The 72089-nt window shown below is 40.1% G+C and overlaps 3 protein-coding genes across 32 annotated transcripts in view; 1 reads left to right on the top strand and 2 right to left on the bottom strand.

Annotated features, from left to right (window-relative positions):
* Window positions 1-11495, bottom strand: part of LOC102090122 (fructose-1,6-bisphosphatase isozyme 2) — a 21461-nt gene extending 9966 nt beyond the window's left edge. The window contains exons 1-4 of the mRNA XM_005508042.3: window positions 11224-11495; window positions 8349-8511; window positions 6670-6762; window positions 986-1126 (exon numbers count right to left, since the gene is read on the bottom strand). Of these exons, the coding sequence (XP_005508099.1) occupies window positions 986-1126; window positions 6670-6762; window positions 8349-8511; window positions 11224-11396 (570 nt within the window). The 5' untranslated portion in view covers window positions 11397-11495. The remainder of the gene's footprint in view (window positions 1-985; window positions 1127-6669; window positions 6763-8348; window positions 8512-11223) is intronic.
* Window positions 11496-16899: 5404 nt separating this feature from the next.
* On the bottom strand, window positions 16900-26943 carry LOC102091816 (fructose-1,6-bisphosphatase 1). The gene is made up of 7 exons (XM_021295339.2): window positions 26690-26943; window positions 24035-24197; window positions 22196-22288; window positions 21011-21154; window positions 19642-19779; window positions 18324-18443; window positions 16900-17312 (listed from the first exon to the last, which is right to left on the bottom strand). Exons 1-7 carry the CDS (start codon window positions 26857-26859, stop codon window positions 17121-17123), a joined length of 1020 nt encoding a protein of 339 aa, XP_021151014.2. The 5' UTR covers window positions 26860-26943; the 3' UTR covers window positions 16900-17120.
* A 30213-nt stretch (window positions 26944-57156) lies between these two features.
* Window positions 57157-72089, top strand: part of AOPEP (aminopeptidase O (putative)) — a 191473-nt gene continuing 176540 nt past the window's right edge. For 12 of the 30 annotated variants that reach the window (XR_010468925.1, XR_010468924.1, XR_010468927.1 and 9 more), the window contains exons 1-2: window positions 57165-57633; window positions 69734-70694. Coding sequence is in view for 16 of the 30 variants with exons in the window: in XM_065045811.1 (XP_064901883.1) it covers window positions 69892-70694 (803 nt within the window). In the remaining 14 variants the exon portion in view is untranslated. Of the gene's footprint in view, window positions 57634-69733; window positions 70695-72089 lie in introns of all 30 variants that reach the window. The other 18 variants (XR_010468932.1, XR_010468929.1, XR_010468930.1 and 15 more) reach the window with 7 other exon arrangements.

Raw genomic sequence — 72089 nt, 5'->3', positions numbered from 1 at the left:
TAATAGTTAGCATACCAAATGGACACCAGCCAGCCCTGAAAGCAGATGGATCATGGATCTTTCTCCACAAATCATAAGTTTACAAATTAAGAATTGACACTGCTTTCTGGTTTTTAAACTATTTTTGCCTGTCTTGTTTGAATATCTTAAAGTGAATGTGATCAGCTACCGCCAAGTGTTGCTGTCTGCAGTTTGAGTGCAACTTCCACCTTCTCTTCCTCTGTCTCTAACCAGAGCAGTTCTGCTCCCAGTTCTCCCCTCTTGGAATGAGCCTATTTACAAAGTTTAAAAGGAGTTTTGATAATAATGCATCCTTTTATCAAAAATAACTCCTCCATTATTGCCCACGTCTAGTGTTGGTTTCTCAAATGAGCCATGTCCTTCTTGCATTCTTTCTGCAATACTTCTTGGGCTCCTGGGCTGGGCACCAGGGGCTGAGACACGTTTGATTGTATGGGCATGGCTGCGCTTTTCAAATTGTTGGGCATCCAGCTTAGAGGACTCAGCCATAAACCCAAACTGAACTCAGAGAATCAGACATCACTTTGCATGAACTGTATCAACAAATGGTCCTTGCTCCAGGCTAAACACTGAAAAAGCTGGGGCTCTCATACAGACAGAGAAACAAGAACAAGAAAAAAGCAGACTTCCTTTAAGTGGAGGCAAAGACACTGTTCAGAGTGAATTTTCTTAAGTGTTTGTGCAAACCAGCAGTCTGGTTTGAATGATCAGGTCTCCAAATGCTATTTAACTTAAGCTCTCTTCCAATGAGTAGAAAAAACATACAGAAGTATTACAACCAACACACTCGTGTGTTATTCAATACTTGTAAGGTGGAGGTGTCATGCTCCAGGATGTGTGTGGAAAAAAAAATAAGTCATGTAGATTGCCTAGATAACAGAGACAAGGAGTAACAAAAATGAGTAAATCTAAGCACGGAAAGCTCTAAAACACGGTGGCAATGTGATTAACACTATGACTGTACCGGATCAAGCATGAAGCAGTCCACTCCTTGCCCTGTGGAGAGGGCGACCAGTGTAGCGCTGCCGTACAAGGCATAGCCTGCAGCTACAATATTGCGTCCGGGCTGAAAAGCATCTTTTTCAGAGGGTTCGTTGTCTGTTTCCTGAGGAAAAATTACCATTGGACTGAAGATTAAATTCGTATAAGAAACAGTAAAAACAACACTTCAATAATGTGGGGCAGATTTCCTTTTTGTGTCTATGTAGGCCTTTGAAACAACCAAAACAGAGGTTGTTCCCACTAGTTCAGGACAAGTTTGGTACAAGTACGTGTGCATGCTGGGACATGGCATTGAGAATTTGTTATTTTATACATCGTGCATTCAATACGATACCTGCAACAAACCTGATACTTTAGCGTTGCAGCCCAGTCTATTAATTCAAGATCATCAGAAATCTGAGACAGAACAGAGGTACTAATTTTCTGTATATGTAAACATAACCTATCACACTGACACTCTTCAGAGGAAATGACTATGGGTTGAATTCAGTTAGTAACGTTACAGACAAATTGCTTCCAGTAATACAGAGTTAAAGAGTAGATGGTGCAACATGGTGGAAGCAAGGTTGTGCATTGGTCTCTGCTGGTGAAAAGATAGGTAACTGAAGTGATATGAGTGTTCACATTATGCGTAAAATAACAAATGCATTTGCGGTGCAATGTGTGTGTGTGTGTGTGTGTGTAGATATGCACATAGAACTCTGCATAGAACATTCAAGTGGCATTTTACTTCAGGCTTTTGATTGATTTCTGGCGCTCGCATTTTGATTTGACACTTTGGTTATCACTGTATAACAGTAACCCAAGCAGAGCTGGTACAAATATTTCCAGCCAGCTCTGGGGGTGTACCTGAGCCATGGCTCACTTTAGTTTGACTGGTGCAATATGAAAGGAGAACAGCCAAGAGTGCTTGGGAAGTCTGGCTCCAGCCTTCACCTTCTGGGACTACGAAATGGGTAGGGAATGCTTTATACTGATGTTTTTTTAAAAGCTTGTTGGTTCTAGTGGGTCTTCTGTGGATGTTTTGATGGTGGTTCATGAGGAGTTAAAGTGAGAATGTCCTCAGATCCCTTCTTCAGTCTCTGGTTTAGCATTTTATTGTTGCAAACACAGACAATTTCTCAATGGTTGGGTGGTCTTAATTAGATTGAGTAACACCTGTATAGAAATAGCAGGTTTAACCCAAAATATATGGTTACAAAATAAAAATCAATGGAGATTGTTTTCTGTAGGAAATAAAATATATTATGAATATTGAGTCAATTCTTTAAAGAAACTAGAATGTCTTCCATAGACATTTTCCAAAGGAAAGCACCTCTCCTCCAACAAACAGAGAAACTTTCTGCTGTTCCTCATGGCATGGAGCTCTCAGGGTGCCCATCAGGGTCCTAGCAAGTTGGAAGGCTAAGGACAAACTGGGGATCCTGTTCATAGTTGTATGCCAACATCTAGAGGAAAACAGAGATGTGGGGCACCAAAACTAGATCTTTCATGCTGTGTGAAGCTGTAATTCCACATCAAAATGTTTTCATTTTCAGCAGAAAGATTTTGTTATTTTTTTACTTTCACTTACAGTTTTCAGCTGTATTTTGTCAAAAAATTTTATTATTATTTTGCCAAGTTCTTCCATGGAAAAAAATCCAGTTGCCAACCAACTCTCCATTGGAGCTGAAATTTCACATGTACAAATACATAAAGTACACAGCCCCTTGGAATTACTCTGTCAAGTTGCTCATTCAGAGAGGTTATAATGCATTTAATGAAGAGAGACTAGTGAAAACCCCTGTTTGTATGTTCCAGAGCTTTGAATACTGACTATTAGTGGCTAATCCTTCACTAAACAATCTTTTACAAAACCAACTATTATACCCTACAAGGCATCTTCTCTTTCAAAACTCCATACATCCCACCATCAAACAGGGTGCTGCAGATGCAGCCAGGATCCTTGATCTGCTTCCTGCAGAGGAAGTTTTTCTTGTGACTGTGCATCAAAAGCAATGGTTGTCTACAGTAGACTAATTATTTGCCACATTAAACACAGAATTAAATTTACATTTACACCACTAGTTGCAAGCCTATTATGATTCCCCTAGGTTTTTTGTGTGCTTTCCTCATTAAATAAAAAACAATTTTGCATAAATACAGTAAAGAGGTTTGTTTTGTAGAGCATGTCGTATGTACAGTAAACACAGCTGCTGCTTACATATGATATTGACTTAAAATACATTTTTCTGAGATGAGATTTTCAGCTCTACCTCTTAAATGCATTTTCTATGTTGATATGGCTAAGAAAACAGATATTTGTTGATGATTCTGAAAAAGCAGAGGAACTCTTCCCTCAGGAGATGGACAGTCGGACAGAATTCACTTGTTTTTCTATCCTTATTCACAACCGTGTTTCCAAGAGCCAGCTTCCAAAGGGAAGAAAAAAAAAGCTCAGTCACAAACAAACATGTAGCAAAGCTTCTCAGAATGTAAAAGAGCTGGAGATCAGCTGATATTACGTTGTTAGGACTGCAGGAGTTTTGTCCTGCCAAGTACCATGCACTGTGAACCAAACCAGCGAATTGAGCTGGCCAGTAGAATCTGATAGCTGCTGCGTATTCTCACTTCTTTCTGGTGCGCAGATGGATTTCCTTTCTATTGTATTATATTTTGACTATGAGATGGTGGTGATGAAATCTCTTTAGATGTCTTTATGCAAAGCGCTGGAATAGGCAGAGGGACTGCAGAGAAGCCCTGACAAGAGTTGCCAGACTTTCTTTGGCTCATTGTTGGTGTGAAGCAGATGAAACAAGGTCCCCAGAGTCTGGTTATAGGGATACCCCAAGGTGATATCTGAGTTTGAAAATTTTTGCATGCATGATTTGCCCACATCAGAGGAGGGAGTTCTTGTTGGCACTGGGAGAAGCTCTGGAAGTACTTGGTTTCCAGGTCTCTGTTCATATCACATGGTTCATGAGTATCTTTTGACTTTGCCCTGAATGTTTATATCTTGTCCATGAGAGACCACATGGAGGGCACGACATTGGCCTTATGACAATGAAGGGAGGGGAGAAATAAAATATATCTTAGGCACTGGGCAATGTTAAAAATGAAAATCGAACTAAAACAAAGAAGCAGAGTTTTGAAGCATATATATGGGGTAAGAATTGAGAGTTGTAGATTCAGCTCAGTGGCACAAAAAGTTGGGAATAATCCAAGCAAAAAAAATACTTATTATCACCACATCCTGACACTCCAGCAGCTGAGAGCCCCTCAGCAGCAGTGATTGTCAAGGTCCTATCCCTTGCCCTGGCTTCTGCTGATTCAGCAAGGCTCCTCCCTCAGGCCCATATTTCTGATGTTTCTGGTCTTTTTAATAGTACTACCCATGCTTCAGAAAGTAAAAAACAGGTCAAGTTTGGCCTTTGTAGAAGAGTGTTGGTTGTATTTTTTTCCTAAAATAAGGCAGATATTCTGGTTCTGGAAGGTGTGCCTTTGGAAATGAAGTTACGGTGCTGACATGGTGAGAAAATCAGTCATGCAATCATCTGAGAACTGGAAGGTACCAAATATCAGACAGGTGCTAAGAATCATCTTTTAGAATTACAATTGTTCTAGCTTTTCCAAAATTATGTTCATGAACCTTAAATGCCTTAATAAACCATATTTTATTTTTTAAGTGATTCTCATCCACTGGGATAAACATCTAATTCCTTTCACACTACCCTCCAGTAACAATCAACAAAGCACTTTTTATTATTTCAAAAAGTTTGAATTAATATTGTTTGAGGTTAATAGTGTTGCTATTGTCTTATCTGAGAAGAAGGTGCATTAATTAATATGTACTTTGGAAATAGCATTTTAATGGCAAAAATTATGCAAATGAAAGTCTGTAAATTCAACAGTGTTTCTAACTTTCCAGGGGAAATTGATAAGTTGTTCTGGTAATTGACAAACTGTGCTTCATGCTAGCAGCAGGGTTTTCATTTGCATATGAAGCACTTGTACAAATCAATGTGGTTTTCTTTTTATGAAGAGCTGAAGGGTATCCACCCACTTGAAAACCAGTAACTTAGAAGCAGTATTTACAATGAATATGATAAGATATATTAGAACAACAACAACTATGGAAGGATCAGAAAATTAATTGAAAACGTGAGTATTTGGGAACAACATGAGTTTTTCAATAAATGTTTCTATTCTGAAGGAGAATCCTAGGGAAGACTGAGCAGTCTGTTGTCTTTACACACATTGGCAGGTGAGTAAAGGTGGTAATCTAATCTGCATTCCAACCTGCTAAACTATATTAATCACACTGAGCACTTGCATTTATAGTTACGTAGAGTAACCTAACACAGCACTTCTAAACAGAAGGCTAGTGTTTAACATTTGTAAGATGATACCACATTTAAGAATAGTGGACAACACAGCTGCTTCCTACTGTAAATGTGGAGAGGTGCCGTAGGCTTTGGGGCTATCTTTAGAGAGATAAGTGAAATGGTTGGGAGACCCTCTGCTTACCATAAGGGCACATGACACAGATTGCATCCAGACAGCTAAGCTCTTTTCCCTACAAAAAAGTAAGGTCATAGATGGTACTGGAGGTAATCCCTGGGCTGCTGTTTCCACAAGCCATACCCAGACACTATCTCAGTGTTGACTGCATCCCGTGATGGGGGTTTGCACCAGCCATTAACAGCATGGACAGCCACGTGCCAGCATTTGGCTTATGCCATGACCCTGTTGAGATTGTGCTATAACTATCTGATTTACCAGTAGATGCATATTCTCAACCGTGATGATTAGTGTATCACCTATCAGAAATGTAAAAAACAAGGACCAACCAATTATGAGTTAAAAGGTGAGAGCAGACTTTTAACATGTATCTTCCTGTGTTTGAAGTGTAGTATCTGAATCTGCAAAGACTTCTTTGCAGTCACAAGTACTGTAAAAGTTACTTCACTATAGTGATGGCTGAGGGTCTCCCATAGTCATATGACTGTGAGCTCAGGCTTTAGGAAAAACACCAACTGCTGGGAGATTAGCAATCAAATCACAAGACTTGGCATGACTCTAACTATTAAAGTTTGTTAACTGTCTGTGCAGTTACTGTTCTGTGCAGCCCCATGGGAGCAGACATGCTGGCTGTAGGTGATTGCTTCCTTCAGCCTCAGGTAGCTTCCATCATTAGCATGCTTATACGCTCCCTTCGTAACAGGCATAGGAGCTCGCACAGGGAGGCCACCACACTGCTAACCAGGACACGGTCCAGACAGTGACCATCAGCCCTCCCCAGTCAGTATCTGGGAAGACAAATACTGTGATTTGTAGGCACTGTGACACACCTCCGCTCTACTGCAGCGAGTAAAGCATTGCTGAAGGAGCTAACCAGATGCCTGATGGCGAGAGGGTTTTATTTAAATGCCTAGGTGTCTGGAGGAGGGAAGTGGTGCCACCTAACAGTTTCATGGGGCTCAGTATCTGCTTCCGAAGAGTACGGGCAGCAACTCAGCAAATGTGAATCTCATGTGCTACCTCTTCTACTCTTTCTAAGGCTCTGTTGACTCCAAAGACACTTAAAGGACCTAGGAAGGAAACTAAGGTGATACACTAAAACCATTTTGCTTTCACCAAGTGAATTGTGCAATGTGTGTTTCTTACCTTTTTGTAGATGGCAAATATTGTTCCTATTGGTGCCAAGCAGTCTATATTGGATGAGCCATCAAGGGGGTCAAAGCACACCACATATTTACCCTAAAACAGAAGTGGCAAGGGGAGCATTAGACAATCATAGAACCATAGAATCATAGAATCATTTCAGTTGGAAGAGACCCTCAAGATCGTTGAGTCCAATCATAACTTAACCTAACTCTAGCACTAAACCACATCCCTAAGAACCTTAACTAAAGGCCTTTTAAACACCTCCAGGGATGGTGACTCCACTACTTCCCTGGACAGCCTGTTCCACTGCCTGACAACCCTTCCTGTGAAGAAATTTTTCCTAATATCCAATCTAAACTTTCCCTGGTGCAACTTGAGGCCGTTTCCTCTTGTCCTATTGCTTGCTACTTGGGAGAAGATACCAACATCCTCCATGCTACAACCTCCTTTCAGGTAGTTGTAGAGAGTGATAAGATCTCCCCTCAGCCTCCTTTTCTCCAGCCTAAACAGCCCCAGTTCTCTTAACCACTCCTCATCAGACTTGTGCCCCAGGCCCCTCATAAGCTTCGTCACCCTCCTCTGCACTCTCTCTAGTACCTCAGTGTCCTTCTTACGATGAGGTGCCCAAAACTGAACACAGGATTCAAGGTGGGGCCTCACCAGTGCTGAGTACAATGGCATGATCACTTTTCTAGTCCTGCTGGCCATACTATTCCTGACACAAGCCAGGACGCTCTTGGCCTTCTTGGCCACCTGGGCAAACTGTGGGCTCATATTCAGCTGGCTGTCAATCAACACCCCAAATTGTACTCTTGCATGACTGCTTTCTTTTACTTGGCAAAACCCATGTTTTAATGACTGTTTTTAGCCCTCCAAGCACACTTGACGTGGCTTGCTGGAGAAGGCTGTGCTGCTGACCCAGCTGGCCCTGCAGCACAACACCTGCTCCCTGCAGGGCCTGCCAGAGAAATTGGGGGCACATTTCTGCTATGACAGCACAAAATCTGGTGATAGAAAGGAGCAGTTCTCTGCTGCCCGGCAATGCAAGAAATCACCTGAAGGCGAAAGGAGTGACCCATTCTAGAAATGCACATCTTCTTCCCCTAAATATGTTTTGTTATGTTTTGTTCCAAGTGAAAGGATTTGCCCGTGATGTGAGGTTCAGGGTTAAGAAGGCAGAAGGAAAATATCTAGGGGAAAGGGCAGGTTACATCAGCGTGAGCAGTATCTCGCTGCAATAGGATCCCCTCCTGGGGGAAGCCTGATGAAGCAGTCAGGTGTTTCCTCTGGACATGTAACATAAAACTCAGTTCTGCCAGACTCTCCTCTCATTTTGTCTTGCCTAAATATGAATGTAAACCAAACCCATTACATCGGCAGTCAGGGAATGTAATATTACACTTACACCTGGGCTCTGGTGCGTGTTAGCAAACTCCAAAATATTCTCCCCCCTTTGCTAAACTTCAGTAATAATTTTACCCTCCACAGCTCCTTCAGCTGTTGAAACCACGCCATCCACCACAGTTATTAATCAAAACAATGCAGTAATGGTGCAAATTTTCTGAATTCCCCCGGGAAGGATTAGTTTTGGAGCCAGGCCCAGGTCTCATACATGAAACGAGAGTGCCACCTGCTGCTGCCTGAGCTGATAACCCCCTGAAGGCAGGAGCTGCACGGACCCGCTTGTCTTTTGGAGTGATGATGGCCTCCTTGTTCTCCTCTGAGACGAGGACACAGGTGCTGTAGGAAGACTGGAGCATATTAATCACCAGGGAGTTTGATAATACATCCAGCTTCTTCACTTCGTCACCAGTCACGTTCACAGTGCCAGCTATACCAAACCTACAGAAGAGTAAAAAATATCAAGGAACCTGAAAAAGGCAAATGTTACAAGTCTCTAGGCAAAAAAAAAGAAAAATACAAGTCAGGGTGGCTCCTTTCTCTCATCTTCCCACACCTCTAACCTTTGGATTAAACTGCTAAGGTGCATTAGGAGGCGGTTGCTGTCACTAGAAAATAAAAGTGTGCATGAGAAAGGGAAAGGACGATGGCATCTATTTTGGGTTTTACCTGGGTCCTTTTGCTGCTGCTTGGATGTTCTCCAGGCCAGGAGCAGAGCACACAACCCGGCCGGTGGGTGCCAGGCTTCCCCAGCAGCCCCACGAAGCAGCTGGCAGCAGCTTTGAGGAAGGAGAAGGGACAATTAGCATTTCTATTATTTTCTGCCGCTTGCTGCACAGAGCTCCATGATGGTCCTTTAACCCACATCCACTCAGTCCCCCGACACCCAAAAATCAGCAGTTTTTTGAAGACACCCTGAGATAATTCTGTGTGCCAAACTGTATCTCAGGATCAAGATCTGATTTATCCGGTGATCCTCATCTGAGTTAGGATGGTTCTTCCATTCCTTACCCTGATTTTAGCAATATAGTAATGATGTAGTATATCGTGGTATATATATTTCTGAGATTTTGAGTTGAGGAAGCACTGTTTAGACCTAATGGTTTGGGCATCTTAGAATTGCAAGGAATCATACAGGGCATAGACAAAGCATTTTTACTCATCACAGCTGGAAAAAAGAAGGTGGAAAGTGGCAACTAATTAGTCGTTAGGTTGTTGGTCAGCAGCAGGCCTTAGTTGGGGATAGTATAGGTCTTTTGTCTTACTCAAAGCTCAAAGGTACCTGAGCTTTTCAGAAGTACTGAGTAGTTTTGGCACTCTGTTTTGGAGTGCCAAGTTTGAGATACTGGAGAAGACTGATTTTCAGTGCTAAGCACCAATTCTCCAGCTAGTACTCTTTCAGGCACATTCCCAGCTCAAGTCTATGGCTTGTAAAAGGTCTTCCTTTCCTTTTGAATGGCAAATTTGTTCAAAATTAGTGTTGAGCTCTTTAGTATTAAAGAAGTCACTTCACAGTCTCCTATTTGGAGGGGCTAGGAAAAACAACATTCTCTTACTTCACAAATGCAGATGGATGCAAGCCAGCCACCATGGCTGAAAGTTTGCCATGGGAATTTTTGAAATTCCGTTGTTAGTTGTAGTAATTTGGATGGTGCACGTTACTCATTTTTCTGTTTGGATACTTCAGATATTTTCAGTCTGTGACCTGAAACTTTTGTTTATAGAGATATATGCTCCTTAACTTACTGGACATTTTCCTTCTGTAGGGAAGATTCCTCCAGCACAGTAGCCATGTGTCGTCTAGGCTAGATGATTGTTCCACCTCTAGCCTACCAAATAGAGGTTCTCTCTGCTTGTTAAACACTTCACAGGCTGCACGTTGAAAGGCAAAAATGAGATAAAAGCAACTGTTCCTCTTAGTCAAGGAGGCAAAACAACCCAGCTTCACCTAATAAGTACAGAGATGAAGCACAGTTTAACAGTTAGGCCACAGGAGCCTGATGCTGCTGTTGAGTTTATGTCCATGTTCTCTCTACATATTGTGGTCTATGCCTGTAAAGTAAGGGTGATAGTACTGAAGCACTGAATTCATGATTTGCAAAGATCATTGACCACTTTGACCAAACCGCCAACAAAAGCACAAAACACCCCCAGGGTGTTGTACACTTTGGTGTTTCCACAGAAATAATTTTAAAAATTACAAATGTTGTCTTTTTTACACAAATATATTCCCTGTCTTTTAAATGCATGTGAGCATGAGTACATACACAGGCATGTGCAGAAACATGTATTTCAATACATAGCAAAACCTGTATCTTTTAAATGTGTCACTTTGTTAGGACTCTCCAGCTCTCTGAACTGCTTCAGGCAAATCACCATTAAAATTGTTATGTTTATTTTTCACATAGCGCCTTTTGAGACTGCCTACCTGTAACCCTGATACTACTTGAGTAAGGAAATGCACTCCTGCATAGCAGCACATGGCTTTTCTCTCAGGGCCGTTTATTTAGACCTGTTATGCCTGACTGCAGTATAAGTAATGGTCTAAATCAGGGGTGTCAAATTCATTTTCACTGGGGGACACATCAGCCTCGCAGTTGCCTTCAAAGGGCCAAATGCAATTCTAGGACTCTATAAATGTAGGAGCAGTTACATTTATACAGCCCTAAAATTACAGTCAGTCCTCCCTTATACTGCACTCAGGCAGAACATCAGCTTCCCAAGATAAGCTGAGCACAGCTCAGCACTGAGTTTGGCTGTTGGTAGAAAATATCACCGTGTGATAGTGTGCGTTAAAAATATCATAGCGTGATATTCCGCAAATTCACAGTAGATCAAAAATAGATCAATAGGAACATTTACAATGGATAACAGGTTGAGCAGTGCATCAAAGTTCTTTCTTACATTTTCAGAGTAAAATATTACAAAACAGTGATTAGCCTAAATGTCTGTCTTGTACCCAATATTAAAATGCTCCAGAGATCTCCCACTTCCCACTCTTGATAATTCTGGCTCTGACCTCATGCCTACTGTCACCCAGCTTAAAAAGACACTTCCAGTATATTTAGTAATCCCTGCCCTCTCCCCAGCCTTGCTGTGCAAGCAGCTTCTCTCTACCTCCTCTTCCTTCCCGTTTCACTAGGTAGGACTCACATGTGGGCAAGGCCTGCCTTTCTGACTGCCGAGGAGATGGCCTTTATGGCCGTCAGCATGGAGTTGAGCAGCTGTGTCAGCTCCCCTGTCGCTCCTTTCACGCGGCGTCCCTTCTCCATAACGAATCGCGTCAGGGTCAGCATATCCGTTTCAAAGGGGGTTTTGTCAGACATTTTTGCTGGGTACCAGAGCTGCTATTGTCTTGGCTGGATGAGACACTTTCTTGCTGCCTTGAGATCCCGGGTAGCTGTCTTATTTTGAGGCGAAGCTGCGTTGCTGGTCAGAGTTTATTTAGATGTTTCCAAGACCATGTGATTGAGTGCTTAGAATAACCATACCCCACACTGGCCCACGGCTCCTCTGGGACACAGGAAAAGAGGTGAGCAACCTCTGCTGGGCTGCCCTCTCCACACACTGAAACTAGTGATGTGCAGATCTAGTAATACTTTCTGACTGTGAGTTAGACTGCCTATAGTGCAAAACTCTCGCTGGCTGCTTAGCTGGAAACTGCTTTTATGTACCAGCTGCTCAGCAACGAGCTCAGCAGAGCCCAGGTGAAGTGAGCGGCTTGGCAGGTACAAGAAATGAAGTAACCACACGTGCAACCGAGCACCCACTGCGCTGTGACTCTGGATGGTGAAGTTCTGTTCCCAAATCACCTTAATCTCTGCTTGCTTATCCCCTTTTAGCCTCCACCATGGAGGATAGTTTTGAAAGTGTGTGGCACATCCCAGAGGAATCAACAGGAGGTGCAGGGTGCCTCTAAACATGCATTTATTAAAGACGTTCGATGTTGCTACTTGGTCTGCTGCAATCCCAGTTTAACGGCCTCATTCCTACTCTGGCTACTTGTAATATTTTAGGGCCTGCATGGGTGAGAAGTAGTAGTGAGCTGTGGCTTGACTGGTTACAAAGTAATTATATCTTCAAGAGTTTTAAGCTTATCTGATTTAAGCGTGTCTGTGTCATAACTCATACAACGACAACTTAGATTTGCTTTGTTGTTGTAGTGCAATGTGTAAATATAGGTATGTCCAAGTTAGCAATTATACTGCCAGTAATTCCTTACAAGCAACGTATTTGGATTGCATGATGCTAACGTGAAGGTAAACAGAAATGTCCGCAAACTAGGGACATGCTATCTGGGACACCGGAATTATGGATTATGATTATATCACTCTCCTCCCACTCAAATAAGGCAGTAATAACAATTATATGTTGTGGCCTTCATTGTACTTACTGGTAGCACTCTTACTTTTAAGCAGAAGATCTGGAAAGCCCACAAACGAAACAAGAAAATCCAGAGTTAAAGAATAAAAGCTTAATTGAGTTTCATTGTTATCGTTCAATTAAACCAAATTACTGCACTAAAGTCATGCCGGGAAGGCAGAAACAGAATTTGGTAACAAAACATGTATCTTTGTTTTTGTTACTAGAAAATGCAGCTGTAGGCAAAGAGTTTTGATTTCCCTTTGCATTCCTTTTTTGATCTTTGGAATTTCCTAGAAGTGTCTCTTCACCGATGAATAATACATTACTGGGAGAGTTGTAAAGGGAATTGAATGCTAAAGTTTTCAACTTTGAAACCAGCCTCAAGCAAAGGTCTCCGAGGATGACAGCGCTGAACACAAGCAACAGGTAGAAAGACACAGTTCACTGCTGCTTGCATCCCCTGTGCTCAGCTTTGGGGTTGTTTTTCAATCTCATTCTGAGGAGGAGGAAGGCAATGGTGGAAGAATAAAGTGATCTTCAAGATTTCTTTTTCTCCTTTCTACCACTGTGTTCTAGTTAAAAGTACAAAGTACCATTCACAACACAGGACAAATATTCCAGAGCACCTTGGCCAGGTTAGGAGACTTTCTTTCTTTGAACAGATTTTGTACCAAAACAAAATATAACGTATTTAGGGAGCTCTGGGACAGCACAACATGCTATTAATAAGAGGAGGGGAGAGGTTTCGCATTATATGTGCAAATGGATCTGCTGACTTAAAGTACAGCCATTACATTCTGCATATTATTTTGTCATCATGGCAGCGGTCAATCTGACCAGTACTAAAATGCTTTTAATGCAAAATCTCTCTGTTGCATAGCTAGAATACCATTGGGATACCAAATCAATTCAGCAAATAAGAAATGGGGCAGGCATTAGCCTGTGGCTTCTAACATTTGTCAAAACATAACATACAGATCTTCTTTACTGTTGATTCCAAGTGATCTTTTACACTGGTCAAAAAGACAAAGTTCAGATGATCTTCTAACAAAGTTTGTTTTGGAGTTAGTGGTTCAAAGGTTGTTCTCAGAGCTAAGCAGTCCACTAGTTTCTGAGTTTGTTGGGTTCTTTGTTTTGGTTTGGTTTTTTAACTGAAAAATACCCAAATGTTTTTTACAGGTACTAGATACTGTATTAGTATGTATAAAGCACAATACTTTGAGCAGCCACTCAAATAGGACTCCTTCAATAAGAACTTAACTTACACTAATATGTGAAGAATACAGAATCTACACTTAAGCTTTCCAGAAGTATTGCATTCAAACACAGGGCAAGAAGAGAAATAAAAGAATAAATCTTGGATAAAAGCAGAAGACTGGGTTACATGAAAACTTTACCCTGATTTGGTAAATACTGTGTTCTCCCTGAATGATAAAAACCTGAATAATTAAACTGAATTATTAAGCTATATAAATAATTACCATTTAAGTGTGGGATGGGAGAAATCAGATTGCTTTAAAAATGTGTGGTGATGATTTTTTATAAACCTCGGAACCACTCAGTAAGATGGGTTGGAACAGTATAAAAAAGGTTAAAGAAATAAACACCTCAGTTTGATAGATCTGTGGGAGATTTGCTATCTGATACAAAGATTACACAAGAGGTCTCAGAGGTGATCCCGCTGGCATATAGGCTAGTCCTGTGCCCTAGAGGTGACACTTCTTGTAGCTGGTTTGAAATGTTAGTCGCTTGGATGGAGTTGGCTGAAATTGGAGCCAGGGACCTTTCACCAAATGCCACAGTTCAGCCTCTGAGTGGAGAGGTGGGTAATGCTGCAAGGGCGACTGATGACAGACCCTGTGACAAACCCACCCTCCCACCCCATGTTGAAGCTCTGGAAAGGGGCTGCAGAAGGAGATTACTAAATAGTTCTGCACACCAGTGGCTACAGGGGGCTGCCATTCAAGTGTGGGTTTATGTATTATGGATAGAAAGAAAAATCCAGCTCACAATGTGAAAAATGATAACTATAAAATGTCAGCCTACAGGCAAAACCAAAACACTGGAAACTGGACTAACAAACATGGGCAGTATTGGCTTTCCTTCTATAACCTTTACGTGCTGCCAGTATAGTGTCTTAAAAATAGATATATGCAGCCCAGGGATTCCTGAAGAGGTTGAGGGCAGAGTACAGCTGAGGAATTACTATAACTAGACAAGAATGGCTGTCGTGGGTACTGTCTGTCAAGTAGTGCCAACAGACCAATGAGGTACTGTAGTCCAAGCTGACATATGGAAAGAGAAGAAAAGCTTCCAGAGCTTCCAGCTGCCCTCTGCTTAGTGTATTAAACAAAAAATTGCATCCAGCTACAGCTCTGGGGAGAGGTCAAAGTAAAACTTAAGGACCTAAAAACATTGTGCCTGACAACAATAGTCATGTGCAGCATTCAGCATGCTAGGAGCAGCATTCAGAACTTCAGAGAGGTTTAGAGTCCTTCTCAGCATGCTGCCTGCTGTAGATAATTTAGTGAGCCTGGAACTTTATAAAGTGCTACAGGGTGTGTGCCAGAGGCAGCAAGTAAGGAAATGCTTGGGATAGGAATATGCAATTCCTTTGGGAAGTGTTTCAGTGTGTGAGGCAGGCATCTCCAGCCACCCCCAGGACCTTCATGCCTCATCAAAAACTGAGAGAGGCTTGCTGTTTCTTTGAAATAACAATGAAAAGACAAAACAAAGATTACATTTTCTTTTATTTTACAAAAGCAAGAGCATGGCTATATCTCAGTGGTCAGCTAACTCACATGAAGAGGCGGAGGAAGCAGCATTGATTCTGGCACAAGAAAGAGCAGCCAGTGAGGAAAAGCCCAGATCACAGGAGTCCCCTGGCATATGGCTGTCCTACCTGCTGTCTGGTTGCATGATGTCCTCTCTGACATCATGGCACAACACTCACAGGCCGGGATACTAAACCCTCTCCTTCCAGGCTGGCCCATGGGCTGGCAACAAGAGCACTTTGCTGTGAGATGTAGGTTTGAGCCTTCTCTCAGAGGGGAATTGATCAGAAATTAGACAGCTTATCACATGGTCGCTGTTCGTTGGGTGCCTCATTTTGCAGGTGCCTATCAGGTGAGGTACGTGAGCCATGGTCTGTTCATTTCCCAGAGCAGAGTTTGGCCTACAGAAGAGACAGATCTTGTGCAGGGACAGGCTCTGGATCTCAGAGCATGAAAAACGAGCGTGCAAGCAGAACAAGAGCTTGGTGGAGACTTCGAGGACTGTCCAAATTCCTTAAGGGCTCAGGTCCCTGAAAGCACTGTCTTCACTAGGAAAGTCAGCAGAAACTAGGCCGTTCAGTCCCCACCAGAAATGCCCTATCACTTTGGAGAACAGATGCATACATACATTGCCAATGTGCCTTTGAATGCCTCAAGCACAACTTGTGCCAGAACTAGGCCCCAAGCTATTTTTGCATGTGAACCCTCAGAGTGTGTGCCTTCACATCATGGTTTCTAGCCTTTCCCACACTATTTTCCTCTTGTTTTACAGGAAGATCAAGCTCAGAAAGACAAGATCCACAGACAGCTCATTACACCCGCAGAGAGGGGCTCCCAGACTGTGGCTTGAGTGAATATTCAGTGGCAGTCCACCCAACAGCAACAACCATGTATCCCTTAGTTCAAGTTATGCAAAGGTGAGTGGCCAGTGAGAAATGTCAAAGATTTGTAGATTTGGACTGATTCAAAAAGCCTGTGAGCCATGGCCATAGACTATAACCAAACAGGTGGACAACCCATGTAGCTCCCAAGCACTAATGACTTGTTCCCAGCAGCATGTTCTGAATCATCACATTAAATGGCAGTATGCTTTGTGGGGATCTTTGCAATTTACTTCTGCTTATGCAGCAGAATCCTTTTCCATAGTAATGCACACTCCCAGAATAACACAAAAAAAACCCTGGTGGTATTTGCTAGCGAAACACGGGTTCATTTTTTCATCAAGCAAGCAGGCTAATTTCTGGCAAATACAGCCAGCTCATCGCAGCAGAATAGTACCAGGCTGTCTATACATGCTCCTTATCCAATTTTTCCATCCTTGTGTAACTGCACTGTACACTCATGTACATGTTTGACAAATGCTAACTTGGTCAGAATAAGCCCAGACTGAAGTACAGCAAGTAACATCTGGGGCCTAGAAACAATGTGTGAAGGTGTCCACACTAGCATTTATATAAATTGCTGAAGAACTAGAGCCTGGTCTAGGAAAGGTCATTCACTGTAAGAGGCTCTTGAGTCTTCCCCCCAAGATTTTTAGCAGAGGACAGAGTCAGATATTCTGGTGATAGACTGTAGTTTGTCTGAGAAAGACGAGTCTTCTGCTAGTTATTGAATGCAACACAGTATTTCATTGTAGCACACTGGCTTTTGTGTATCACAAATGATAAATGAAAAAGCAAACATTTTCCCCTTGCTTTTACTTTTAATGCTTCCTTTAATGCAATCTTTTAATGCCTTTTATTGCACAATGCAATTGCATAAGATTTCACTTTAAAAAAATTCTTATGAAAATATGGCTCATTTGCTCTCTTGCTACAGAGGTCAGTTCAGTTTTGCAGTACTGCAGTATGTTCTTTGGTTCAGCTGTAAGGCATTCCTTCCCATCTGCACAGTGATCCCAGCAAGCTTGCTTTACTTAGTTGAGTGTTTCTTGACTATCTCAAGGTACTCCTTCACATCGTCAGGAGATCCCAAGACAACAGGTACCCTTTGGTGGATATCCTCAGGCACTATATCCAGTATCGCTTGATGCCCAGTTGTTGCTATTCCCCCAGCCTTCTCAATGACAAAAGCCATAGGATTGCATTCATAAAGCAGTCTCAGCTAGAAAACAAAGATCAGAATGGCAATGGTTAGCCCAGGCAATGCTGAGAATTCTGAAACGCAAATATATTTGGTGTTTGATCTAAAACCAAACAACACCCCAAGCACTATGTATTTCATATAAACTTTGACTCAATAACAAAATTGTGTGGATTTTTCTTGAAAAAAAAACCCACCACGGTGAAGACTGGATCTGCCCAATTTGAGTGTTCTCCATAGCTCGTGTTTGCCTTGTGCTCTTTACACAGAGATAAGGCTCGTATTTAAAACACAACCTTTAACAAGGCAGCAGACCATGTAGGCCTGTGTGAAAAGAAAAATAAAGAAAACCCAACGCACTGGGCCTGACTGTGCCATTAGGTTTCTCTAATGAATAACTGCATCTTATCTGTAACCTGAAGCAATAATTTACAGACAATTACAAAACAGATGAAAGGTCTTTGCTGAATAAACAGTCCCCTTGTCAGCCTGCACGCCTGTGATCTTCCCTGACTGACCGTCATCCTGGCAGGGGCAGCCATAGATCCTCCAGACAAGGCAGTGTTACCAAGTACAAGATGCAGATGGTTTCCTCTTTGGCAGAGGTTCTCGTAAGGGATGTGCTATATTTAGGCTTCTTACTTACTAGCATGTAAAAGCAATCTCAGGGTAATGTGGGTTGTTTACTTTGCTTTGTGGTGTTTCGCGTGGTTGGGGCCCGCATGGTTTGGGCTGAGATGATACAGGAGAAGCCTGTTTGAACAGCACGTCTCCTGGTATGTTACATAATCTGAATATGTTTGGGGATAAAGAGAAGTCAGTGCAGTTGAAACATGTCAGCAGCAGCACTAAAACAGGTGTCTGACAACAGGCTGCTGTCACTCATGACTGTGCAAAGGGTAACTGTACCCACACTGCAAAGGTGCAAGAAACAAGTTATGAAACACACGTTCCACAATCAAAATACTGATCTGTGACAGTGAATATCTAGATAATGCAACATTTTCTCTAACCGGGCTTGTCTAAGTTTACCTTTCCTTTGGGACTTTTGGAGTTAGCAGGATACAGAAAGATTCCTCCATACACCAGTGTGCGATGCACATCAGCCACCATAGATCCTATGTACCTCCCACCATATGGTGAACTGCCATCCTGCAGAAAGACATTTAAATAAATGTAACTTCCAAGCACATCAGGTTAATCCTTGTTTGGTTTTGTTTTGGTCTGTTTTTTTTCCCCCTAGTAGTGATCCTAACATCTACTTCCTCCATATTGCGATTCATTGATAATATCCAAAGTAGTGTGGGAGGAAATACCTTTTTCCTCCTAATTTTCTAATTCAGAAAATCCAAGGAAAAGGATTGATAGAAGATTTCAGGATAGATGAGTGGCAGTGTCAACAACAGAAAACGCATACCAGCTCTCCATCAGTGAACTAACCGTTGGAAATTACTGCACTTCTAGTAGAAAAAAGATCAAGTGCTAGGAATTGATGCTCAGGTTTTTCTTTTGTAGCAGAAAAAAAAAATCAAGGAGCAAAAGGAGTGATCTTTCATACTTCTTCTACCAATTTTTGCCAGCTTCTGCAATTTTTTTTTTTGTAAGAACAAGTTAACAGTTGACTACTGATATTATTTCCTTATTATACTCCAGAGTATAATACTCCATCTTAGTATCTAAACAACACCTTAAGCCTAGCAAGATGCCAGATGAAAACACCAGTCTTTGTTCAAAGCAAGATCAGGAAGTCCAGAAGGGTCACAAACACTTAACAGTAGTAAATATTTACAGCTCATTGTTGACACAATAACTCCAGCGATGACAGGCATAAGGCATGAAAACAGACATGAATTTACAGGCACTCCTCAGAGCTTCAGACCTCCTGACACCGGGAAGCTGCATGACCACAAAGCGGAGCCTGAAACTAAGTGTAGTTTCCAAGTGTAGTGGAAAACCAGTGGACGGGACTTGTGTTACCACCGAGCAGTGACCCACCATTGTCCCCACTGTCCTCACTTGCCGCTCAGTCACTGCAGTGGGGAAGCAGCAATCTAATGCACATGTCGGCCAAATTTCTTCATCATCAGATGTGACTTCCAGTCTACTTGAATACAAAATGCCCAGTTTTGCCTCCAGCACCGTTATTCAAGCCCCTTGTACTGAGGTACTGTGAAATATCTAGTCATATCAACTGCTGCTCTTATTATCAGTCCTGCAAGAAGATTCCTTTTAAACAGACAGGAAGGGAAGACAAGGTCTGAGCAGTACATGAGACTGTGACCAACCATAAAGTTTGAAATTATGAGCACTGCTCATCATCAGAAATTTTCTTTGAAACAGGACATTTTACCTCAGGGAATTTCTTCTTTTTGAGATACTCTGTGACTGCAGGATCAAAGTATTTAGCATAGCCTTCATTGAGACTGTAGATATTTCCCTTCTTTTTGATCTTCACGTCCCTATCCACCAAAATGAATTCTCCAATTGCCTAACAATAAGAAAGAAAAACAATTGGTTAACGTTAATTCCTCATTTATTTACAAACAAAGGCAAAAATCAATTTTTTTAAAAAATTACTGCTGCTACCACTTTCTTTAAGAATTTGGTACCTAGGAAAAAAGTGATATTTGCAGTCCAGATGTGAAGTGTTTTGTTTATCCATAAAACACAGACAGACCATCAGTTCTAGAGTCATCCAAGCTTCTTCATAGTACCATTCCCAGTTCGCTGTCACTTCTCTATGCCAAAAAATGCTGTTGCCTGTGAAGTTATTTAGCTTTCCACTCTTTTGCAAGACTTACAATAAAAGCACATCTCTGAGGAGTTTGGAAGCTGAGAATGGTGGCTGCAGCAATGCACAAACATCTTCAAACAGCTGTAGATATTAAAAAATTCCAGTTTGTCATAGCTTGGGTTAACTGGAAGCTTGGAGTCAAGACAGCCACTCTCTGTAAACAAGGGCTAGTCTGTTTAGTTTTCACTGAAGCCGATTTCAAAGTTAGTGCTAAAAGTAAACAAAATAACATGCACACATGCTCGAGGTTAAACCTGCTGTCTGAACACAGACAAAAACACATGCAGCTACTTAAGCTGTTATATAACAGGGAGAATCGAGTCTTATTTCCTGCTGCTTGACCACCGCAGGTTCTAAAACTTTAATACTGGTGGGTGGCACAGCCCAACTAACTGACTACAAACAGCTCACTAAAGCAAACTACTTTCTGCTATGATCAATATGACTTCTATTTTAAAAGTCATACAGTCAACACATGCTAGAACATCAAATGCACCCATAAACATCACTTACTCTTTTATACATCATGGTGGGATCTGAAAACACAGAAGAAGGTTAAATATTTTTGCTTCTCTGGTTTACTAAGGCCTTAGCACTAAGGAAAAGATAAACAAGTCATAAAGGGCACTCTGCATTGCAGAAAACAGCTAATTTTAAATATCACATGATTTGGCACATGCTGTGTATTTGCTGCACTGACTAAGCTGTCTTCCCATTGTTGAATCACATAGAACACCGTTGCAGCAGGTGGGCAGAATGCAAAAATCTCTAGACATTATTGCTGACGGGTTATTAAGTGTACTTCAGTTCTCATCGTTAGCTTGAAAATTGGTCCTTTGTTTGATTTGGTCAGGGGATAAAGAGTTCTTCCAAATAGTACCTTGTTATCCCCCAAAAGAAACTAAGAACCAGAAGACATTCTCACCGGATCCAGCATGAAACAGTTGACGCCTCCAGCAGAAGTGGCCAGTACCAGCATTGTGGCACTGCCATAAAGCGCATAACCAGCTGCCACAAGATTACGCCCAGGCTGTAAAGCATCTTTCCCAGAAGGTTCATCAGGGGACACCTGGAATATGAAGGAGCATAGTCAGATTTCTTCAGTTCTATAGTTATGACACAACTGGGGTCTCTGGGATGGGGATGGTCTTCTACTCCATATCCATGCATGACGTGGCACAAATGCATCCATGATGCACAACTGAGATTCCTACTGGATGCACTAATACAAATTATGTGGAGGAGTCAAACACGTTGATCTAGAAAAAGCCTTGTATAAGCCTACTTGGAATGCAGGAAGCAGGAAAGGATTGAGGAGATAATATAGAGCTGTGCACCTCCTTGTAAGTGGTGATGAACACAGCTCGGAGGAAAACTCCAAGGCACAACTGAAAAGCAAGCACAGGAACATGACTCATGGAGTTCATAGCTGATCAAAAGTACTTGGGATTTTTCTGTTTTCTTTTGTTTCACACAAAAATGAAGTTGAAAAGAGTTATTTTGGGATGTATGACAACATAAGATGATTAAAACGGACAGTCAGGTGTGTTTTATCTGACTTACTTTTTCCCCCATCCTGTGACATGTAAATCCAGTATTTCAAGCTCCTTCAGACAAGGTTTCTGCCTTTCAAAGTGAATTAGACACTTCAAATGCACATGCCATGTTTCAGCTCTTGTTTGTGTTTGAAGCCTGCCTTCAGGCTAACAGGAGTATTAACACAGAGAACAAGAAAATCTGAAAGCACATTCCGCAAGTAGATGACAACTGCATGGTATTTTGTCTTAACACAAATGCTCATGAAATCTAAGACCTGATTTGTTCATAAGGGGTAACTCCTTTAGCTGGCTAATTAAATATCAGTCAAGCTTCCATGTGCATACAGGTGCCTTGTCTCCTAAGAGACTGATGCAAATACCTCACAATTGTTTTATGTCCCTCCCAAATGTTTTATAGAAGTATCTGTGAAATAGTAGATTTAACTTAAAGCTGGCCCTGAAAGCCTCTTTCACAAACAAGTTCAGTTAAAATTTATAAAGCCTTCACATGCATTTATATTTCAACGAAAGGTGCACAATAGTTGTACCTATCCTACACGAAAGCATTTTACCTTTCTATAGATGGCAAAGATGGTCCCAATGGAAACAAGACAGTCAATGTTCGATGAGCCATCTAAAGGGTCTATGCAGACTATGTATTTACCCTAGAAAATACAAAAGAGGGAGCAACTAGGTAAGTGAAATTATTTACCCACCTCTCCCAAATAAAAATACTTCAGTAGGTAAATTTCCTCAGAGACTTTCAAAACAATATAAACGAAAAGTCTTTCATAGATTATGAAGGAACTGCACTCAAATATTAGAAATTCTTTGGCCCAGATTTTATACTTGATTACAACTGTGTGATTTGTGCCACAGAAGAAGCTGGGAAATCTTTAAAGTAAGTAACTAATGATGACACAAGAAACATGTTTTCCTACAGAATTATATGTATATGTATATGTATATGTATATGTATATGTATATGTATATGTATATGTATATGTATATGTATATGTATATGTATATGTATATGTATATGTATATGTATATGTATATGTATATGTATATGTATATGTATATGTATTTAAAGGAGAATACTTTTTAATGTATAATTTAGCTTCATTTATTTAATTAATGTCAATCCATTTTGATAGATGTTCTGTAATAACTACTACTTAGGCTACACTTTCTCATCTACAAGAAAATGGCTTTCTGATTTATAAGGAAAAACACAAATGAAAAAGATCAGCCTTTTCCATGTAGATCTAAAATTAGAGACATTAAAAAGGCTTTTAACACCTGGCATTCATAAACTATACATTTCACCTTATCTGTGTTCTGAATGGACAGGTGGTCTGAAATTATCTTAGCCAGCCTGTGGTCTTATCCTGGTTTTTGGTGAGGTTTCCCTCCAAAGAAAAGAATGGTCCCTGCCTATTGCTGTTTTAAGGATTCCTGTAGGTACAGAAAATTTCCAGTATAGGGAAAACAGCTGAATTAACTGTATCTTTTAAACAGCTTGTTTTCCCCTTATTTTATCCACAGTAATTTTAAAAATCATGTGTAACAACACTAAGTGTTCATTTGCTTTTTGTTTGATTTCTTGCCATTGCTCCAGCTATCCTGCTTGCCAGAAACTCTGCAGGTAGGAATTCTGGGTGAAAACACCATATTAGCTCACATTTAGTTTTAAAAGGCATTAACACTAAGCCTGCCTCAGTGATCTTTGTGGATCTAAAATCATATTTGTTCAGATCTACAGTAGTCTTTGTCCATACAATGCCAATAAAACAAATTTGAAGATTTCTCAACAGAAATAGGAAGAGATAACTGCTTTAACAAAGCAAACACTATTATACTTTCTAAATTACATTTTAGTTGTATGTTTCTGCTAATTTTTTACTCAGATTTTACATAATGACACCAAAATATTAACTATGAAAAAGGAATAAGTGCATGCAAAATTGTGACTGTAAATAATTATAAATAAGTAAATATCATTTTTGTTTCACTGTTGCTAAGCCCTTCATGGGATTCAAGGAGAATTTTCACAAATTAAAGTACTCAATATTTGACCTGCACAGAACAGCTCCTCAGTGTCCTACTGATGAAGCTACTTAACAAAAGGGCTTTACTGACTCAGAGCATAGTTCCAGAGATCAGATAGGATAAACAAGAAATCAGTTTCCTCCACAATTAGGAAAAGGTGAGAAAATAGGAAGGTGCGGAGGAACAACAGGGAAAAAATATTACAAAAACAACAAACATTAGTCAAGAGAGCAGAAATTACAGAAAGGACAAATATTGACTGACTCTGTCCAGCTCAGTTTCAGTTTCTCATATCTGAAGCAGTACATTCACAAAAGCTAATTTGAAATCAAGCAGGGAGAGGCTTTAAAGCTACTAACCTGTTTTTCACTTTCCACTATCACAGCGTCTTTGTTTTCTTCCGACACGATAACACATGTACTGAAGGATGACTTGAGCATGTTGATCACGAGGTCGTTGGAAAGGATGTCCAGCTTCTTTACCTGATCTCCCGTCACATTGGTAGACCCAGCAATGCCATAGCTGGAGCAATGGCAAGAGGGAGCATTTTGTGAGAATGAGGCCAATGCACCCCGTTCCCGGCAACTTTATGCTTCTAAAACAAACAGCACTTTTGGATGATACCTCAGTTCTCTAAGCCTGTTTCTTATTTGCAATGGATTCTTGCTGATACCTGCTAATATTAGCCGTGATAGCAAATCCAGAAGACAATGAATGTAAGGAACATAAGACAAGGAATCAGCTTTCAACAGCCAGGAAGCTATAGGCAAACATAGCCAGAGCAGGCTGTGAAGGCTGAGTTACAATAATTGTGTTATTTAAGGAGCTCCAAACTTTAAGACCTAAATACTGACACTGGATGCTAGGTTCTGATATAACTGCATGCCCTAGAAGCTAAGGCATTAGAAAATTTGTACTTAAAAAGTAACAATGAATCTCTCGACACTAGTTATGGTCTAACTTCTGTGTGTAATTTGCTCCTGGTTAGCAATATGATGTATGAATTGCAGCAGAAACACTTTGCTTACAGATAAATCAACATTTTTGTGGTTCAATGTTTAATTTTGATTTAAGTAGTAAGCATTTCCTTGGGATTAAAACTGAGAAATACAAATATAAAACACAAATAGAACCCTGTGAGCTAATCAGAACCAAGCCATCTGGCATCAGGAAGTAGCAGGAGATCTTGTGGCAGGTGATTTTGAAACCACACGAAACAGAAAGAGGGGAGGTTTAGCACTAAGGAAAGAAAAACAACAACCAGCTCTGCACACATTCAGATGATTCTTACATACTTCAGCTACAATTCATTGATTGGGCTGAACACTGGTATTTCAGGGTTTTTGTAATAACACACTGCTTTAGGAATGTATTACATTTCTTCAGTTTAATATATGAGACAAAGAAAAAGAGCTGGCATGATTCTCTTTCTCTCCTGCTGCAACAATGGCTTGAACACTTTTCCTCAAGTGTAAAAGTCCTTTTAGAAAACCATGTATTTTGAACTCCACGCTTGTGAGCGGAGCACAAGCCCTCATCCTCAAAGCAAAATCTCTGTACATGCAGCCGCCACAGCTCCCACACCTCATCTGCTGGGGACTCCTGGCAGGGGATGGCAGGGTGCCCCGTGCAGAGCCTGCAGCTGGGAAGAGACTTTGGCTTCCCTGTCTGTTTTGCACATCTGCTGCTGGGCAACCCTGAGCAGACAGCTGAGCCTGAGGGTGATCCAAAAAACAGCCCCTAGTCACCCCTATTTGTTCACATTCCCTGACAGCCAAGCAAAATCCCACCACCAGTTAGAAAAGGCAGTTCCACAGCGGGAGGCGTGCTGCTCAAGGAGGCTCACAAGTCCTCAGCACTGGTGGAGAGTCAAATCTACTGTAGGGAATCATAAGGCAAGGCTAGCAGCACAGGTATCAAACCTGTGGGCAGCAGGCAACAGACATACACGCAGGACACATAAGGAAAGGGACCTTAGGTTAGTACACCTGGTGTTTAGTGATAGACACAGAAGGCACGTGAAAGGGCTAGCACATAGTGACAAAAAACTATTGCAGTTATATAAAGTTTGAACTCAGAACACAGGAAAATTGTTCAAATCTACATGAAGTGAAGGATTTTTATTCTCTTTTGCAGTTCCTTCTATTCTATTAACTTCAGCCACCGAAGTTTTCAGCTCTCTGATACATTTTGTAATAAATGTTACTCCTTATTGCCAGAGGCCTTTTGCTTATTACATTTTCCACTACATGGTGTGTAGAGGCAAATTCATTTCCTCTCTGCTACAACTTCAATTAAGTATTGAAGCAGCCCATGCCTAAAGCCCTGGTCAGCATGCAATTTTTCTCATCAACAATAAGTAAAAAACTTAGGGGGATTAGTTATCCACAATCAATTTGAGTTATTTAACGTTTGAAGAGCTCTGATTTCCTTTTGATGCGTCTCCAGAGCTACTCTCCTCTGTCTGCCTGACTACAGTCACAGCTGTTCCTAACCAGTGCTCTTTCTAAAAGCCTTAGACGTCCAAACGTTCATAGAGAAACTGAAGTTGCTATAATGCTATATAAAAAAACTCCACCGAATTTGGTTAAATGCCTCATAGCATAAAATAGTGCTTTGGCATTAAGCTGCTGACTACAATGAGTGATAATTCAGCCATATTTGGACAGGCTTTGTCTTTCAGTCTGTTTGTTCATCTGGTTCAAAGCGTCCTTCAGAAGCTCTGCATGAAGGTCTCTCAGCAGCAGACATCTGTCAAGGACTGCACACCTTACACTGTTAGAAAGTCAGAAGGTGCATTTCACTCGAGAAAACCAAGAGTCAAAGATGCTAATGGAGTTACTGACAGCTCTGTGCAAGGGGGTGGGTGGGTGCAACCCCACTCGCACGCCTTTCAGGTGACATCGCCACCACCCCGGGGGCGGCAGGACCCCTGGGCCCGCAGGGATGTGGGGAGGTGCGGGATGCTCCCGGCGCTTCTTCGCCCACCCTCCTCCCAGCACCCCAGGACTTACAGGTTGGCGATGCCCGCCTTCCGGACGGCGGTGGAGATGGCTTTGATGGCCGTGCAGAGGGAGTTGAGGAGCTGAGTGAACTCCCCGGTGCCTTTCGCCCGCCTGCCTTCCTCCATCACGAAGCGGGTCATGGTGATGACATTGGTGTCGAAGGCGGAACGGTCCGTCATGGTGGCGGAGACGGGAGACTGGAGCTCCAGCTGTCGCCGCCGCCACTAGCCCCCGGGGGGCGTGGCCGGAGGCGTGGCCGGGGGTGTGGCCAGGGGGTGTGGCGGGGGAAGGCGGTGAGAGGCCCGCATCCCTCCTGGCCAGAGGGAGGCGGGGATGGAGATGAGGAGACGGCCCGCACCCCACCTTCCTCCCCGCCCCCCCCCTAAGTTAACCGCGGCGGGGAAACCACGAAAGCACTCTTGCTTGTTTGTTTTGTGGGGGGAATGGATGCCTGAGGCATCCGGTATGTAAATGGACACAGGAAGTGAATCGAGACAATAACGTAATAGTAATAACAATAAATAATAATAATAATCCCTTATGAGGAAAGGCTGAGGGAGCTGGGTCTCTTTAGCTTGGAGAAGAGGAGGCTGAGGGGTGACCTCATTAATGCTCATAAATATGTAAAGGGTGAGTGTCACGAGGATGGAGCCAGGCTCTTCTCAGTGACAACCAATGGTGGGACAAGGGGCAATGGGTACAAACTGGAATACAGGAGGTTCCACTTAAATATCAGAAGAACCTTCTTTTCAGTGAGGGTGACAGAACACTGGAACAGGCTGCCCAGGGAGGTTGTGGAGTCTCCTACTCTGGAGACATTCAAAACCCACCTGGACACATTCCTGTGTAAAGTCATCTAAGTGTTCCTGCTCTGGCAGGGGGTTTGGACTAGATAATTTTTTGAGGTCTTTTCCAGTCCCTAATATTCTGTGATTCTGTGAGACACAGGTCCTGGTAGTTCTTGGTGTTTGCCATGCTCACACTGTGATGCTCGTGCTCCTGAAAGAGCACCCCAAAATTCAGAAGTCTGCTTCATTTCACAACTTGATTGCAAAACCGAGTTTGGCATGTGGGTTATGGTGAACTGTACACAACCTACAGAGCAAAGTTAGTTATCACCTGCCTCACAGTGATGCTTCTATCCTGACCCAGCAGTACAGGAGAAATACACATTCAGTAACTGATTCCATCAAGTATTAACTTACTCTGTTTAAAGAGCTTGTGCTGTGCCCACATGTACCAACATGTCTAACACCATAGAAAAGCTACGAGGAAGCAGCAACTGACAACTGGACCCAACAAGATTTTTATAACAAACTCTCCAAACCCGTTCAACAGAAAGATGTAGTTCAAGTCCCACTCCAAAAGCTAGAAATTATCACACCTCATACAAGTACTGCTGCAAAATATACCTAAGAATGTAGACCCTCCTGAATCTGACTGCTTTTGACTCCAGCCTTCCCAACTGGGCAACAAAATCAAGCAACATGTTCTGTTCCTAATGTTTGACCAGAAAAAAACAGGCACTAGTAAGTGAAGCCAAGTTCACCCAACACCTGACCCTAGATAAACCCTTTCACACAATAATGTGTGAAATACAAATCTGATATGAATGTTCTGCTCTATACAGTGTATATTTGTTGTACTACCCACCATTTCATGTTTGCTTTATCTAAGGAGACAAATTCAAGATATTTTGATTACTTTTCAGTAGAATACATCCATGAGTTGGAGAAGCACAGTCTCAAATCCTGAAAATAATACTGCAGACTAAAGTAATTCCAGGTGGTGTCAAATGCTGGGCAAAAATATTTTAAAATGTCCACCCCTTTGCATATATTTTTTTTTCTTCATGAAAATCGTATTTCATATTTATACATTACATACTTCAAAGGTATGCATAAATGTAGTGTCCTGCAAGTGCGCACAAATCTGGCCTAATTTAGCACTGCCCAGAATTACAGATAGTCATGAAGATATTAGAAATAAGAGATGAAATGCTCTTCCAAATGGGATATTTCAATCTTTGGCAAGTGGTTACCAGCCCAGCATCATAAAAATATTATCGGAGTGGTAGGTCAATTCTGTAAAATCTACAAAACATTTAAATTATTCCTTTCTTTAAGGGTAAACAATGCTTTACAACTACTTATTGCAGCTAGTGCAGTCTGAATAGTTGATAACAATTAATAGCAGAGATCCCATAAAATTTTGGATGACTGCACTTGAACTGGGTAGAAGTAAGTAGTCTAGAACAGTCTGGGAAAATATGAGTTATGGTAACAAACCCCAGAGTTGCTGGCTTGGGACAATTTACCTTAATTGTGAAGAACCTAACAAATACCTCAGCAACCTACAGGAAAAACAGTACTTTGTTGTAAAATAGCCAAGATCAGCTCAGAATGGTTACAACCTAAAGTTTTGGTATCCATACCTGGGGATAACTAACCTCTTTCACCTTACTCACAGGCCTACGCATACTCTACTTAAGTTCTAAGCTGAAACCTGTGCTGGTGTTACACCATTCAAATGTGTATTTTCCACTGTAGGAAAGTAGCGTAATTACTTTTAGCAGATACAGCATGTTCATAATTTCCTGCAGTCAAGGCATCTCAATATACTACATATTAACCCATTTCCACATATCTGGCACTAGAATATGTGCATACATTGGTTGTTTCTGAGTTTTCACTGTAGTGTAGAAAGTTGACTTGACATTAAATAATTAAGATCTAATGGTCAAGGGCAGACAAGTTGCAAGAACATAAAGCTTAGTGCCATAAATTGCCAGCTTTCGGGCATAATCTGCAGCCCACAGTGGGTTGCCTGCTGTGACAACTGGCTAATTAGTCAAGGTATCCAGCTAAGTTTGGCTATACAAGCCAGAGATTATTCTGATCAATTCTGAAATACACATTTGTTAAGGGAAAAGGTCTCCAGCTTAGCCAGTGTTATACTATGGGCTTATTTTTCTTCCTCTGTCAGTATTTTCACATATCTTAGGACAATACAGAAATATGTCAGAAGCAAAATGAAAAATGAGATAACACAAGTGTCAAAAGGTGTTTGAAATACAGATGAAAAATTTTAACTCCTAAAACATGTTTTCAGCCATACAGCACACTGCTGTGAGGTAACTATAAAATCAGTGTAAGATTAAAAGTACATTCTACATATTGTGAACCTTTCCCTTTAGAAATCAGTAGTTAAACATTTATTGAAAATAGATTTGTGGCATTTGAGAAGAAAGGTCAGTGCTGGTTGATTAAACATTGCTGAAACAGCACTTCTATATAGAAGAAAACAGTCTTGTTTGTGAGCAGATGACATTCAACTAAACATGGCTCACAGCTGGTTTAGAACCATAAGCATCCAAACCCACACAACTTCTTTGAAACAAAATTTTCTCCCAGCACCTAAAATCCCAAATGTGTGTTTACTTTGAAAACAAGACACACGCCGATGAGAAATCCTCAGGTATTTTATGATGAAGGTTGCTCCTTGTAGGTTCAAATGACAGCCCAAAAGACAATTGGAGTGAAACCCCTCTACAAAGGCGCTTCTTTCTTTCTTTCTTTCTTTCTTCCTTTCTTTCTTGCCTTCTTTCCTTCTTTCCTTCTTTCTTTCCTTCTTTCTTTCCTTCTTTCTTTCCTTCTTTCCTTCTTTCTTTCTTTCTTTCCTTCTTTCTTTCTTTCCTTCTTTCCTTCTTTCTTTCTTTCCTCCTTTCTTTCTTTTTTTCTTTCTTTCTTTGTGCAAAAGTCTCACAGCTGCAGAAGTTTTGTGCTGACTGGGTGGGTGGAGGGTAAGATCCAGCAAGTCACACTGCGATTGCTTTCAAGGCAACATCAGCTCACCAGTGGAGATGCTCTCTACCTTGCTATGCTGCAGTGTGTAGGGCTGGAGCAGTGTGAAGGGGATAACTGAAGCTGGTCCTGGCTGCCACAGGAGATGGATCAGGAGGAACAGTAGCATGTGCAGAGTTTCAGGCAGGGAAGAGTGCCACATGGGAGATTATCATGCTGATTTCCAGCTAAACAATAAATCTTCTGTCTTCTTTGCTTGGGGAAGTACTTCATTTCACCTACTTGAATTTCCCATGCTACCACAGCATCCCAGAATATTTATTTATGACTGTGATAGCAAAGCACTACACATCTCAGAATACAGGTGAAAGATACCAGAACGCATAAACTTCAAAGGAGTGTAATTATAGAATCATAGAGTTAAGATCTTAAGATCTTCTTTAAGGTCATTGAGTCCAACTGTTAACCTAGCACTGCCAAGTCCACCACTGAACTGTGTCCCTAAGCACCACATCTACATGTCTTTTTAACGCCACCAGGGACGGTGACTCCACCACTTCCCTGGGCAGCCTCTTCCAATGCCTGACAACACTTTCTGTGAAGGAATTTTTCCTAATATCCAATCTAAACCTCCCCTGGCACAACTCAAGGATATTTCCTCTCATCCTATCACTTGTTACTTGGGAGAAGAGATCAACACCCTCCATGCTACAACCTTCTGTCAGGTAGTTGTAGAAAGTGGTAAGGTGTCCCCTCAGCCTCCTTTTCTCCAGCCTAAACAACCCCAGATCCCTCAGCTGCTTCTCATCTGACTTGTGCTCCACACCCTTCACCTGCTTTGTTGCCCTTCTCTGGACTCAATGTGTTTCTTGTATTGAGAGGCCCAAAACGAAACACAGTACTAATTGGCAAAAAAATAATTTCTCAGTATAGTAACTGTAAAACGGATTCATTTGATATTACGCATTAAGTTACTCTGACAATTTGTATGGATTCTCTATGATTAATAAGCAGAATTGAACTATAAGGTTGATGTTAAGCAAAACCCAGTAGTGAAGGAATTTTCTTGTACTATGCTTGCCTACTGCCCTCTTCTGGGAGCATAATCATTGTCAGCTTTTCAGTGTGAAACTGGCTCTTGTGACGAGTCCCTTTGCAGTTTTCTGTGGGGTGACAAAGTACTTAAGCTTGCAGACAGTAGAATCTGGAAAGGAAGTCTATGCACCTTTGAAATACAAGTATTGAACTGTAGTTTTTAAATCTGCGATTTTGTCACTTGGTATAAAAGGTCAAACTCTGTTCTCAGGCCCCCATCCTAGGTTAGATTGCTGGGACAGATCTCCCATTAATATCCTTGCTGGCTCAAATACCTACTTATATTGCTGTATTTCAAAGTAAAGTCTGTTCAGGTTTTTCAGATGTTGTTTGGGATGAGCTACATGAACTATGTCGCAGAGGTTCAGCTGTGAAGGTCTAACTTACATATTTTTTCAGCTCTGGTAATTTCAACTTCACAGGATTCAATTAAGAATTTCTAGATAATCTTGAATGTTTACAAGAAAATTACAAGTCTTTTCTTCCACAAAGGTATAGAAGAAAGAGTTTTTGTTTTTTCCAACTTTATTGGCAGTATGAGGAAAGTCTGGCCTGAAACTCCTCTGTTAGTGAGATACATACTATAGAGCATGATGCAGAAATGCAGCATAATATCCACAAAAGACTACTTTTGTGCAAACCTCTGAAAAATATGGCAAATAAATGAGTCTGGGTGACTGTTTATATGATTATTCCCTGTTGTTCTTTACCATGTGTATTCTGTTCCATGCCAAAAGTGCAGGCAATAAAATCGTTTAAAATGACTGATAACTATTATATTTTAAAAAACAATTTTATCCATAGTTTGCACAGTTTACCACAGCTTCTAAATTCTGAATAAGCATTAGCTAATCAATATAATTGCCCTGTGATATAGGAAGAGAAGTAAAGAAAATCAAAGAAAAAAACTGTATTCTGGGCCACAGAGGAAACTTGTGCCAGAATGAAAAACTGGCTGATTAATTTGGGAATTCACATACTTTGAGAGAGAGTGAAAGAAAATGTGAAAAGGAAGCACTGAACTCATTAATACAACAATTGCATTTCTGTGTATTTTCTTTGCTCTACTAACTTGATATTTCTTTGCATCTGCAAGTAATACAGAAGAAAGTAGAGAAGGGACAGGTCAAGCACATACTGGGTCAGCTCTGGAGAACAAGCAAGGAAGTTCAATCTGTACAGCTGGAACACCACTGCAAGATAGTATGACTTTAAAAACATGAGTGAGAGATGTGTAGAAAGAAACCTATACTTTCGATAGCTGTAGAGTCCTTTTGATTGTGATATAATTAATAAGCAGTAGTTCAAAATCCTTTCCCATTGACTAGTTGTTAGATAGCTATAAAATTCTGTTCTGAAGTCAGATTTTACCTTACAACTTCCCATCATTCCTGCAAGTAGGCTCATTTTACTGATGGCAGTAGCAGCAAAAACATTTATTTTAATAATAATAGGATCACACGTGTATGGCCGTTTAGTGCTTTGTACAGCCTCTAGCATATGAGGGATCTAGTCTGCAACTGGATCTTGCAGTAGTAGTACAAAACAGAAAAGGCACTCTCATCGGTCTTGCCTGAGATGCACATCGAGCAACATTGTCTTTGCCTTATAAGCTTTTGTTCTGATCAAACAATCTATTGTAAACGTAAAGTCAGTTGTGCACAAGTACACATGTAGGGTTAAAATGAAAAAGAAAATTTTTGAGGCTGCTTGAGAATTTAGTTTCATGACTCATGCAGGTATGAATGGCATGTGTAGGCTAAATCCCAGCCCTCACATTGCAAATATACTAGTACGATTCCCAGTGTCCATTCACCACACAAGGCTGGAATCCAAAACACAGTATGAGTCGAGACAGGGAAAAAGCAGAATAGATGGCAATGTGAGAATCAGGCTTTTGATCACTGGGAAATATCTTTCAGTTTGCTCAACCTCCAGTATCCAGGCATACTGGTTCTCACTTGATTTCAGGACACAAGTAGGAGACCTGAGGGGCATATCTAGCCCAGAGTCCACCTCCCACATTAGCAGTCAGAGATGCTGTGAGTGTGTGAGCCTGGCCATTCCTGCACTCCTTTACCCTCCTATTCCCTCCATACATAACTGGACTAGGGATGCTAGAAGGTGCATCCCTGTCCGTTCCTTTAGTGTTTACAGTCCAGGTATTTTTCTGATCGATAACCTAATAGGAATCTATAACCCAGCCTTAGCACAAAGCAAGGTATGGCCTGGCCACCCTAGGAGCCTGATAAGAAAGGCAGAGATTGGTGATGGAATTCATTTCTGTGAGTCTGGACAACGTAACACAAACACACAGAGAAGGCCACAGGATACCAAGGATCCAGATGGAGAAGCACTTTTTTAGTGTGACACTGAGGAAATAGTAAGAGAGATTTTTCTATGCATGTTGGTTAAGAGACATCTGAACAATATGCAAAGAAACTGTCCCACGGTCTCTTTCCTGTTCTTGAAGGAGACAAAATGTTACAGTATGCTTTTTATAAGGAAACAGAATAGTAGTCAGTGCTTGAAAAAGAGGAAAAAAATGCATGAACGGAGCTCAAGTTCAGCAGGATATGTAGGTCCCCGCTTCTCTGAGTGTATCAGCGGTTTCTTGACTGGCTCTCAGATCCTGTGGCAACCAGTGAGAGCCAAGACCTAGCCTCCACATAAAGTATTGTCTCTAGCTGAGCTGGAAACTCAGCATTAGTGCTTAGCCAGGATCTCTTATTTTTTATGGAGGTGGTATCTTCCCACTGTGAATAGCAGTGTTTCCTGGCTCCTTTTAAGCTCCAGACTTTAGGGAGAGGTGTGAGTTAGGGGCTCTTATCCCCTGAGACAAGATGCTGATGATCAGGGGAGAGGCAGTGGCACTGTCTTATGCACAGCAGAACCACAGAACCACAGAATCACAGACTGGTTGGGGTTGGAAGTGACCTCTGGAAATCAACTAGTCCAACCCACCTGCTAAGGCATATTCACCTAGAGCAGACTGCCTAGGAGTATGTCCAGGTGGGTTTTTAATGTCTCCAGAGAAGGAGACTCCACAACCACTCTGGGCATCCTGTTGCAGTGCTCTGTCACCCTCAATATAAAGAAGTTTCTCCTCATATTCAGATGGAACCTCCTGTGTTTCAGTCTGTGCACATTGCCACTTACCCTGTCATTAGTCACCACCGAAAAGAATCTGGTCTCATCCAGACTGCACGTGCCCAAGACTTGGCACACGCAATACCTAACCTTGGCACAGCATGTGGTGGCCATTGCCACTGTGACAGTTCCTGGGTGGGAGTGTTGGTACAAATATAACACCATGGACTTGTAGGTATCACAGAAACTCTTGGTTCTCCCCAGTTCTTCTGCTCCTAGAAACAACTTACAAAAATTAGCCAAGCGTACAGGCTAGCGTCTGAAGTAATGATGGGGTAAGACTTGTAGAGTCTATAGCACTGGATAGAAATTTTGTGGTAGAAGAGGTACTCGGGACTGCTCAGTGCTGTCCGTGGGAGGTTCAGCATTGACTGGAGAGAGTAAAAAGGGATGCCAGCCCATTACCTCAGAATATACACATGTTGCTGTTTTTCCAGTGCAAGCTAACTCCACAGGGGATATTTGGCTCTAACATCATCCACCTCAGCAAAATATATCACTTTTGATGACATATTTGCAATGGTGTCTCCAACCTCTTCTCAAAAGCATAAGTATGAATGATTAGAGGGAGAGAGATTAGGAAAGATCAGAAGTGCTGTGGCACTGAAAGAGTTCTTCCAGTATAACCAAAGGCTGTCACTGTGTGAGTAGGGCCAGGGGAGTGCACCTGCAGAGCTGACACTGAAGCATGGCAGAAGCATGCACACACACACAGTTCTGGTGGGGCGGGTGTGACTGGCAGCCTATTCATTTTTCTGGGTTGATGAGAACCAGACCTGTCGAGGTAGCAATGTGTGGTGTCTGCCCAGCCACAGAGCATCTGGAAGCACATGAAAAGCGTACTATTTCCCAAGAAAGGTGAAGGAAGTCTGATCTCTGACCTCAGCTGAGAGACAGGTGTTGGAGCAGAACGTGGCTCAGAATGTCAAAGTCTGAGGTGGTGCTGCTGGATGATGGCAGATGTTGGCTGGGTCAGTAGGAAATCTGGAAAAGAGTGCAGGTGAAAACAACTAGCATTATCAACTACCCTCAGGAACACTGAAAGAGACAAAAGAAGTCCCTTCAGGGTAAAGACACCTTGACGCAGTAACATACAATGTGTTCACTACTGAGGCAGATGATTGCTGCCTTCATGCACCTGCCAGGAAGAAAATCCTTTTAGCATGTGGAAAGAACTGAGACTCCAACACAGAACACTGGTTTGTTCATGTCCACGACATTTGGAGTAGGATTATTTTAATACAGCGCCATGCCTGAAGACACAAATCAGCAGAGAGATTTTGGAACTGCTTTCACCTTGGCAAGCTGACTTTAGGAATAACCTTCCATGTTTAATCCCATCTGCTCTTCTTTACCATGCAGAACACATAGATGCTTAAGCCACCCTTGTAGACCTCAAGTTAGCTGTTTCCCTGCAGAAAGCGGTATTTCATGTCTTTATTTCATCCTATTCAGCAAGTGACCATCTCACACATACGAAATGCCTACAGCTAGGGCTGGCCCAAGGTCTAGGGCACATCAAGATGCCCCAATTCATAAACCATTATTTATTCCTTTTTAGAATAGCACTAGCTGAGAAAACTCACTGCAAACTGCAGTTAGGTTATAATTTCCTAGGCATGTTGAATTTTCACACAGGCTGAGACTAAGATGAAAAATCAGGGCAGGGGGGAGAAAATTTCACACTCACATCTTCCAAAAAATGGGATAATGATGCTGCTATGGATAATGACACCAGTGCAAGCAGGTAACTCATGCGTATCTGTTTCATTCAAGACTATGCTTCACTCACGAACACTATTAGTGACAGAAAGAGCAATGTAACCATTCAGTATGGTGGAAAAGATATATTCTTTGGTTTTTCCTCTTTTTTTCTGTGATACTGCTTGAGATTTATGTACTGTGAGGTGTTGTTTCCTTGCCTGAAACCTCTACTGGAAGGGTACAAAATAATAAATGCAAACTAATGGTATTCTCAACAGGGAGTCTTTTCTGCAGTCTTGTTAGAAGAGCATAACTACAGATCAGTAGGTTTAAAAACTTGAAGCTTAAGTACCTGGTGCTTACAGAGACAAAAGAGCATGTGGAAGTTCAAATCAATAAATAGCTCTCATATTTCATTAGTAGAAGAGTTCTTTTTTATTAAGTAAGGCTATGAAGGATGTTGTGAGCATTAAAGGGATCTCTTCCCTGCTGCTTAAACCCTGCTTAGTTCAGGAAAGCAGGATTTTCACAATGAGAAAGGTGTTGGAAAAAAAGAAATCTGGTGTTTAGTCACAGACACTTCGTTTGAGAAAAAGCCACCTGCTTTAATGTCAAATTTCCACCGGCCAGGAGCTGCTATGCAGTACCAAGGCTCTGCCATCAGATGGCAATGCTTATTTATGGCAAATTACTGCAAAACTAGAGCCTGGCAGTTTTCCGGACACAGAGGCTGGTCTGGGCAGCCTTATGTGTCACTCCCTTCAAAAGAAGTTGTGAAGGTTGGAGCACTGATGGTGATTAAGAAAACAGAAAGGCTGTCTCTCTTCCATACCCGTAGGGAGGAGATTGACATTGTATTTTGAAACTCCTGCTAATACAAAAGTATAATTTAAATCCTACTGGAGATGGTGTATTCAATACTCTGAGGTCTCTTCTGCTCACTGAATGGTTCTCACTCTCTCACAGCTGTCATTCCTCCCAGCCTGGTTCCTTCCAGGCAGTGGTGAGTGAAGATGCTTTAGCGGTACAGTATTAGACCTTCTGCATTTGGCATCCCCAAGTACTGCTGTTGTGATGGCTGTGATTAGTATTTTTAGTACAACTTGTGTATTATGAAGGGCATAGTTTTGTAGCAATAGAAGTAATTATTGGCACCAAACAGAAAGCAAAAACACGATCCTTGCCCTACATGGTCCACAGTCTATGAATAAAAGAAAACAGACAAAAACAGGCATGTATTTTTATGGATGAGCTGCTTTAATGCTCGTATAGACAAAACCTCCACTCATTCAAAACTTCACTCTCTGTTATTCACCTCTTCCCCTTTTCATTCTGCAGTCTACATGTCATTCCGCAAATGGCATTTTGCTAGTGTGGGCTGAATATATTATCTTCAGAAGAAAAAAATTCATGAGTTGGGAAAAAAAAAGCAACTTGTAAGAATAACATATATTGAGTTGGAAAAGATAATTTTCAATGCTCAAATTGCGTGAGGTTGCCAAATAACACATCCCTACCTCTTCCACCTTACTTAGAGAAAAGACGGCAAACTGTCCTTGGATGTTCAGTGCTTCCCTTTGTGTGCCAAGATGACATATTCAGCCATTTATAGGCTGAATACCAAAAACAATTAAATAGGCCCCATGTGTGTTTTGTGACATGAAATCCTTATGAGACAGTAGGAGTCAAAACATCCTGCCTGCGGCTTCCACTGTGCCCTAATTGCAAAGGATGAGCAAGCACTGCACAACCAGGCACACCAACCCTATTTTTATAGAGAAAAGAAGATATTTTTTAATTATTTTTTTTTTTAATAGTGGCTGATAGGACTTCTCTCTCATGCCACAGATATAGGCCTAAGTAGAGGATTATAAATGTATTTTATTCATTACCAATGTAATAGCTACACAGTGCTCAAGGTGAACTGCATTCTCTAGAGCAGCAGTCTCTAAACATTTTTCCTCATGCACCTCTATGAGTAAAATATTTTTGAGTATGCAGTCCACTATATGTGTATTTATTTAAAAATTATATGTAGTTCTGTACTAATGCTATGTATATAATAAAAACACATAAAATAGAAATTTAAAAGGATTACATAAACACTACTTTTATGTTTTACTGTATTTTTAATAGTAAAAAAATACTTTCTTCCTGCACCCCAGTGTATTGTCTTGTGTACCCCCTGGGGTGCAGGAACCCCAATTTGAAGACCACTGCTCTACAGACAAAAGCTGTGAGGTACGAGATCCATTGTCCTATGTCCAGGCAGAAGGATGCTTCTGTTCTGATTTACACAGTCCATGTTCCAAAGGACAGGTACTTGCTGCATACATTTAATCTGCTTTATGTATGTGGATGGCTGCAAGCAGAAGTTGTTCATAGCTGAACAGGATCCAAAAAGCTCTTGCAAGACTGGCACCTAAAGATCAAAAAGCTCCTTGGAATTCACACACCAAACAGTACAAGTTTCGAGGGACATAAAGACATAAAGTGTCTCACTGCTTGTTTATGAGGTATTTATGCATTACAACAGTTTTATGTAAGTGTTCTTTAACAGCATTTTGGGGAATGCTGCAAACTGAAATTTAATGGGAAAGTGCTTTTAGAAACAAAAGAGTGAGATGAAATAGAAACAGATATAGAGAAGAGAAAAAGAGAAAAGTGAAGAGATGAAGACAGGCAAACAAGAGAGGAAGAAAGGAAGAAAAATGTTATGTCAGCAGCTTAGAACAGGAAGCTGTGCTGCTTCCTGAAAGTAGATGTTCACAATAACTGTGAAAATATCATGGCAGAAATATACAGATTGTTTCTCCAATGCTAATGCTGTCTTTTAATTTATTTTTTTTAATCTCTGCATGAGAACTGTACTTTTTCTGGGTTTTAAACAGCATTTTCATATAACAAAATCTTCAGCTCCCAAACTTGAAAACATTAACCGTAATTTATCTTGAAAACATTAACCATAATTTTTCTAATTACAGTATATTATTACCTTAGTAATACCGAAGTAATATCAAGCTATTACCAAGGTAAAAACATGCTATTATTTAATTAGAATGAAAAAATATTCTTTCTGATAAAGCGCAGTGACATTCTAACTGTTGGACTCCCGGAAGTAAGAAATTATTAACTTAAGAAGTCCTTGCCCCTCTTACCATTTTTTGTCATGCAGAAATAACTTTCCATAGAAAATGTCTCCATGGGGTAGAATTCTAATCGACCCACAAAAACCACAGGTGGATTCTGAGTCAGGAGTTTGAGCCTTCAAGGTGAAAGCCTATGAGTTCCTGGCAGTACTTCAACTCAGCTTGATTCTCATGTTAACATTTTCATATTGACTTCTGCAAGCCCCACATCTAAAACTAGCTGAGAGACACATCTGGCATTGCATGGGAGCTCTTCTGGTGCAACCACAAAAGCCTAGCTGTATAGTTAGAACCGGTATGAGACATAACACTACTTCCACAGTCTTAAGACTCTTTAGCTACAAATGTAAGGCTATTCAAGCAGCCCTTCACTTTCAGGGATAACTCCACTTCATCAGCATTTGTCTGAAGCTTTTTGGTTCCCAGTCCTGAAAGCAGCTTGAAGGCTGCAGTGAGTACCAAATCTTAACCCAAATCCTAGCCCAGCCATTAGCCTCTGCATTGCCTAGATCATGTCATAGTTGCTCAACCCAAATACGACATTTACACAGTGTTAAGCAATCCCTTTATACAGAAGCATAAAGGATTGCCATCTGGGCTCTGTTATCACCAGTCTTGGGACGCTCTTCCAGACCCAGCACTATTCATAGTTAATCATTCCCCTGGGGCCCCAAATTTAGATTAAAAGTTAAATTTAGCCAGCTCCTTATTTACCCCAGCAGCTGCTTCTGTCTCTACCTGGTTTCTCAACCTTCTTTATGACAAACCTTAGTTTCAAACCTAATCTCACTTTTAGTCAGAGCCCCATAATGACTTGAAGCCCTGGACCTACTAACCACATGGAAGGTCGTATTGCAGAACAATGCCCCTGCTTGCACTCAGCATTAAACCCAGCTTCTTGCAAGGCCAATCCTAAACCAATTATTAATCGTGGTCTCAGGAAACCAATGACTACTGCCAGGTGGAAATCCAAATGTAGCTACCTGGAAACCATGATCGAGCAGTCCTTTGTTTACTAAGCTGTAACTGAGGTTTGCAAGTCACCTATGAGCCCTATTCGAAATCTCAGACTCTGCCTAGTGATCACTGCGGTTGCCTAATCTCTTCTAAAAACTGCATTCCCTGCAAAGCTCAGAGATAATCTTAGCTAACCAGATCCTTCCTGTCCAATCCTAAACTGGTTCATACATTGAGGTGTGGATTTGGCCTGCTGTTGCACTGTTTGTAGCACAAGCAGTGAGGTCTGTTGACCCAACATGATGCTCCTCCCAAGCACTGCCCACATTCCACATGGGTGTGCATTACGTTCTCAGCAGTTTGTCTCACTCCTCAAGTGGAACCAGAAAGGTTCTTATGCTTTTGCATGGCCTGTATTTGTTTTTAAAACGTTTGGCCATCTGAGCCCAGATACTTTCTGAATTTGCAGAAGCTGTGCATTGCTGCAGAAATTCAGACTTTCAAAGGAACAAAAAGAACGGTTATAAGAGTTGCAAAAAAACCTTTATGAAAACGTTATCTGAACACATGGAGTCACTTCCCTGCAATCCACACAAATATTAGAGCAATCAATTTGAGGCTTGGAATAAGCTTTGAAAGTATTTTTAAATGTTGTATTAATCAACATGTGCTAGCCTGCGGAGTGTAAACACCATTAGGGGATGTGACAGGTGGACTCTGGCAAATCTTACTGTGGCAGTTTACCGGATCACTGGTCCTTGCTGCTTCCATTCCCCTTCTGTCCACAGTCCACCAAGCACCTTCAGCAGAAGTTGCCCTGTGGCTGCGCCTCTGTGCAGCTCCAGCTCATTTTGTCACCCTTCAAAGGCCTGAATTCAGCGCCCTCGGAGGTCAGCAGGTCACATTAAAACCCAGGTTTTATGGAGTAAAGCAAGGCATGAACCTGAATAAAGAACCGTACACTGCAGAAAATTCATATGCCATTCTTACATGCATTTTTACAGAGGTTAGTAGGAGTTTAGCCACATTATTTAAGAACATACAGCCTAACTAACAGGGTGTTTTTTTGGTATATGATTGGATGAATCATGCTTGAAGCTAAAAAGGAAAACTGCATTAAGCGACAGATAAACTTGACCTCTGCATTTTTAAGGACAAAAGTTGCAAACGAGCTATTGCCTGCAGTGGCAATGGAAAACTCCCGAGTAATTTTTTTCGCAACTTGCAGTTCTTTGAATGCTTAATGATATATTTGAAGTGAAAAAAAAACCCAAAAAACCGTTCTTACGTTTAGCTCAACTTTTCTTTCTCTAATTTAGCCTTTTCTTGTCTACAAACCAATGCAAGCAGTTTTGGACCTGGAAAAGGCCTGTGCTGTTCCACACCATTTTTCTCCAAGAATTTCTTCATTTTCAACAAGTAGTATGCATTGTATGCATTGGATTCACTTTTAAATATTAACATTAGTGCCAGAGAATGTAAGTTCAGTACACAAAGACCTGTCTGAATAAGTACAGAATTTTTAAGTGGGTATAAGCTATAGTTATTTTTCTTCATATAAATGAATTTTGCTGCAGGTATACCCTGTTGGTAGAGATTATATCCTCTACTGGAAGTTAAAATAGCTTGTCAGCATATTTGGGTGTCCTGATTTCACATTAATTACACAAATATTTAGCAAGTGTGTTCTTGCTTCCCACTGAACTCCTTCTGTTTGAATGTTTTTTATAAAAGCTTTGATATCTAAAATGTCTTGGGTAATGTACGCCATTACAGAGCTCCTTTTAGTGAAAAGACAGATCAGGGAAGCTAAAGGGGAACTGAAGCTTCAGTGTTTCAAATTCTAATGCCACCTTTGATGCTGGTCTCATGGAGACAAAACAAAAACAGTTTTACAAAGTTGACAGATGCTTGAAGGACAAAACTGTGGCAGAAGAATGCAGGGTTTCTGCACAACACCACATACAATTCTTTAGCTTGTGTTCCCTGAGCTACTGATCTTCACACCCTGGTCACCACTGCCCTTTCCTACTTGAAACCATGTTGAGAATGTTTCATACAGCCAGGTAGAATTTGAATAAGAAAGTACTGACACGCTGGCCCAGCACCACAACAGGGAAATGGCAAAGGGTTTGGTTGCCTGATGGTTTGAAGAAAGAGAGCGCTCAAGAGCTGTGAAGTAAGAAAGAAGGATCCATGAATAGAAGAAAATTAATATGTTTTCCTAAAGTAAAGACAATGTTTGAATCCAGAACACAATTCAGTGGAACATCAGGAATCTCACTCATCACAGAATCACAGAATTTCACTCATACTGGATGTCAGGACACCTCTGTACTAGAATGAATTTAAAAATCTCATTTTCGACATGTCTTTTGGAATTGAGACTCTCTGTTTTCTAGATCTGAGTTTTCACAGCAGGAAAACATGCACTGCAGACACGGGGATGATTCTTACTAGTTTTTCGAACAAGCTTCCTTGTGTTGCTAGCAAGAGAGCACTTGTGTCTTACATACTCTCTCCTTCTTCCCTGCCAAGACAATCAAGTAGGATATTGCCTTTGCCTTTGACATGCTGTGATTTATTATGGTCAGTGGAAAGCTTCTGTTAAATTTGCCTTGGATGGCACAGTCTTAGAAACTGTCATCGCCATTCAGTATACACTCTGCGTTCCATTTCAGATAGTTTTTGTTTTTTTGCTTACACTGCTGCCCTGTAAGCTCAGTTTTCTGCCTAAACTGGGTTCTTACTGAGTCTGCATCACTACTAATAAGGAAGACTCCATAGCTCAGACTTTGTTAACACCTCTGTAAACTGATGAAACAAGATACGATGTTTGTTCTTCCCCTTACATCTCAACGTGCTCTGCAGGTCTAAGAGTAAAAAGCTAGGAAAGGTCATTTTACCTACAAAAGTAAGCAGGTGGGCTCTTATAGAAAAAACAAAACAAAACAAAGTAAAGCATCAGACAAATGAGTGGTTACTGCTTTTGCTTTTTGCCTTTTTTGAAACTTGTCATTCTGTTTTCAGACTGTGCAACGAAATAAAAGCAGAAGATTGCTGGAAACACTGCCTTGAAGGAGCAGAGTAGAATCACAGTCCAGATAAATGTGCTTTTCTGAACAAGCAAAGTAAGGGCAATCTGGTGGCTACAATCAACACAGGAACTAAGGTAAATAGTGGCATGTTTTAAGTTCTACCACCCTATAGGAATTTCAGGATTTTTTAATGTATTAACATGAAATTAAAAAAATAAGGTTTTACGTAACATCATGGGCTTTGAAATGAGGTATTACAATGCTTCATGAATGAGGGACCTATGGTTACCATGAACAGTAGTGCTGTAAGAACCAGGATATTGGAATAAATTAGTGGCCAGGTAATCACAAATGTTATAATGTTTCGCTGTATTTAGCAAAAGTCAAACCAGTAAATTATAAGTAGAAAGCTCCACACTCCACAGTAACTGAAAAGCCAAAGGATACTGCATGATATACTACTAGGAATATCTCCTGAGCAGTCAGTTTCACATTCAATCTTTCAGTGGAATTAAAAATGAAGAATAATGGGAGTAACCCTTGGGCAAAACATGCTAATCTTCTACGTTATTATAATACAATTTTTCTCTACTCTTATATAACAGTCAAAAGGTCAGGCTACAAAATGACAAGAACCTACCCATGGCTGATATGTTAATCCTGGGAATACGTAACAAGGAATGCATGGGCAACCACAAAATTTTAAAGAGCTGCAGTAAATCTCTCTGCAAATACTGCCTTCATTTTTACAGTAAAGCAGTTAAGTGAAATAGAAGCCGGTCACTCGTCTCCAGTGAGGAACCCATTTAGGCCGTAATAGTACACCTCATTTTAATCTCTTTCTCCCAATGCCTTTTGCCTTCCCAGAGGTATTTCTGAAAGAAAAAAAAAACAACAACAAAACAAAACATAAAGGTTAAGAATTGATATTATCAAGCATTAACCAAGTTTTCTTCACATGACCTTTGTCCACTGCAGGAGTAATTTAATTGTTTTCTTGTCAAAACACTCACCTGCAGTTTTCTGGCAGAGCTGCTTAACATGCCAGTTCAACGTTGTTCAGAGGCCTCTCGCTAAAACCCAGCTCTGTTTCTTCTGCAGTTGACTGAAAACAATACTTACATGCTAAGCAAGGAGGGTAGCTCCTATATGAGATGAAAAAAGATAAATGAAAACTAAGAAAAATAATTTCATAATTTTCTCCCTGAATTATAATCAGAGATATCACATGCAAACTAACAACTGCATTTACAAGAACAGGCAAAGGATTGAGTGATGTTTGTCCACTGAAAAAATGTTTTTAAGCTACACTCTCTCTTTGATAAAATCCCAAGAATAAATCTTTATGAATGAAATTCCACAAAATTGGTGCCTGCTTGTACTACTTTTTTTCTTTTTTTTTCCCCTATTAGAAAAACACAAATGTATAATACAAGGTTTCTTCTTGGCCTTTCATTGACTTCTCAGGTTATTTGGACATTCCAAGTCCCTCCCTGGTGCTAGAGACATTTATTTATATAGGTACATGACAGAACTGAGAGAAAGTGGCTCATTTTCCTTAGTGCTTACAGGTTGTGCCACTTGTCCTGCAGTCAGATCAATAGGAACTGATATTTTTACAGAAGTTTAATTCAAATTCTGTCAGCATTGCTGTGCACTGGTCTAAAACACTAACCATTTTGTATCAGATTATGGGCTTTAGGTCTAAATGAAAACCCAAATTTCAGTAGTTCCACAGCTAGAATTTAATAGTGAAAAGCACTTTACCTGAGGGATCAAATTCAGTTTCCTCATAGCTACACACTACAGATAATAGTAATCAAATGCAGAATCACCTACAAATACCTGTTATGACACCAACCTACTGACTGAAGAATATGAAAATGAGAGCTCAGCAAGTCCAAATAATTATCCTATTCAGCCTTAGCTCTTTCTGTTGGATAGACAGATAGTCCTCAGGAGACAAGGAGAACAAAGTCCAAGTAGTTCAAGTCTAAAATCCACAGTCTTCACCTGCTTTTTGTCCAATGAGAGCCAAAACTTTGGCTAACCTTGCCAATATCTTCTTCCATCCCTCAGAATATCTTACCAGTCAATAACGCTTGTAGCCCACTCTTTTTCAGTGCTGCTTGGAAAACATCAGCTCCATTCTTTACCTTCCTTCAGTTCCCATCCCATTAAAACCAAGAGAAAGCTATGATAGGACATACATTAGGAAAACTCTTTATACATTTTCCAGAGATTTTTTTTCTTTTTTCATAGGCGAGAAAAGACCAGGTCTCCAGAAGTCTGCTTCTGAATTCAAAGTGTTGCCCAGTTCTAGAGGAGATAGATCCTTTTTGTGCTACAGAAACATGGGGATGCTAATCAGAGAGGTGTAAATTCAAACACAGAAGGAAATCTGTGAAACGTTATGCAGGACTTTGTAAAACTCGATTTTGAATTTTGTCTGCAGGCTGCAAATTTTGAAATCTTTCTTTGTCGTGTCCTTTATTCACTTCTCATCCATTAATGAAAGAATTATCACACGCATCTGTGATGCTTATCTCATTAAAAAAAAAAAAAAGAGGTACAGAAAAGATGAAGGAAAGCAGAAAATGAAGTGATTATCAAAGTGTCATTGTTTATGGAAAGAGAACAGATGAAAAAGTAAATATATATTACGACAATAAAGCACCAGCAAACCCTTCCGTTTTTAATTATTATGACAAGCATTTATTTTGTGAATATTTCTGTGTTATGGTGGACATGGGTTATTCCATGCTGAACTAATGGTACAATGTTAAGTTCTCAAGATGTGGCAGTCGTTGTTTGCTAAAATAATGTAAGAGCAGCAGAACAAATTCACCACACACGTGAGCAGGTATTCAGAGCTGTAACTCTGTTTTCCAGTGCTGTGCCTTACTATATCAGGACTTAATTTTGATACAATGGAGTCTTTATAACTCTTGCTGGAATAAATATGCAGAAACTTTGCCTAAGCTAAATCTGATTTTTAAACTTTGCTCTCTTGTCTTCTTACAATACCTGAAGTACAAAAACAGTGCACTAGTGCAACACATATTTTAGTTTAATCTATTTACTTATGCCTTTACTCTTATGGCAATTAAAAACCAGTTCAATACTGGTATTATATTCATGCATTTATGCGCCTTCTGTCTGCTTGAAAGTTAAACATCTAGAGACATCTGGAAAGACAGTGTCTTTCCATTTTCTGAGCCTCTGTATGTCACTTCATTGTAAATATTTAATAATAAATTAGAAGTTACAGAGTTGCCATGACAGCTATTGTCTATTTTCAGCAGCTAGCGTGGGATCTGTAGCTTATAATATATATACACCCAGGACACAGTATTCCTGCAGCTTTGTGAAGTTTTTTATTCAAGTTAGCACTGAACTAAAGCATCATGGATTAAGGTAATTTGCTCTCTCAATGGCAGTCTTTTAAACAGTGCGTTAGTTAGCTCATGATTAGTTAATGTGACCTTTACTGTACGGTTATAATTGTTTAAGGTAATGTAAACCAGCATGAATTAGTTTAGGATTTGTAGGTCTTACTTGATTATATACACTATAAATATACATGCTATATATTTAAAAGAGCTATGAATTGTGTGTGTGTGTAATACAAGCATGATTTCTATAGACAGGGGATTAACTTTAAAATAGAGAAGGATACAAAATAAATTTAGCAAGTATTATGATATGAGAGACACAGAAGCAATGCCAGTGAATTTATGGTTAGTAAATGAAAACTAAACCAAGAATGACCTACACAGTGGTCCCCAGTAAACTAAATTATCAGTATTGTTTTGCTTCATTGTATATTTTATATATATCAAATAAAATCTGACCTCTTGTGCCTTTTGCCTTTTTTTTTTTTTTTTTCCCCTAGGTCCTGGGGCAGCTCAGTTTAACAAAATAAAAACTACTTCATACTCTGCCAGCTTTGAGTCAAAATGCTAGCCCTTTTATATCAGGGTAGATTTACATCATGTTAACATTTGTTAGCTACAGAAGGAAAAAGTGCTACAAACTTCAAAGTCATGCGGCTGCACAAATCATTATACCAGTGTAAACTTTTACTTGGAAGGCTGTGCACTTTTGTCTTTAGTCCTGTATTTTATCCAGTGGCTATTTAACATATAACACAGAAACACATTTGAATAGAGGAGGAGAGGAAACCAAGAGGAAACTCTCTTACTAAACAAATATCCTGCTTGAAAGCAGGCACGCAGCTCAGGGGCGTTCAGGTAAGACTGGAAAGGACCTTTGGGATTTAAGCAGCACCTGAGTAAGAGCCTCCAGGTTCACTGTTTTGAATTTGCATAGTGGAACTCTGCCTGACTGCCCCTTTCAGTATATTGACTCCACATGATACTGTGCAAAGATCCTCACACTAGTGACACAGGACCTGGTGTCTCTATCTTCCTATACAATCTCAAGAATACGGCCAGGTCAGCATCTCTACACTCAGCTGTGTAGTGTATTGTGCTGTAAACACACAGCCTAAAATCTTTATTGAATTTTGCTTGCACTTCCTCAACGAAAAAAAGTCAAGGACTTATAAAGATTCATTTACTCAAAGATGTAACATCCCCACAAATACTATATATTCAAAAATAGTCCACCCCCTTTGCCACTGAAGGTTTTTCAGAAGTTGCTATTGATCATGGCTGTAAACCTGAGCACATCCAACTGCATATTTGGCTATTATCTAGAAAAATCGTCTGTGATATTATTGCCTAGTGCCAAACTTTAAATTCAAGCCAGCATTGCCACACAGTGAGCTCAGCTACCAATCCCCTCAAAAATCCGGATTCCAGCAGGATCCAATGGCACAAACTGGCAGCAACACACCACTACTCAGGGAAAATAAGTCTGTCGTCCCAACACCTCCTCACTCACATCATCCCCACAAGCAGCAAGTCCTCTTATGAGCTCTGACAAGTGAAACAACATGTCTGTTAAGTGAGGTGCCTATTAAAAATACAAAATTCTCAAGGATCATTTTCATGTGTATGCAGATAATAAAAAAGCTAAAAAAAAGTCCTCTTACATGCAGCTGTTCAAATGCTTTCTGTTCAAATGCTTACACGCTTTCTGTTCAAACATGACTGCATCAATTTGCTTAAGGCAAGCAGAGGTGTTCCAGGGATTTCTCAAAGTATCCCAGATTCCCTACAAAATACACTTGTGTAGCCTACTTCGTTGACTGAATCCTTAAAATGGAGCTTGCTAAAACTATACCACTGAGACTGCTCACCTATTAAAAAACCTGGGGGCTCTGGGTCTTATCTACCACTCATAAAGCCAGTCTCCAACCTACATGAGCAGTGAAGTCCAACAGGAAATATCTACTCTCCTTGAGAAGTGAGTTAACCACATCCTCTCTCAAAAATGCAAATTGTCAAATATTGCTGGAAGAGTATTGCAGACTGAAAAAAACCTATGTGTCAGGCAGACTTACCAAACAACACTTTCCAGGTTTCTTCCTTTGGTGAGACTGTTGAAAGCTCAAACTCTTGCAATATCACCATAATCACACATATTCCCCAGTCGTGCTGTTCACCCAGGCAAACACCAAAACAGTCTCAGGAAGGCTAACCAGAGTCCCATGACTTAAGAACTTTTTTCTTCTGATCCTCAGAGATAAACAGGCTCCTTTGGCAATACTTTTAGATACCTTTGCAAACACTATCGTATGGTATTGGTGGCAAACATGTATTTCACCTGCAGAGTAAATGAGATGGCACAAAAAATCCTTTCATTGTTGACACATGGGTTTCAGAGACTCATTATGGTCACTTTTTCCCTGCCAAAATTTTCAGCTTACAAGTTATCAACATCCTATACTTACGTATGTTTGACAGTCTCTTCTCAACTGTGAACACCAGAGAGGCTGTGAATTGCAAATTAGTTTTGGGACAGAGATCCAGGTCTTTGATCTGCCTCATCAAAATTAGGCACAGAAACTTAGTATCAAAGAAGCACCAAGCTTTTAAGCTATGCAATAAGCAAAACATGAACCATGTAATGATAATTCCACTTACACTTATTGCTTTGACAGATACAACAATGATTCATAAAGAATCTGATGAATCATTCAAATATTAAGTAAATTTTATTAGCAAGGGCTGGATGACTAGAGTTAGTCTTAACACTATTTCCAATGTTTATGAAGGATATTGTAATTTTCTTTCTTTAAAATATTCAGACACTTCATAATGTCAATGCAGATGATGAACCAAGTTTAGAAATCAGTTGCTCTTGATGGATTATCTTCCTATAATTTTAGTGTAAACCCAGAAAATCTCCCTCAACTTGCAAGAATTGAATGCTATGTATTTTATATATGTGTGTGTTATAACTGACATATGTATTTTGTATTTCTTCTTTGTAGATTATAAATACATCATAACAGTCTATCTCATGAGAATAAAACCTATATTGATAAATTGAGGAAAATTATCCTTCAACATTTACAGTAGTTAGAAGTAAGAGTTAGAATCAGTTAGGTTATTTGAGGCATGTAATGCATGTGTTATGGAATTTTGTGCTGAGCTGTATGTCCTACTCTGGAAGATGAAATGTACATTTCTTGGAAAAAGTATAATGACATTGCTCTTGTGAATACAGTAGTAAGTACCTAATCCAAACACCTTTTTAAGAAATTGTTTTTCATATTATATACTTCCACACAGTATAATTTTTTGGTTTGAAATTCTTTGGCTTGTGTCATGCAGAAGATTCAGATTAAAAGTTCATCAACCCTCCTTGCATTCAAGTCTGCAATTTACTAGAGACACACTAAATTAAGACAAAACTTACTCTCAAGTCCTACGAAAGCAATGTGTAATTTTGCTCTTCAATCCAGGTGCTTTTGGTGGTTTCGCCCCACACACTAGTGCTGATGTGATGGGCTGATTGCCCAGAACAGGCCCAGGCTGTAATGGAGATCCAGCGCGTGTTCCACCAGCCTCCCCAGACACAGTCCTCCAAGTGCTCATGAAAGGATTTTCACTAGCAATTGATCCAAAATGCCACTTGGAGCTCAAAAAGGCAACAGCTTTATTTTTCATTAAAAAGACACATGTATTTCCATCATTCAAGCTGGCACAGTGGTTTTTATGTGTCACCCATCACCCTGATATCTCAACACTTCCAAAATGTTTTCAAATAGAAATTCTATCTCCACTACACCTATTCTCTTCCAAAACATGGAGTAAATAGCATGACTACTGAAATAGGTTAACTAGATGATAGCTCAGTTCCTAGGTGTGAGAAATGTGGTGAATGTGCTGAAGAAATCTGAGACAAACAATTACACTTATTTTTTAAAATCAATTCTGAATTTAGCCATCTTGATTTTGGAATTAAATTGCCTTTTATGATATTCTTGGTGAAGTTCTGAGTTCTTGGTTCCCACGTTCAGTAACTGGAGGGGAGATAAGAACAGGGCAGATGACTCTGTCACACCTTCCCGACAAGTTATTTTACATTCAGTTTCAATCAGTGCCTTCTCAGACAGGTGTGTGTGTCATCTACATACTGAGATAGTGCTTATTGTCCTAATAGAGATAGTTTTCCAAAAATTGTTCTGGCAGGCTCTCCTGCTTATGTCCTCACCACCCCTAAATAAGGTTTCTTGTGGATTTTCAACCAAATTATGTAGGGAGCTGAATGTCATGTTTGCAGATGTGAGCCTTCCATTATGTTCAAATTTGGTGCTGTTGGGGAAAATTGCACAGGCTCTAGCAAAAGATTTCAGTGTATTCCTCTGGCTTCTTTTGGATGTGATGTACACAACCGGTGATGTGCAGGGGCACAGCTGGCAGGAGGGTGAAGGCTGCCAGCAGCTGCCTCCCTGACACCCTCAGCACTCGAGTGGCCCCAGAGACTGGCAGATGGCTCTGAAAACTGGACTTTGACCACTTTCCTCATCCTCTTGCTTAGAAAATGAAGGATACATACTGCATGCTCAAGAGGTCTCCCAGTAATGAGTGAAACTCATTTTGGCACTAAGTAACTCATATGCTTCAGGACTGCAGTTGTATTTCTTTCTGACATATGTGGAGCTGGAGAAGCTACAGCATCACTGGCCATTCCCTGCAGCCATTCTCCTCCAGTTACGTTTAACAACCTTTTCAGCCTATCTGTCAGATCACAGAATATTCTCTAGACCCTAATTTACTTATATTTAGTCCTATCCTGCAGCATTTCTTGTGTTCCTGAACCTTTTCTTTCAGTTTGCTAGTGGCAAGACACTTCATATTATTAACAGTCCTAGACCTACAGGAAAAATATTAAATTATGCATATGTTTACTTACATTCTTTGTTTACATTACATTTGGAGATCAGAAAGTGAATAGGAGTTTTTCTATTATGATTCACTCCATTCAATGTCCCTTTGGTGCACTATTTGAAAGGGTCCATATTGAGCTGAAGTCTCCACCGAGCATAATGAAACCCACACTCCCAGGGGCAACAAATATTTTATTGTGTCAGTTGAGAAAGGTTTCCTGAAAGCAAGTCTTTTCAGTCTCTTTATCGCATATTTGAATTATTGTATTAGGATTTTATCAGGCCAAATTAGTATCAAAGCATGAGGCCTAATTAAGACAGCCACTGATGTTCAAGTGGAGGGGGTGTTTTTCAGCACTGGATGAAAAGAATCACTGTAGCTGAAATAATAGACTGGAAAGAAGAAACAATCCTTTTAGGAAAATACAAGTTAAATTAGATTGCAACACTCTCGATGCAAGAGTAAAGCCATGGAAGAACATTCATATTTAGCAATTATATCAACGATGAATTCTTACAAGTGATAAGCTGGTAGCAATAGCCACTGAATCTACATCAAATTTGATCCTAAGGTCAGGCGTCCACTTTTATCTTTATATTTGCTTCTAAAAGGTAACTTTATATGAGAGATATCTTTTGAAACCCAAAAGTGGAAATGCTATATGTATCTAGCTAAGATATAACACAGCATATGAGGTGCATTTTCATCTCCTTTGGTTTAATATTCCTATGTACTACTACTTTAATATGTGTAACCAAGGAAAAATCGGTAGGCAAGATATAATATTTCTCCTGAAGCTTCAGGGACATATCCACAGCCAATTTGCTTTGCAGACTTCCACATATGGTATACTTAACACATCAATTTTGAAGATTTCAAAAACCACCCGCAGATGGGTCTCCCTTTATATTAATCAAACCACTGATAAAATAGGACAGTGGTTCTACCTGTTGCCTGCAGAAGCAATGTCACAGAGGCACCCCGAGGTTAGTTTAAGGGACAACAGGGTCCAAAACAACTTTTATTAAACCGGTGAGAAACAGGGTTTTAGCACTCCAAAAGTGACTTAAATACAGGTTCGGATATCAGTTGAGGAAAATTATTGAGAGGCAGCAACTAATACAACAGGCGGTCCAGAGAGTGCATGCACATGGTTTCACCCAAAACAATGCTGGAGCCGTTCCTGAGTCCCAGAGAAATACACACTTGCCTAAACACGGTGTGGGATTATTTTTAAAAAGATACACATACTCGTAGTGAGTATGGGAAGTGTACACTCGCGATTCTGCGAGGGTAAATTTATAATACACTCGCAATTCTGCGAGGGTTAATTTACTTACACGTGCAAACGTGCACGGAATATTACACATGCTTATGTGGAAGCACAGGAGGAAAATACACTCGCAATTGTGCGAGGAAATAATTTATACACATGCTCATATTGAGCACGAAAAGTTACGCGTGCAAATGTGCACGGAAGGAAAATACACCCGCGATTATGCGAGGATTAAGTTTACACGTGCATATGTGCACGAAAAGTATAAATACACTCGCAATCCTGCGAGAAGTTTTACTCACACACGTGGCGGCAAGGCAAGTGGAGTCCCCATCCCGGGGAGGGGTCTCTCGGCGGCAGCATCTTGCTTGTGCTCCGAGAGACCCGCGACAATGGGCAGAGTCTCGACGAGAATCCCGTTTTTATACTGGCTGATCAGATCTGACTGTAGGCATTCTAGAAGCTTCTCGGCACCCCCACACTGGCTGTGGGTGCCCCTGAAGCCTCCAAACATCCCCCACACTGGCCGCAGGTGCCCAGCGCCTCACTGGCACCTCAGCACTCCCTTCTCCTAATGGCCCTGGCCAGGGTGCTCTGGGGCCAAACACAAGAAGCTGTTAGCCTCAAGTAGCAGAGAGAGAGGGAGATGTACCTACTCCTTCCATACTGAAGGAGGAAGGGGGAGAGAGGGGGGTTTGCATTCTGCCACAATCAACTAAAGCAGAGAGGACTTCCTTGGAAGAGGATAAAATTTAGCTGCAACAGGGCCACCCCAGCACTCTGGACTGTGTGGGAAAAAGCTCCAGTTTTAGCGTCAAGCAGCATACTACCAGTTGGCACTTTTGTTAACTCCTTTTCCAGAACAATGTGTGGCATTGGGAAAAAAAACAGCAAGCCAAGAACTTGTTGGTAAGTGTACCTATAAAAGCTATCAAAATAAATACAAATGACTGAGGTGTGCCAGCTTTCCAGGCTTTTAAAATCAGTTTCATGCATAACTGCTTTTATACCACATCCTCCACAGTGTTTCATTGCTCACCTTTACTTTATAACATTTATAAACATTTATAGCACTTATCACTTGTGTATCACCAGTACTAGAGTGGAGGTGTCTACGAGATCCTTGCTGCCATCACGCTATTCATGCTGCCCTTCTGTTAAACCCTTTCCTCCTATCCTGTGTGTCTCGTTTCTTTAGAAGACAACCCTGAAATACAGGATGCCTCTTCCTCCATGTTGTTACTGCTTTTAGCTCAACTGGTTTGTAGGTACTGTTGTCACAAGTGTAATAATTAACAGTGCAAGGCAAGTCATGTTCACAGGAGTTTGAAAGGAGCCAATGTCCAGTTTCAAGCTATGCCCCCGTTGTGCACACTCTCAATCAAATGCATTTTCAACTTCAATTGTCCAATATAATCTTCAACTAACATTCAACAGCTTAACTTGCTGTGCCAACAAAGTGCCATACTCACATGTAGTGTTGCTTTTTGTGGTTTTAAAGAAGTAGTCATCGTTTAACATGGGCTCATACTGTTCTTGAATAGTGCAAACTCGTAATTGGAAAAAAGATAAACTACGCACAAGCTTAAATCTGATTAGACTCTGCAGGATGGAGAAAACACTAGTTACCAGATAATACTAGTTAATAGATAAGTAGCATGGTAATTTGTGTATTAACTATGTTAGTTAATGGCAATATGAGTCACTCCAGAACACAATCTTTCCTTCTTCTACTTGTTTGTGGTCAGCATCTTGTCCACAACTGAAAGGTGTTTTGTAATTATGGTTTGTGAATTAAAAGCAGTCTAGATTAAGCTCTTTAGACTGAGTTTTGCCCTCTTCTCCATGTTTCAAGTACTTCTGTAGAGCAATTGCTCCAAATACTTGCCACTGCTGTCATGTTTGGCACCAAATTAATGTTCATGTGGTACCAGTGACAAAATTGCTTAAAAAGTATTTAGCAGTTACCTTCCCTATTTTTTACTTTTAGAACTTGTCTGAAGTTTAGCTGTTAAAGGTGTAAAATGTTAATACTAGCAAAATGTTGCCCAAATAAGCTGTTATGAAAATAACCCTTTATGTAATCCACAGGTTTTTTTGTGAAAGTTACAGCAGTACTTTTGCACTAAGTTTTTTCTTTTTAATGGCAGATAAACTTCCATACTGGAGTCATAAGCAGGTAACCACTTTGCTCATGTTTGAGGCCAAATAAAGTAAGCCTCCAGTATTTATGTACATCAGGCTATCACTGTTCACTTGACAACAGCAATCCAAGACTGTTTAATATAAATGGGAAGGATGATGATGTGCCACAGTGTATATGCATTTGGACAGCAACAGGAAACGCTATTTGTCAGAGAAGACCTCTTCTTTCAATAAATAAATAGGTTTAGGGTAAATATGGAGCAAGAGAGAGGTTGTTTTACACTCATTATGAGGTTCTGGTTTAGTTTCTTTAGGCTAGAACAATGCATTCTCTCAGCCACTGGAAAAGGCAGCCATGTATGCAAGTAAAAGCAAAAACAGTCAGCAATGTTGACAATCCACTGATCCTTAACAAAGAGCTCTGTACATCACTATTGCACAAGTAAGAAACTTGACCCATATTGTGCACTGAAAACAAAACAAAAAGAAACCACTAAGGCTACTGTAGTGCAGCTTTTGCTTGAGCTACAGCATTCTCGATCAGAAAAAAATGCATTGCTTTTCCAGTATTTGTGAAGCAATGTGTGTTTTCATGGTCATATACTCTTGTTTATATATACCAGATGTTATCAAACAGATCTCTTACAAGTGCCAGTTTCATCTGGATTCAGAATGCATACTTAAGCCTAATTCGAAGTGGTACACTTATTTTGGACTCAGCCTTTCCTTGATTACTGCAGGTGGCCCTACGCAGAAAGTCCTTCCTGAGTAGGAGTAGTGTGATTGTAATCCTCAAAGAGACGACCCTGTACTGGATATGGCTGGGTTGAGAGATATTTTCTATCATCTTCCTACCACTGCTAGTACATTCAAATTATTTTAGAAAGACTGGGATTTCTAGCAGCTAACTGGGATTTCTAGCAGCGACCAATGACAGGACCCAAGGGAATGGCAGGAAGATGTGCCAGGGGAGGTTTAGGCTGGACATTAGGAAAAGGTTCTTCACCCAGAGGGTGGTGGAGCACTGGAACAGGCTCCCCAGGGAGGTGTCACAGCCTGACAGTGTTCAAGAAGAGACTGGACAACACCCTCAGACACATGGTGTGAACTGTGGGGTTGTCATGTGCAGGGACAGGAGCTGGACTCAATGATCCTTGTGGGTCCCGTCCAGCTCAGGACATTCTATGATTCTAAGCAATTCTGGTGCTGGAAACAGCCATCAGTGAACCCAGAAGGCCTGTTCCTCCTCTTTTCCCTCGCCCCATGAAGAGAAGCTGCTAAATAAATGTATACTGTGATAAAGTTACAAAAGACATACCCATCATTAACCAATTGACATGACAAATGCTTTCTGACCACCTGCAAAACAAGGGGAAGTTTTTCAAGTTTTAGATCCTTCTGCACGACAAGAGGGGGACAGAAGACTAAGTGATACATTGTTTAGAAGCAGAATGCTTAGTTTATATTTAACTAATAATTAATAGGTGTATTGTAAATAGGAAACTAAACAATTGTAACTAACATAATCAATTATTTCTTAGTATAGACTTCAAAATTTTCAAAAATTTTAATGCATATGTAATAATTACAAGCAACGCAAGAGCATCCAGCGTTTGGAGCACTTCTGGAGGGTGACCCCCAGCGCTGCCAATAAACGAACGCCGCTTAACAGTATAATTGACTCTACAGTCGAGTTTATTTCTCCGCCTCACCCCGGCTCCCTGCGAGTGTGCAGTTCAGCCGCCAGCCGGCGGGGGCAGCAGGCCGGGCCGGCCGCGCCGCTGGTTCCCCAGGAGCAGCCGCTCCCGCCGGAGCCTCGGGGGACGGGCCAGGGCGAGTGGGGGCGGTGCCGGTGCATGATGTCATCAAGAGGCGCCGCGGCCGGTGCGGCGGGTGGTGTGGGCTTGGCGCGGGCCCGGCAGGTAGAGCCGTGGCCGGTGGGCCCTGGCGGCTGCTCAGGCGCCCGGCGCGGCCGGAAGGGGAGCGGGCCGGTAGCGACCGTTTGTCCCGCTCACCTCGCCCCAGGACCGGCGGTGGCGCGTGCCGCGGTGAGCCCGCCCGCTCCGCCAGCTCCGGGCGCAGGAGCAGCGAGGGGCTGAGCTCTTGGTGCCCCGGCGGCGTCGGGCCCCGGGGCGCTTGTGGAGTTACCCATTCAGCGTCCCCGCCTTTGACGGTAAACCGCGCTGCCGCAGCTGGAGAGCGGTAGGCGGCGGAGTGGTCAGGATGCGGAGCGGTGCGGGGTGTGCAGCCAGCGAAGCGGTTCCTGTCGTCTGCGTTCACACTGCTCGTGCAGCTCCAGTCGGTGCCCTTCACGTAGGACTCCGTCTTAAGTACGTGTTTCCTGAAAGAACTTTAAATCCAATGCCGGTCAAGCTCGTCAAAGCTGATTAACAAAGTTTTCTACGTGTTTGCCTCTTTAACACTTGGAAACTTACGGGTGAAACTCATGTCTCAATAAATGGCATTTCGTAATTCGTCTGTGGATTTCAGCTCAGTTGTGTGTTAGGCCCGTTACTCAGGGTAACGCTTAGTTTTGCTGTGCTCAAGCTGAGTGTCTCGGGTAACTTGCTAGTGTGAACATTGGAAGGAGTTTAATGTTTATGAATATATAAAGGGTGAGTGTCACGAGGATGGAGCCAGGCTCTTCTCGGTGGCAAACAATGATAGGACAAGAGGCAATGGGTGCAAGCTGGAACACAGGGGGTTCCACTTAAATACGAGAAGAAACTTCTCAGTGAGGGTGACAGAACACTGGAACAGGCTGCCCAGGGAGGTTGTGGAATCTCCTACTCTGGAGACATTCAAAACCTGTTTGGACACGTTCCTGTGTAACATCATCTAGATGTTCCTCCGGCAGGTGGTTTGGACTAGATGATCTTTTGAGGTCCCTTCCAGTCCCTGACATTCTGTGATTCTGTGAGATGACTTTTTCAGATTCCAGCCTTAAGGAAATAATTCTCTTCCATTGTAGGTGGTATTTGTAAATGACAGGTGCATTGAGTTAAAAACAGTAATTCTGTTTCAGCACAGATTTCATTTGGACACCTCCTATGTATGAGTGTCTTATCACCTCCATGCTCTATCTCCTGAAAATCACACACAAACACACCTCTCCATTGTGTATTTTGAGTGGAAATAAAACCCAAAGTAAACTTGCACCTCTTTAATGCTGTTCAGTGTTTACACAGAATCACTGAGGTTGAAGGGGACCGCTAAAGATTGTCTAGTTCAATGCCCCAGCTCAAGCAGGGTTAGGTATTGCAGGTTATCCAGGATCATGTCAACCTTGAAATAGGGGAATAAAATAAAATAAAAAAATGAAAATTCCATCCTTAACACAAATGAGTTTTCTGTAAACATAGTAATTGTAGATTTGTGGGCAGGAACTTGTAAAATGCTTAGCTGTATATATTTGGGCTCCATTTAATGCTGTTAGGTATTTGCTCACTGCTCTAATACAAAGAACTGCCAATCCACTAATGAGAATTTATGGGGAATATCAGGATGCTATTTCTAGCTTATTTACCGATAGTTAAGTTATCCCTCTGTCTCAATCTTTGTTTAATTATGTGGTTTTCTTTGGGAGTGGGTATTTTTGGGGCAGAAGGGGACTTGATGTTTTTAAATGTTGTTTCTTTCAGCTGAGAGAAAAAGTTTCCTATTTTAACTTGTAATTTCAACTTATGGGAAGCAACTTCCACTGCTGCTACCTTGTAGTTGGTAAAGTCTGTGCTGCTTTGACTCAAAACGAGTTAATATTCTTCATGTAGTTGGAAACCTTTCTTTTTTGTAGCCAGCATGGTCATCCTTTTGGAATTAGTTTGAGAACAAGAAGATAACACCCTGGGACAGAGTTGTCTGGGAGCTAAGGACATTCTGGGCTCTGCCCACAGGTGTGAGGCAGCGGGGAAGGGGGTCATAGATGGGGCAGAGCTTGACTGACATCCAGACTGATCCATAAGAGTATTCTGTCCCATTAGTGTCATGCTTCATATTTAAGGAGAGTCGGGATCTTCCGGCTACTCCTGGAGCTGGGACAGAGACCTCTTTGGTGGAGTTCTGTTTTGGACTTTCTTTGGTTCGGCCTTTTGCCGTCCTGCAGTTTTGCAGAGGCCTCTGGGCCTTTTTCTCTCTTCTCTCTCTGGGATTGGCTGTTGGGACCACGTGCTATTTCCTGGGACTGGCTGCTTGGTGTGGACAGATTCCATGAGGAATTGCATTGAGTATCTTCTATTTTATATTCTACTCCCATTTTATATATATTATTAGTAGTATATCAGTGTTATTTTATTAAACTGTGTTTATCTCAATCTATGAGTATCTCCCTTTCGATTCGCTCTTATATTTTGGGGTGTGGAGGGGGGTGAGTGAGCAGCTTTTGTGGTTATATTGCTAGCTTGGGTTAAACCATGACAAGATCTTCCATTGTGTTCATTATTTCTGTGCCTTTCCAGACTTAAAGGAGGCTTCTAGAAAGGCACCAATTGCTTTGTTGAGGGATGTTACTAATTGAATTAACTTTCACATCAAAGCCTCGTTACTCTGTGTGCTGGTTTTCTTGTGACGCAGAGTGAGGTCTGCAAGCTCTTCTGTATAGATTGGGTTGCAGTAGTTTAACAGTAGCGAATATTTCTCTTAGTTTATTTAAGCCTTTCTTTCATATCCAGAAGAAAGCATTCCTGCCTTATGAAGGCTGATGATAGCTTAACTATTTGTGTTACAGGTGCGGAATAAAAGTAAGTTTGTAATTACTGAAAATTAGGTATGGTATATATATTACTTTATATTTAAAGAGTAGAATTACTCTTGATGCTGATGTTCAAAACTGACTTCTTGGTAAGATCTTAGTGTCTTACATTGTATAAAAAAATTATGAAACAGGAATTTAAAGAAGCTTCCTTGAAAGCAGTTTAGAGGAAATTAGTTCTAAACCTCTTATTAGAGTGTTTATCCCAAAGACTTTTTTTTCCATTTTTTGATTTTTTTAAATGCCGAGTGGAGAGCACTCTAAGTTATAATTCTAGCACCTGCATGTTGAAAGCAATTCATTTAGCTTTTATGTACAGACGAAGCAAATCATGCTTAGCTGAAGATGAAGAGAAGCAAAGCATGGTTTGATTCTGCACTGTCTTTTACGTGAAGATAAAAAGGTTGTATTGTTTAAATATGTAGCATCTGGATATTGGCCAGTGGCATGTAGGGAAAGTTTGTGGTGCTAAATACTTCTATACCTTTTGAAGAATATAGGGAGTACATAATATGAACAAACTGATGTCTGTGCATCTGAGATTATTGCTTGTAGCCTGGAATATCAGTTTAAATTACCAATTTGGCTGCATGGGTCAGGCCACGGGCTGGAGCAACTGCATGCAGAGATATACTTGCCTCTGTTGACTGTTGTTCAAAGGGGATGATTCTGGCAGAACCAGCAGCCGGGAGAAATATCTTCCAACAGATCTAGCATGAATTGGTAGGATTCTTCTGACCATCCTTAGTTTTCTAGGAAACCTGATTTGTGTACATTGATTTTTACTTGCCTTAATTGGCTGTTATTTCAGGCAATGAGTTTGTGTACTGTCTGAAAAACAGAAAAACAAAGATAGGAATGGCCTCTGTCTTGGGGATTAATGGCTGCTACTTGTGTCGGCATTTGTCTGTGCGCAATTTTGTGCAACTCTGATTTTGCACAATAAAAATATTGGTATGTTTTTAAGTCATTGGCAAGTTAATGTACTCAAATTTTTGAAACAGCTTTGAGTGAGGAATTTTCCGGGGCTTGGCAGAAGTCAAATACAGAGTTGTAACTGCCTGGTTTGGTTGGAGATCTTGATCTTCTCTCATACAGCCCTCTCTTTCATTCATTTTTGTTTTCTAGATTGTGTAAATGCAAAAAAAGAAACAGCTACAGCTGTGCTCTGAAATAAGAGGTATTTTGTGTATGTTTACAAAAGCGCATGTTTGGCACAGTCCTACATTTTGGCATGAAGAGATACCTTAAACAACTGCATTTTGCACTTACCTTTATTGTCATGTGTTAGCCATATAAGACAGTCCATCACTGGCTGATCTAGCAGGACTGCAATGAAATAAAGTAAGTGACTGGAAGGTAAGTAGATGATTCAGTGAATTCTGGGTAGTACATTTATAGCTTGTGCCATGGTATCATGCAGTCATCTCTAATAACCATGTATCTTTCCTGTTTATCAAGGGTAGTTTTTTTCTGAAGTTTGTAAGCTTTTAATTTGCTTCTACCTAGTTGTGCCTGTGCTGGACCTCTCAAAAAGTCCAGATGGTTTTCTGATTTTCTCATGTGGATTGTTAATGTTAGAGTGGCATTAGACTGGAATAGTTAGTTGTTAGCAGTTGAAAATAATGTTTTCCTGGAATACTGGAATATCAGTATCAAGTATCATAACTGACCATTCTAGTTTTTAATAGGCTGTTTACAGGTTTACCTAGACTACTTTGTATAACAGTTATTCCCACTTTCTTAGTTTTCTATTTGTAGTGGATGTATTACCAGGGTAGTTCAGATGCATGTTTTTTCTCTTGCCCACTACCCCCATAGGATGGGATTTTGTTTCCAAGTTCTTCCTCTCTCTCTCTTTATTTCATTTTCATTTTAACTGTAACAAACCAAAACTATGCATTACGGTGTATTTTTTTTTATCACAAAGAAACATTTTTTGCTTACTGGTATTTTTAGGAAGTTTATACTTTAATCTTGTCTACTTTGCAACCATGTTTTATTTTGACGGGAAGCTCTTCTCTCGTGTTTGCTTTCAGAGGCATATGATTCTAGTTCAGGCCCATGCTTTCACTGTTAAGTGGAAAAGTGTTGTTATACAAATATTCTATGAAGGATCACCTCTCCCCTATTTTCCATTCTTTGTGCCTTTTATGTAACTGTGTTATGCACAGATGATAAAGAATGATTCTACTCATGCTGGCCACCATCTGCTATTATTGTTCTTTACTCTTTTGCAAACATCTACTAAAATATTAAAACATATAACCAAACAATTAGCTTGCCTTACATTTTTATGACTTACAAAGCATGTTTGATAAAGGTGCATTAAATTTGAGGTCTATTTTTAAAATGTGCTAGCAATTTATTACATCTTTGTATGCAGAAGGAGAATAACACCAAACAGTGTTTGTAAAATGATCATTAAGCATTTGTGGTAGCATTATAGTTCCTTATTTATTTTCATGCTTAGAATCCAGCCAGTGAACCTCTTTTTCTAAAGGTGAAATGCATTACTTTCAAACAAATGAAAGCTGGATACTCATCTTACAGACAGATTATAGCAAAAATATTACAGAAGACAATGTTGTGTAAGAGAAGTATCTCAACAAAGATGTCAGAAATAATGGCTCTAGTATGCTCTTTCTGATGACAATACCTTCATATGTGCGTAAGGTAGCAAGGAACTTCTTGTGTCAAATCCAGGGATACTCAGAATAGCGTAGTTAGGAAGCAGTAGTAAAAGATGTACTATTTGCATATACAAAGCTGGGATGTGTATAGAGAACTTTCAAGGTGTACAGCAAAGATATTGCTTCAGCTTTTGAGGTAGTATGTTTATTGTATTATGTGAACACCATGATTACAGTTTATTCTCATAACCTGTTAAGGAAGAATGAAAGGAAATGCAGAATGAATAGAAGTTCAGTTATAAGACTGTATTAGATAGCCAGACCATGAAATAAACCAAATGGTACCTGCTTGCTTTGACATTTGTGTGGCAGAATGCATACCAGTGGCTTGTGATTGTCTGAAAAACACTTTCAAGGTATTTAAACCACATCGATGACAACACAACAGTGTTCAAAAAATACAGGTATGAATATATAGGCAAGACTTTCCATTTCTATGTAGTCAGCAAAGGCAGCTCTTGTTGTTTAAAACAGAAGCCCCATTTCTCTTTACATCTTGCATACTCAACCTCCTCATCCTGAAAAGTGCAGAAAATGTTGCATGACAAATGCTAGTCTGAATTAGTTTCACGATCGTAGACTGTTTGGGAGTCAATTTGGTTACACTTCATCTGAACCTCTGTTGATTTTGTCAGAAAAAAAGCAGGGAAGAATCCTGCCTTCATATACCTAGGCCTGACTTGCAAATTTGTGTTATATTGCAGCTGGTATTCATTTTGCTTAGGATTTTGAGAAGCTGTATTTTAGTATTTGCAGTAGAACACATATTTGTGGGATAATTATATTATGATTTCTGTACATTTTTGGAAGACTCAATTGAAGAAGCTACAGAAGTTGCACTTAATCAAGTGCAGTTGGAATCAAATGGTAAATTAAATAATTATTCACAGCTCATTCTGCTAAACTCCCCAAATTACCACATGTTTATGAAAAGACATCACAGTTCAAATAAAGAGGAGAGGATGGGTTTACAAGCCTATTTGATTGTTGCACAGCTACACTTTTTTTTCCATTTTTTCTTCTCATCTGACTCTTGTACCTGTTATTACAGCTTTTTGCTTCTGTGGGTGCACACATTCTTCCTCTCTGTGTCATCATGCTGATTTGATTGTCTGGGACCTATGAAGGATAGTCTATGTGTGGATGCTAAATTTCAAACAAAATATCAGCATGTTTTTACAGTATTGTTGAAACAGCAGTACTAATTGAGAGCAAAGAAGTAGATGCCTAGCATTTAAACACATGCAACAATATATATACATTAATATCTTTTTGTCCTGTACAGTTACAGGGTTTCACAATGGTCCTTTTAAGAATTTTTTTTTTAATTATGTTTTAGGTCTGATATTACGTTCCGCAGTAATGTTATCCTCCTCTTTTTGTTGAAGTGCATCCTTCCTTCAGTGCTACAGAAGTTGGGTGCATAGTTTTTTAGTTGCCTTATCTTTTACTTTTTTTCTTGGTACTGAAAAAGTTACCTGTTTAAGTGACCAAATAGAGAATTTATTCCTGCCTTTTCTTCTTGGAAGAACCTGAGACTTTCTCCCAGGGTGGCTGAGATCCAGTATTTGCTAAGCCAAGCACAGTCCAAACTAGTGGATATCTATCTTTTCTGGAATGCAACCATTCATCCATGTATTTTAATGTAGTGAAATTAGCAGTCCTGTTGAAGACAATGTTTCACCTCATATCAAGTTAATTCTTACAAAAAATGGCTTTGTGCACAAATGTAACATTTAAATAATCTTTCTAGCTCTTATTCAGGTGACTATAATATATGCCTTAAAATATTTCTACTAGATTGTTCTAAAATTGCATAGATTTATACTTTCTGCATTGAAAATGCCATGCACTTTCCAAATATGCATCATTTTACCATGAATTTTCTTGTTAATAAAGCAGGTGTAAAGAAAATAGGATTTTAAAAGCACAACTGTTTTGCAGCTCTATTAATATTTACTTTTAAAAGTATCTGGAATATACATGGTCTTAGCACTCATTATACTTCTGCAAATTTTGGTCTGATGTGAGTCTGAAGTCATAAGAAGAGTAGTTAAAGGCAGTGTGTGTTGTTTATATTTTATAATCACTTATAATATAAATTTAAAGGCAGAATTTAATTGCATATGTACCCAACTGATTCAATGCGTAGTGGTGTAACATTACCCACACACAAGAGGGCACACTAAGTCCTCTGGAATATTATTATGGAAAACCTTTTCATTTAGGGTAAATTAATAACTGTTAAGAAAATAATATAAGCACACCTTGAATGTGGTGCTATGTGTAATTTTTAACAAATGTTTTGTATGAATATTTTATGTATGTGCCAGAAAACTTAACTAATCTTACCTTAAAATGCTTTTGCTTTAGTTCAGTGAATATTGTAAAGCTCTGTGATTGAACATCATTAGCATTGTTGTTTAACCTGGCTTACAGAAATGTAATCTAACACATCATCATTTCTTTCTTGCCATAGCATGTCATAGTAAAACGATTATAAATACCGGAGTTCCTGTAGTGAAGTTGCAGGATTCAAATACAAACATTTAATGATCTGAAAAGCTTTTAAAAATTGTCAAGTTTCAAGTTTTGGTAAATTTCCTTCTTTTTGTTTTATTTTGTATTCTTTCTCTGAAACAAGCATAATGCTTCTCTGCTTCCATCCCTAAAATTTATGTATGGAATGAAATATTTTAAAGATACATTAGTGCCACTTGAAGATTTCTTTTTTTCCTTAATTTATTACTGAAGTAGCAATTGATTTAAGTGTTAAGGACCATTTTCCCCTTGTCTTTTTTTTTTCTGTACTAGTATTAACTTTGTAATTCTGTTTCAGAGCTTCTTAGAGTCATTGGAGGTAGTAAATAATCAGACTTTACTATGCATTTGGGCTTCTGTTCATCTCTCCCCTTTTCCTGTCCCTCCCTTCCTAAGAAGACATTCACTGGCCCAGTCTCCACTAACAGCAATATATTGTTCTCTGCAGATCTGTATACCTTCTGAAAATCTGTCATCTAGTTTGTAGAAAATGTCTTAAGATGCCTTTAAAAATATTCTTAAGGAATTTTCTTTCAGAAAACAATCAATGCAGACAATATTGGTTAACTTGACCCTGGAGCAGGACAGTAATATTTTGTTCTCTTGTTATTTCAGTTGCATTCTACGTTTCCATTGAAAATTATAAGAACGCTGTTTTCTTGGAGTATATTTCACTATGCTTAGTCTCAAAATTATGTATTTTTGTTCTTATTCTTTATTTGCTCTTTACTTGCTCATTTAGTCTTTCAGTTCAACACCAAAAAGCAGCTCTGCAGAATATAAAAATGACAATTTTTTAATTTTTTAAGTTAGCTCTATTTAATGCAGTATAATACAGAATGGAGTTGTATTTGCAAGACAACTTAATATCTTTTTGCTTGTCTTTTGTCTGTCCCACTCTAAGAAGGGGTGAGAAGCAAATTAGTGCTTCCACTGTATAACAAGGTCCTCTTAATCCAAAACCATAGGAAGCATGAACTTAGTGAAGCTTAGAGGGAAAAGATGTTTACAGGAAAGAATATTTAATTCAATATTATAGAAAAATGGATCAAATACCTTCTGCAGAGGTATTTAGAAACGATAGAGGAGTGTTTTACCTACTTCTGTTTCATCTCGAGGGAAAGAACTAGATTCTTCCACGTAATTAGGTATATATGCAATAGTGGAAACACAAAAAATAGAGCAAACATACAAACAAACAAAACATACTTTGAGAATATTTTTAATAAATCTGGAATTTGGATGGAATGTGTAAGAAAAGTCAAATGGGGTAAAAACGACACAGCTGGCTGATGAAAATGCATTTTAATGTGAATGGCAGGTAACCTGCAAAAATTCTAGTTCACACATACAGGCACATTTTAAAGAGCTCCCTGTGTGTATTTGAGAATTATTGCTTTTAATGAGTATTAGGTGTGTACTTCAAGCAGTGCAAATATTTGGAGTCAAGTTATGAACTTTCTAAATATTTTAAATGAAGCAAACTAGACAAGGATGCTTAGTTAATTTGAACAAATATGAATAGGAGTGGGCAAGACTTGCATGCATTAACAATACTGTGGAACCCCAGAGAATGAGAGTTTTGAAAAGGATTTTTATTTATAGAGTTAATTTTTTGGGTGATGCTTCAATTAATTGTGGTTTTTAATTTTGTGGGTTTTGGGGTTTTTTGTATGGTTTTGTTTTGTTTTTCTATTGGGATTGAATTTGCTTGTATGACACTGTCACATCTTAATCTCCCCTGTTAATTGATGCTAAATATATCTGACAGTCCTATGCATACAAAATAAATGTGAACTATTTATTTGAAGATGTTCAGAGGTACTTCTTACCATGGCAGCTGAGAATGTAATGTAAGTTAATTATCTTAATACTTTTGAGGTGAGAAATTGGTCACATCATCTCAGTGGAAAACAGAAAAAACAGGAATATAAACCACTTAATATTAGTACAGCACGAATAATTATTGTTAGTATAGTACTCACATTTTATAAAATGTATCAGTGTTATACCTGGTTTTCAAACCTAAGTATTTGTGCAAAATGAATGATTGAATGCCACTTCACTGTTGGGGTTTTTTCCCCACCACCAATATGTGGTCAGAAACCTGTCAGAAGTCATAAGGTTTTTGTAGTCAGAAAAAAATGCAGATGACATCAAGTTCAGTCCACAGTGTTATTCACAAACATGGTAGATGCATTGCTCATTTCTCAGCATTTAGAACCTTTGTTGGCTCTGCTGGTATTCCCAGATAGATGTCAAGACAAGGACATGATTGTAATGGCTATATGCTATTTATAGACATTCCTCATTCACCAAGCTGAGGTTTGGTGAATCTTCCCTCAGCCTTTCTTACACACCTTCCTAAATGCTTTTGTTCCACTTCTGTACTATTTTACGGACTTTCTAAATTAAAGTAGAAAGCAATCACTATGATGATATTAGGTCCAATATGTATTTCAGAGTACTTCTTCACCTTCCTCTGTTTTTTGTTTGGTTTTGTTGTTGGTTTTGTTTGGTTGTTTTTTTGAGTGTGTTTTTTGTGGTTTGTTTGTTTGTTTTGGGAGGTGGGTTGTTTGTGGTTTTGTGGTTGTGGGGGGGTGTTTGTTTGTTTTTGGTTTTTTAAGTCAAACTGGCCAAACGCAGAGCAACACTGCACATGTATTTGCAAAGATAAGTCATCCTTGGAGAGCCACACTGAAATTACCAGGATACTGCAGAAGCTTATTAATCTGCTTATGGATCCTGATACAAGGTTGAATTCTGGAAGTACACAGATGTACACATCTGTCAAAGCAGTGCAAGATGCAAAGTGTACTTTTGCAAATACATGAAGCTTGAAAGCACTCAAAATAGTAGACTGTTATGATAAACAAGAAGTGATTAAATTTGGAGAAGAAGGCTGGGAAAACTCAGAGAAGTATCTGCTTGATGCAGTTCAAAAGATGCAATGAGTGTACCTTGGAGGCAGTCTTGAAAGTATTCTGAATTTACTGGGTATTTCAGTGAGAGAGAGGGTTCTGAAGTGAGCTTGATGTCCTGGTATGTTTGCAGAAGTGCAGGAGTATTGATGTAAAACAGATTCTTTTCAGCTCATCTTCAAAGACATCCCTGTAAGAGCTGTTTCTGACTGGTAGAAGGCCATCAACAAAGAGAGATATTTGCCGTGTTTTGTGTGCTTTGTGTGAAGCTGGTTCAGGGAACAGTATAGGTAATTTTTTGGCCTGAGTCTCTTCACTTACTGATGCTAGATTGATAACACATCCTGGATTCCTGCAAAAGAAATAGCAGGTCTTGGGGGAGTCTGTCTTCTCCTCTGTGCTGACTTTGAGAACTCCACAAAAAGTGTCTTTGGACACTGTCTGTGATGAGGCTGTGAAACTGCAACACGGTGTCATGATGAAATAACCTGTTTGCTTAAGGCACTTAAAAACTAGACTTGGCTTTCTATCATGAAAGTCTCACTGAACTGGCAGGGAGAGGACTGCACATCTTAACAGTTGTTTCTTCCTCTGATTTCTATTTCTAGTCTAGAAAGTAGACAAAAAGGACTTAAGTGAGCTAAAAGTGCATGACTTTAGCTTAATGGTCATCACAAAACAGAATGCATGCCAGTTAAACTTCTGTGACTAAATTCTGCCTGCTGTTGCAACAAATCCTGATGCATTTTAATATTTTATTCATTTTGTGAGTATTTGCAGATTTTCCAGTGGGAAGACCTTTTGTTTTCTGTAAGATGCTATTATCCTGAGTGTTAATGGATTTCCAGCTATTAAGAAGTAATCATATACATTAAGTATTTAACTATAAATTTGAAAAATCTTAATGAGCAATCTCAAAGGGATATTTGGAATGCACTCCTAGGAAACTGGCTCATTTTCTTGTAATTTAGTAGAAGGGCTGATAGAAGAGCAGTTGTAATGTGGAAAGTATATTAAACCCTGGAGATGCGGTATGTCTTAAAATATTACGTTAAAACTTTAAGACATATGAGGTGATTTAGGCTTACTTTTGTAACTTAGAATCACAGTAGAAGAATGATTGCTATCTTTTGAGATAATGCATTTGAAAGAAATACAGCAACCTTAAAAACAAATAGCGCGGGGATAAATTAAATTAGATGTTCCACTACTGTATATATTTTCTAAAGGATTATTGTGGGTGAAGAGCTTAAACGGGAGGCCTATAGTAAAATATGTTTCTTTGAGTTTATAAAAGCTGTCTAGAACTATTTTCATTTGAGATCTCTGAAAATAATGCCAGTGGTTCTTGAAATCCAATCCTGAAGCAACTAGCTTGATGCCATTCTGTGGAGACACAACCACCCTTTGGCTGTACTATTCTTCATAATGACAACTGGACTTTAAATGACTTTTAGATATAGTGCATTTCAGAAACAGTTGCAAAATTACTATCATCTGCTTTTTTTTTTTTTTTCTTTTTCTACAGAGTGTAAGGAGTGGAGGAGCTGGAATTCATTTCAATAGTATAATATTAATTAAAAATATTTTGGCCACTGGGAGGCTGAAGATCCTTGTTTTTTATGGAGACATCATATTTAAGGAATGTCTGAGGCTTCGTAGAACTGTTGCCCAATAGACTGGAACATGGAGACACAGCTAGACCCCATGAAGGATGACTTGCCCTTAATGGCCAACACTAGCCACATGCTTGTAAAGCACTATGTGTTGGACTTGGATGTGGATTTTAAAAGTAAAGTTATTGAAGGCATCATAGTTTTATTCTTTGAGACTGGGAGCCGGTACAGGAAAACCAGCAGTACTGGCGAAGAGAGCTGCCAGCCACAGTTTGATGGAGCCTGTAAAATGAGAGCATCTGAACTTTGCCGCATTCCTGTGACAAATGTGAGTGCCTGTTCATCTAAAAAGGAATGTAATGATTTTGCTGTCTGTGGTAAAGGTGAAGATACTTCTGATAAAAGTTGTAACCATAGCAACAAGGAACAGGCTTCTGGGATTTCTACTTTAAAGAACTGCTGTGACATAGAGAATCACGGGAATAAGGATTTTCTGCTGATATTGGACTGCTGTGATTTATCCGTGCTAAAGGTTGAGGAGGTAGATGTTGCTGCTGTGTCAGGCACTGAAAAATTCACAACGTCTGCCAAGCTAACTGATGCTTCAGAGGAGATGGAAAATCTCAGGAATCAGATAGTACATGAACTTGTGACTTTACCTGCGGATCGCTGGAAAGAACAGTTATACTATTTTACTTGCTGCAGCAAAGCACCTGGCTGTGGAGAGCTTCTCTTTACTACTAGCACTTGGAGCCTGGAGATAAGGAAATCAGGAATTCAGACTCCAACAGACTTTCCTCATGCAATAAGAATATGGTACAAAACCAAACCTGAGGGAAAATCAGTTACATGGACTACAGACCAGAGTGGCAGGTATGTAACTATTAGCTGAAAGCTTTGCATGCATTGATTTTAAACATAGGTGCAAGAATGCAGAATTGTGTAATGCTGAGCAACTGTTTGGGCATTGTCTTCCATTGTTTTCATTTAATCCATGGTTTGAATCCTTTTGCTGTCCTGTATGAGAACAGACAAACTCTCTGCTCAAGAAACCCCAGTGAATCGACTTGGAGACCTCAGGCCTAAGAGGTGGCGTTTGCTTATTTGGAGTGGGAGTAAATAGTTATGTATGAGAATACGTGTGTGCAGGGAATAGGGAATAATCACTTAGGGAGAGAGAAGGTATGCCTGACAGGTTATTTTCAATTTAATACTTCGTGTTCTTTTTTGTTCCTGGCTTACACAGCCGATCATACAGCACAAAGATCAGTATACGTATTTTTCATAGAATTGCTTTACAACTAGTCTTTCATCAATATTTTAATAAGTTTACAGATGCAGTCTTTTTCTGTTTAGTCTCTCATAATCAACTTTTAAAATCTCCTTTATCTGTTATGTAAAGTACATTGATAATAGCAAATGAGCTGTAAATTGAAACTGCAAGAAGAATTGGCATTTAATTTAGAATTTGTGAAAGTACAAAGTATTGTACAGAAAAGTCAAGATAAGCTGTTTATAGGAGGGAAACTATGATCCACTATTGACTTCTACAACTGTAGCTGTTTTACTTGAATGTTCAAAGCTGTATTTTAATGATTATTAGTTCTTTATGATACCTAAAAAACAGGAACAAAGTTGGAAAATGAGGAAGAAATTTGGCCTAATTTAATACTTAGTTTTCATTCCCAAACTAGAGCTATATGGTTACCTTTCATTTCAGTTATGCTAACAGAAATTAACATTCTTCTCTCTGCATCTGCATGAGAGAGGAAAATGAGGCCTTTTAATTGTACATCTGGTAGTTAGGTAATTCCACTGCTAAACCATGATTTGCATCAAGTCCAGGAATGTCTCATTCATATTCATTACCTCATCTCCTCCCTCCTCCCTTCCTCACTCCTCCTAAGTTGGTTTTGGTATGAGTTTAGGAAATTTAACTCAACATAGTGTCTTTAGTTTTGAAAATTCTGAACTTTGATTACCTGCAAAGGTAGGGCAATTGCCTATGATCACACTTGTCTCTGTTTCCGTGCCCCTTACCAAAGTCTTTGAGTCTGTTAGCAACACTCAGCTGGTATAGGGCTCCTCCTCTGTGTGTTGGCTGTGTGTTTTAAGCATTAGAAGGTTTCTTTTAAGCATCTAAGTCACTAATGTCTTTTAGTTTTGACTCTTTTTCTCTGTCAGTGCAAAGCCTTGTTCCCGCTTTAGAGAAGTTTAGTGGCCATTGTATGGAAACACGTGGAATTTTATGAACCAGTAATGAAACAG

Source organism: Columba livia, chromosome Z (assembly GCF_036013475.1).
Source record: "Columba livia isolate bColLiv1 breed racing homer chromosome Z, bColLiv1.pat.W.v2, whole genome shotgun sequence".
In the NCBI taxonomy this organism is placed as follows: domain Eukaryota; kingdom Metazoa; phylum Chordata; class Aves; order Columbiformes; family Columbidae; genus Columba; species Columba livia.
Note: the sequence above shows the minus strand (reverse complement) of the source record. Positions and strands in the feature narration are given on the sequence as shown.

Coding starts and splice junctions, on each gene's coding strand:
- LOC102091816 (XM_021295339.2), bottom strand. CDS start 26,859: ATGACGGACCGTTCCGCCTTCGACACCAATGTCATCACCATGACCCGC. Junction 21,155..22,195: donor TCTTTGCCATCTATAGAAAG/GTAAAATGCTTT, acceptor TTCATATTCCAG/GTGTCCCCTGATGAACCTTC. Junction 19,780..21,010: donor ACTGTTTCATGCTGGATCCG/GTGAGAATGTCT, acceptor TCTTATTGTTAG/GCAATTGGAGAATTCATTTT.